Source organism: Mixophyes fleayi, chromosome 7 (genome assembly GCF_038048845.1).
Source record: "Mixophyes fleayi isolate aMixFle1 chromosome 7, aMixFle1.hap1, whole genome shotgun sequence".
Taxonomy (NCBI): Eukaryota; Metazoa; Chordata; class Amphibia; order Anura; family Limnodynastidae; genus Mixophyes; species Mixophyes fleayi.
In genome coordinates, this window is record NC_134408.1 from 7,678 (window position 1) to 72,040 (window position 64,363).

Sequence of the window (64,363 nt, forward strand, 5' to 3'; positions counted from 1 at the left end):
ACACACATAACAGCCCCCCCCCACCGCTGCTCCCACACACATAACAGCCCCCCCCACCGCTGCTCCCACACACATAACAGCCCCCCCCACACACATAAGAGCACCCCCACACACATAACAGCCCCCCCACACATAACAGCCCCCCCCACACACATAACAGCCCCCCCACCGCTGCTCCCACACACATAACAGCCCCCCCCCCCACACATAACAGCCCCCCCACACACATAACAGCCCCCCCACCGCTGCTCTCACACACATAACAGCCCCCCCCACCGCTGCTCCCACACACATAACAGCCCCCCCCATCGCTGCTCCCACACACATAACAGCCCCCCCCCCACCGCTGCTCCCACACACATAACAGCCCCCCCCACCGCTGCTCCCACACACATAACAGCCCCCCCACACACATAACAGCCCCCCCACCGCTGCTCCCACACACATAACAGCCCCCCCACACACATAACAGCCCCCCCACCGCTGCTCCCACACACATAACAGCCCCCCCACACACATAACAGCCCCCCCACACATATAACAGCCCCCCCACCGCTGCTCCCACACACATAACAGCCCCCCCACACACATAACAGCCCCCCCCACACACATAACAGCCCCCCCACCGCTGCTCCCACACACATAACAGCCCCCCCACACACATAACAGCCCCCCCACACACATAACAGCCCCCCCACCGCTGCTCCCACACACATAACAGCCCCCCCACACACATAACAGCCCCCCCACCGCTGCTCCCACACACATAACAGCCCCCCCACACACATAACAGCCCCCCCACACATATAACAGCCCCCCCACCGCTGCTCCCACACACATAACAGCCCCCCCACACACATAACAGCCCCCCCCACACACATAACAGCCCCCCCCACCGCTGCTCCCACACACATAACAGCCCCCCCCCACCGCTGCTCCCACACACATAACAGCCCCCCCCCCACCACCGCTCCCACACACATAACAGCCCCCCCACACACATAACAGCCCCCCCACCGCTGCTCTCACACACATAACAGCCCCCCCCACCGCTGCTCCCACACACATAACAGCCCCCCCCACCGCTGCTCCCACACACATAACAGCCCCCCCCCACCACCGCTCCCACACACATAACAGCCCCCCCACACACATAACAGCCCCCCCACCGCTGCTCCCACACACATAACAGCCCCCCCACACACATAACAGCCCCCCCACACATAACAGCCCCCCCACCGCTGCTCTCACACACATAACAGCCCCCCCCATCGCTGCTCCCACACACATAACAGCCCCCCCACCGCTGCTCCCACACACATAACAGCCCCCCCCCACCGCTGCTCCCACACACATAACAGCCCCCCCCCACCACCGCTCCCACACACATAACAGCCCCCCCACACACATAACAGCCCCCCCACCGCTGCTCCCACACACATAACAGCCCCCCCACACACATAACAGCCCCCCCACACATAACAGCCCCCCCACCGCTGCTCTCACACACATAACAGCCCCCCCCATCGCTGCTCCCACACACATAACAGCCCCCCCCCCACCACCGCTCCCACACACATAACAGCCCCCCCACACATAACAGCCCCCCCACCGCTGCTCCCACACACATAACAGCCCCCCCCACCGCTGCTCCCACACACATAACAGCCCCCCCACACACATAACAGCCCCCCCACCGCTGCTCCCACACACATAACAGCCCCCCCACACACATAACAGCCCCCCCCCCCCCGCTGCTACCACACTCACCGTTCAGCCGCCTCCAGCAGCGCTTCTTTACTCACTGCGACGGCACCTGTCACGTGGTGCACGTCCCATGTGATATCTAAGTCTCCTATGATAGGCTGCACATATGGGGGCGGGACCGCAGATCCGCGGCCACTGCCAGGAAGTTGTCTGGTCTCCGGGAAGGGACCAATCACCTTCCTTGTTAGCAAAAACATAACTGCAATTAAAAAGAGTAAAAAAAACTTTAGGCGGCCTCATTAGGGTCACCTCATTAGTAGCCTACCTGACTCTCTGATATTAGTGTCACCTCATTAGTAGCCTACCTGACTCTCTGATATTAGTGTCACCTCATTAGTAGCCTACCTGACTCTCTGATATTAGTGTCACCTCATTAGTAGCCTACCTGGCTCTCTGATATTAGGGTCTCCTCATTAGTAGCCTACCTGACTCTCTGATATTAGGGTCACCTCATTAGTAGCCTACCTGACTCTCTGATATTAGGGTCACCTCATTAGTATCCTACCTGGCTCTGATATTAGGGTCACCTCATTAGTAGCCTACCTGACTCTCTGATATTAGTGTCTCCTCATTAGTAGCCTACCTGGCTCTCTGATATTAGGGTCTCCTCATTAGTATCCTACCTGGCTCTGATATTAGGGTCACCTCATTAGTAGCCTACCTGACTCTCTGATATTAGGGTCACCTCATTAGTAGCCTACCTGACTCTCTGATATTAGTGTCACCTCATTAGTAGCCTACCTGACTCTCTGATATTAGTGTCACCTCATTAGTAGCCTACCTGACTCTCTGATATTAGGGTCACCTCATTAGTAGCCTACCTGGCTCTCTGATATTAGGGTCACCTCATTAGTAGCCTACCTGACTCTCTGATATTAGGGTCAACTCATTAGTAGCCTACCTGGCTCTCTGATATTAGGGTCACCTCATTAGTAGCCTACCTGACTCTCTGATATTAGGGTCTCCTCATTAGTAGCCTACCTGACTCTCTGATATTAGGGTCTCCTCATTAGTAGCCTACCTGACTCTCTGATATTAGGGTCACCTCATTAGTAGCCTACCTGACTCTCTGATGTTAGGGTCTCCTCATTAGTAGCCTACCTGACTCTCTGATATTAGTGTCTCCTCATTAGTAGCCTACCTGACTCTCTGATATTAGTGTCTCCTCATTAGTAGCCTACCTGACTCTCTGATATTAGGGTCTCCTCATTAGTAGCCTACCTGACTCTCTGATATTAGTGTCACCTCATTAGTAGCCTACCTGACTCTGATATTAGGGTCACCTCATTAGTAGCCTACCTGGCTCTCTGATATTAGGGTCAACTCATTAGTAGCCTACCTGGCTCTCTGATATTAGGGTCACCTCATTAGTAGCCTACCTGGCTCTCTGATATTAGTGTCTCCTCATTAGTAGCCTACCTGGCTCTCTGATATTAGGGTCACCTCATTAGTAGCCTACCTGACTCTCTGATATTAGGGTCACCTCATTAGTAGCCTACCTGACTCTGATATTAGGGTCACCTCATTAGTAGCCTACCTGACTCTCTGATATTAGGGTCACCTCATTAGTAGCCTACCTGACTCTCTGATATTAGTGTCACCTCATTAGTAGCCTACCTGGCTCTCTGATATTAGGGTCTCCTCATTAGTAGCCTACCTGACTCTCTGATATTAGGGTCACCTCATTAGTAGCCTGCCTGACTCTCTGATATTAGTGTCTCCTCATTAGTAGCCTACCTGACTCTCTGATATTAGGGTCACCTCATTAGTAGCCTGCCTGACTCTCTGATATTAGGGTCACCTCATTAGTAGCCTGCCTGACTCTCTGATATTAGGGTCTCCTCATTAGTAGCCTACCTGACTCTCTGATATTAGGGTCTCCTCATTAGTAGCCTACCTGACTCTCTGATATTAGGGTCACCTCATTAGTAGCCTACCTGACTCTCTGATATTAGGGTCTCCTCATTAGTAGCCTACCTGACTCTCTGATATTAGGGTCTCCTCATTAGTAGCCTACCTGACTCTCTGATATTAGGGTCACCTCATTAGTAGCCTACCTGACTCTCTGATATTAGGGTCACCTCATTAGTAGCCTACCTGACTCTCTGATATTAGTGTCTCCTCATTAGTAGCCTACCTGACTCTCTGATATTAGGGTCTCCTCATTAGTAGCCTACCTGACTCTCTGATATTAGTGTCTCCTCATTAGTAGCCTACCTGACTCTCTGATATTAGGGTCTCCTCATTAGTAGCCTACCTGACTCTCTGATATTAGGGTCAACTCATTAGTAGCCTACCTGACTCTCTGATATTAGTGTCTCCTCATTAGTAGCCTACCTGACTCTCTGATATTAGGGTCTCCTCATTAGTAGCCTACCTGACTCTCTGATATTAGGGTCACCTCATTAGTAACCTGCCTGGCTCTCTGATATTAGGGTCACCTCATTAGTAGCCTACCTGACTCTCTGATATTAGGGTCACCTCATTAGTAGCCTACCTGACTCTCTGATATTAGTGTCTCCTCATTAGTAGCCTACCTGACTCTCTGATATTAGGGTCTCCTCATTAGTAGCCTACCTGACTCTCTGATATTAGGGTCTCCTCATTAGTAGCCTACCTGACTCTGATATTAGTGTCTCCTCATTAGTAGCCTACCTGACTCTGATATTAGTGTCTCCTCATTAGTAGCCTACCTGACTCTCTGATATTAGGGTCACCTCATTAGTAGCCTACCTGACTCTGATGTTAGAGTCACCTCATTAGTAGCCTACCTGATTCTCTGATATTAGGGTCACCTCATTAGTAGCCTACCTGATTCTCTGATATTAGGGTCACCTCATTGGTAGCCTACCTGACTCTCTGATATTAGTGTCTCCTCATTAGTAGCCTACCTGACTCTGATATTAGGGTCACCTCATTAGTAGCCTACCTGACTCTGATGTTAGAGTCACCTCATTAGTAGCCTACCTGATTCTCTGATATTAGGGTCACCTCATTAGTAGCCTACCTGACTCTCTGATATTAGTGTCTCCTCATTAGTAGCCTACCTGACTCTGATATTAGTGTCTCCTCATTAGTAGCCTACCTGGCTCTGATATTAGTGTCTCCTCATTAGTAGCCTACCTGGCTCTGATATTAGTGTCTCCTCATTAGTAGCCTACCTGGCTCTGATATTAGTGTCTCCTCATTAGTAGCCTACCTGACTCTCTGATATTAGTGTCTCCTCATTAGTAGCCTACCTGACTCTGATATTAGTGTCTCCTCATTAGTAGCCTACCTGACTCTGATATTAGTGTCTCCTCATTAGTAGCCTACCTGACTCTGATATTAGTGTCTCCTCATTAGTAGCCTACCTGACTCTGATATTAGTGTCTCCTCATTAGTATCCTACCTGACTCTGATGTTAGGGTCAACTCATTAGTAGCCTACCTGACTCTGATGTTAGAGTCACCTCATTAGTAGCCTACCTGACTCTCTGATATTAAGGTCACCTCATTAGTATCCTACCTGACTCTGATGTTAGGGTCAACTCATTAGTAGCCTACCTGACTCTGATATTAGGGTCTCCTCATTAGTAGCCTACCTGACTCTCTGATATTAGGGTCTCCTCATTAGTATCCTACCTGACTCTGATGTTAGGGTCAACTCATTAGTAGCCTACCTAACTCTGATGTTAGAGTCACCTCATTAGTAGCCTACCTGACTCTCTGATATTAAGGTCACCTCATTAGTATCCTACCTGACTCTGATGTTAGGGTCAACTCATTAGTAGCCTACCTGACTCTGATATTAGGGTCTCCTCATTAGTAGCCTACCTGACTCTCTGATATTAGGGTCACCTCATTAGTAGCCTACCTGACTCTCTGATATTAGGGTCACCTCATTAGTAGCCTACCTGACTCTCTGATGTTAGGGTCACCTCATTAGTAGCCTGCCTGGCTCTCTGATATTAGGGTCAACTCATTAGTAGCCTTCCTGACTCTGATATTAGGGTCACCTCATTAGTAGCCTACCTGACTCTGATATTAGGGTCACCTCATTAGTAGCCTACCTGACTCTCTGATATTAGGGTCACCTCATTAGTAGCCTACCTGACTCTCTGATATTAGGGTCACCTCATTAGTAGCCTGCCTGAATCTCCGATATTAGGGTCACCTCATTAGTAGCCTGCCTGGCTCTCTGATGTTAGGGTCACCTCATTAGTAGCCTACCTGACTCTCTGATGTTAGGGTCACCTCATTAGTAGCCTACCTGGCTCTCTGATGTTAGGGTCACCTCATTAGTAGCCTACCTGACTCTCTGATATTAGGGTCACCTCATTAGTAGCCTACCTGACTCTCTGATATTAGGGTCAACTCATTAGTAGCCTACCTGACTCTCTGATATTAGGGTCACCTCATTAGTAGTCTACCTGGCTCTCTGATGTTAGGGTCACCTCATTAGTAGCCTACCTGACTGTCTGATGTTAGGGTCACCTCATTAGTAGCCTACCTGATTCTCTGATGTTAGGGTCACCTCATTAGTAGCCTACCTGACTCTCTGATGTTAGGGTCACCTCATTAGTAGCCTACCTGACTCTCTGATGTTAGGTTCACCTCATTAGTAACCTACCTGACTCTCTGATGTTAGGGTCACCTCATTAGTAGCCTACCTGACTCTCTGATGTTAGGGTCACCTCATTAGTAGCCTACCTGACTCTCTGATGTTAGGGTCACCTCATTTGTAGCCTACCTGACTCTCTGATGTTAGGGTCACCTCATTAGTAGCCTGCCTGACTCTCTGATATTAGGGTCACCTCATTAGTAGCCTACCTGACTCTGATATTAGGGTCACCTCATTAGTAGCCTACCTGACTCTCTGATATTAGGGTCACCTCATTAGTAGCCTACCTGACTCTCTGATATTGAAGAATTGTTTCTACTGAGAAAGTGTTTTTATGTGCCGGCTAAAGTACAAAACATATTCGTTGGGAAGGTCATTGAAATAGAGGAGATAACAGCAAGAAAATATGTTGTTCAGTTTCTCTGCAGTAAACCACTTGTGTCCTGATAAGGTGGAGACTCTAACAACACTGATTCTATAATGATTGACTATCAGTCATACTGATATATGGCCAGTTTGGGCATAGCTGATTTTCTGATCACCACAAGTAGATCAGTGCACTGTTCTGAACTTTTATATTTTTTTTATATGTGCATATATAGGTTGTGTATTTCATTGAATATATATATATATATATTTATTTATTTATTTATTTATTTTTATTTTTTTATGATTTACTTTTATATGTATCTTGCTTTGCATGTAATAAAGGTTGTTATATGTTTTTAACTCCACTAACTCATTATTCCAGATAACAGTGTCCCATTTTCTAGCTGTTGTGTTCCCTTTGTTTGGATTTTATTTCTTCATGAGAACTTTCAGGTTTTCATACAGCTGTAGTACCTGAGCCAATTATCTTGTGTTTAATATATATACAATTTAGTTTTCAGCGCCTTGGAATTATATTGGTAATTTTGTTTAGATAACTAATGTGTATGATGAAACCTTTATGTTGCGAGGGATCTTGAAATTTTCCGGACGGAGTTAATACAGCATAGATTGGTCGTAAACTATCTTACTGCACAAATGGGAGGTTATTGGGTAACATTACAGATGAAGAATGAAACATAAAGCTGGAACTTTTTGGCAAATAACACAGATTATCTAGAGAAGATAATTATATGGAAGAAGTCGTGAAAAATAAAGAAAGATTTTACAATGATACATTATCTGCAGTAGATACATGGTTTTCGAGTTAGATTAAAAAAAATGTTTTTCAGCTTTTAGTATATGGCTTGAATCATTGCTGCATTCATTAGCAAGATGTCTTCTCTTTATATTAGGAATATTATTGATTATTTATTTTGTATTAAAATCTATACAATATTGTTGACATTTTGTGAGAAAATATTGAATAGAGAAATTGAAAGAGTTATTAATACAGGGGAAGCAATTATAGAACGGTATGAGCAAATAAAACCTCATAATAATAAAATTGTGTGATAGTTTCGATAACTATCAAATTGGGGAACTGTCAAAGTTATTTCTTATGAAGCCTGATGATCACATTATCACAGCGCAAGCTTTTATTTTGTAAATAAACTATTAAACTTTTTTCTTGCTGTAGAAATTCAATTGTTACATTTGCACTATCATGCAGCATTGTGATGTCAGACGCTGTCACACAGCATTGTGATGTCAGACGCTGTCACGCAGCATTGTGATGTCAGATGTTACAAGCCCTAGGCTAGGAATACTAAATACAGCAATGATACTGAGAGGGCCCAGTCACTGCCTTCTCAAATTTTAAGTGCCTCTTGTAAAGGCAGAAATCTTTATATAGGCACATAGGGCAAAATTGTAAACTTGACCTCAAAGTTCAACCTCAAAACACTTTTACATCCCCTTTTCAAATATACATAACATTTTCTGCTAAGATAATACTCAGATAAGCCTCACTTTTATATCATCATTAGAGTGAGGTGACATTGGGGCAGATGGCAAACTGTTCTGAGTGTGACGTGTGTTATTACATCACTCAGACTGCACCTAGACATAAGATTCTCCACCACAGTTCAAAATGCACAATCTCCATCTGCTCAGAATTGGGTCAAAATTTAGGCTGCAGGGGTGGTTGGTCTGCACACCATAATTTCCAAATACATTAAAAGATGCTGCACAGCTGTGACTGAAATTGCAATACACATGTGCACACTTATCACTAAGAATATCTTTAGACAAGATAAATGCTGTTATAATATAAACTCTACAATGTATCTTCTAGATTAAATATGAGGTTCCGAGTGCACATTTTGATCAAATTGTGGATACCCATCTAGAACATCAAGGTGACCTCTTTCAGATGGGTACCTACTCTAACAAGTTACAATTTTATAATATAGGACTTACCTCAATTAGGGTCTTATTCCTGTTTGGTCCTCCGTTCATTTGTGTAGCGTACCTTGCATGACATAGTTCTGTGCAAGCCCAGAGACAGACATTACACCAATGAACGCACTGCATGCAATTCATGTCTGAACAGAAATGACGCTTACGACTGAGAGGCAGACTAGGGGAGAGAAGGGGCAGACTACCGTAGGCAATGTACAGTAAGGGCGTTCTGAGGGCGTTCAGATGCGGTCGATATGTATATACAGTATGCATTAAAAGCATCTTTATGTGTTTAATGTTAAAAAATAGCATATATAAAAATGTTTTAATACATATATGTATTAATGATTATACTGTAGAGTTGATAATTTTATTTTAGAATATAAATGTTTTTTTGCGGTCTTATGTGACCTTATATTGAACATAAACTTATACTGCAGTCTGTTCTTTTCTGTCGACGTACTGCAAGTATGTAGAGGAACTGGATTTTTAGCAGGATGGCTGTGGGAGAGTACAGAACACTCCACTACCCCATGCAGAGCCAAGCCCCGTCCCAGCAGAGCTTACTTTAACCCAGACTCAAATGGAAACATATCTTGAGATACACTTAGATTTGAATACGGTTAGAAATAGACTCATGTTTTGTGCTCTTATTTACAAGGCAAATTGCAAGTTGGGTTCGGACTGGAATTAGACTCTTAGGGGTAAATGTATCAAGCTGCAAGTTTGAAAAAAGTGGAGGTGTTGCCAATAGCAGCCAATCAGATTCTAGTTATCATTTATTTAGTACATTCTACAAAATGACAGCTAGAATCTGATTGGTTGCTGTAAGCAACAGCTCCACTTTTTCAAACCCACAGCTTGATAAATTTACCCCTTAGTGTCGGTGGTAGTCATTATCCCGAAGCTGAAAACGCTGACATGGAATAGCCCGACCTACGTTCTCATCATTTCGGGCTATTCCATGTCAGCGTTTTCAGCATTGGGATAAGGTACCCAACCTCTTAGTGTCTCTAACTACAATTAGTATTGGTAGGAAGTATAAAAGCTATGCAGCTCTGATTACAATCACCTATGAATAGATGAGAAGTCTGTCACAACCTTCAAAATATACAAAATTTCAAAAGGAGGTGTCAGGATCAGCCTGCAGCCCTCCTGCCTCCAGGACCTTGGGCTTGTTACATTTAATGTTTATCTGGCAGCACCTCTCTTCACCCGATGTGCTGCTATTGTGCCTTTTCCTTCTGCATTTCTGGGGTTAACTTGTTACACCATTTATCTCCTGCACCTGGTGATTCCCTATTTATACCGGCTCTCTCTATTACCTGTGTTGGTCATTGTTGTTTTGCTGCTATTCCTTATGGTTGTGTTCTCCTGCTTCTCTTGTGCTCTGGGACTTTCTCATGCTGCTGCTGACATCACTACTCTGGATTTCTCTCCACTCAGCCTTTCTACCTGCATCCACTGCATTCCTTGCTACCAGTATTCAGCTTTACTCAGAAATCCCTGTATCAGCAATATTCGGTTTGTACTGTTTCCTGTATTTTCTGATTAAACCCTGCTCAATTAATACCCTATGCTTTCATCACATCCCAGGTTCCGTAGCTGTGATTTCCATTGAAGCGTGACAGGAGGTGGTCTGCACACACTAATTTCCAAATATATTAAAACACACTTTAACACTAAGGACATATCTATATGTTATAAATATAGTATATGTGGCTGGATCACATAGAAATAATTTTTTGTAGAAATTTATATGAATTAGTGGCGCAGGCACCAAGTTATATCATTGCAAATGTACTGATTTTGATACCGTTTTATTTCTGTATTAGCAATGTACTGATTTCTGAAGCCAAAGGCAGATGCCAGGGAAGGAAATGTGTTTTCTGTAACTGCCTGAAGGCAGGTACTCTCATGTTAATTAGACCATTCCATCTCAGTGTCCAACACATCTGTCACGGGCACTAGGAGTCTTTACCCAGGAAATCACCAGATGTTGGCTTACAAGAGTAATATAGATGGTAATGGGTACTCTGGTAGCAGGGTGACAACGGAACTGGAGGAACAGCAGATGGTGAGAGACTGCTCGAGGAAAGTCTATGACTAGCAGCTCTGGTAGTGAGTATATAATTGAACACGAGGAACTGGATGGACAAGGAAACGTGAGGGTAGTCAGTGGTCTGCGTATAGCAAGTTGTACCACTGCTATAGTGAGGAGGAATGTCCAGAGGTAGCGAGGAGGTAGTGAGAGTCAGCGGTCTGCGTATAGCAAGTTGTACCGCTGTCTAGGTAAAGGAATGGAATCCAGGTGAAGGTAAATAACAGGGAAGTCAGTGGTCTGCCTATAGCAAGTTGTACCACTGCAATATATATGTGAGGAGGGCACGAGGAGATGAATGCTATGCAGAGTATACACGGGTACACAGAACTTGATCCCACGATGATATCACAATACAATGATAACAGAGCAGCACTGCTAAAGTATACAAAGTCACAATAACAATCCAGGCAAATAGGAGACAAAGTCAATGGTAGCAATAGTCTCAGTGGATAGAGGACTCCGGAGGAGAACACAACACAGTCCAGCTAGATATGCAATACACAAGCAAAGTCAATGAGAAGTATGCATACCGTGGTTCAGGAGAGCAGGCTGTCAGAGAGACGTGCAGGGATACCTGAACGACTGAAGGCCGGCAGGAGGAGAGATCACTGGAAGGTGGAAGCGGTAATCAAGTTGGTGCAGCGCACGGCAGGTAAACCATCATGAACGAGGCAATACTCTGGAAGCAGTAGTAAATGGAACTGGAACTTGAAGAACACGGGAGAGTTAAGGCGGTCTGAACTCCAGTAGCAGAGATGGAAGCAGCGGAGCGCTGACCCGATGAACACAGGAGAGTTGAGATAAGCTAGAACTCTGTAGAAGCAACGGAGGCAGCGGATAGGAATCAGCTGGCTGCAGACACGATGAACACCGGGGAGTTGAGGTGAGCAGGAACTCTGTAGAAGCAACGGAGGCAGCGGATAGGACTCAGCTGGTGCAGACATGATGAACACAGGAGAGTTGAAGTGAGTAGGAACTCTGTAGAAGCAACGGAGGCAGCGGATAGGAATCAGCTGGTGCAGACACGATGAACACAGGAGAGTTGAAGTGAGTAGGAACTCTGTAGAAACAACGGAGGCAGCGGATAGGAATCAGCTGGTGCAGACACGATGAACACAGGAGAGTTGAAGTGAGTAGGAACTCTGTAGAAACAACGGAGGCAGCGGATAGGAATCAGCTGGTGCAGACACGATGAACACAGGAGAGTTGAAGTGGTCTGGAAACCACAATAGAAATAACAGGAATCAGCAGGAGCTGAATACACGAGGAAACACAGGAACACCTTCAGAGGCTCATGGGGAATGAGACTCCAAGATCAGGCCACGAGGTATTGACCACAGGTGCTTTAAATAGTGAGTGTTGCCTGATCAGCCAATTAATGAAAAGCAACAGATACTGAAGGCTTGAAAGGGCTGCACATGCGCAGACCCTCAGGATGGCGGACGGCCACGGTTCCTAAACACACGAGAAGTAGCACTCACAGTCCGGTGAGTGACAACATCCTTTAGTCTGAAGGCACGGGGTGGGGGGGGGTAATTAAACTTGTTAGGTTTCCTATGTCTCTAAGACAGGATGCAGGAAATCAAGAGAATGATGCAAATTTTGTTAAAGCTTAAACCGCGTTAACTCCTAGTCTGCAGGATTTTACATCCTGAGATCTGATGTAATATTTCAGACATTGTGGAGCCATCGAGAATCAGGGGCAGTGTTACCTCCTGCTCGGCTGTGTCCAAAACTGTATAAAAAAAGCACAGTTTGACCATGTAATTTATTATACCATCTGTACTTCTGGAGATCCCTAGTACCTTAAAATAGTGGGTGTAACTGTCCTTATTAGAACTAGAGTTAATAAAACATCATTGCTTCAAAATCCTGTTCTGATGCCTACTTACCTGTAGTGATTCCTGTGACCTACAAATTAGACCAAATCTAATCCATCCGTCTTTTCTGAGATTGGGAGCCAGCATTCCAGTACCAACGCTCTCCCCACTACCCTGCAGCTCTGGCCAGTGTGATAGGCCAGAGGGAGCAATCCACAGCAACCCTGATCTAAAGGAAGAGGTCAGGGGTACCAGTACAGGTGCTCAGTGAGGGGGTACATTAACAGAGTAAGTTACCCAGAAGGAACCAGTTCTAGGTGCCAGTGTAGGAGCCTAGTGGTGACAGCAGGCTCCTCCACTGTGGCAAGAGGGGCACATTTGGGATAAAGAAAAGGGGACGGTGGCAAGGCAAGCCCAACCGGTCCCCAACACAACAGACAGGGTGGCATAGGTGGTCCATCCTGTCACAATATACATTAGTGTGGTTCAAATAATGTTGGCTCCATGTTGTTTCGGTGATAGTGACACACAAATTGACATTTGCTGATTTAATAGTGTCAGAAAACAAAATACGTGTAGACCGTGGTTACTCTGTGCTCATGTCAAAACTTTACTTTTGAAGACTTTCCTCCTTTTTATATCTTGTCACTTTCCTTCCCTATGAGTATTTCTAATACATAGGTATTACTACAGGTATTTCTAATACTTAGGTATTATTTACAGTTATTTCTACCATGTAGGTATTACTACAGAGTTTCTACCATGTAGGTATTATTACAGGTATTTCGATTACGTAGGTATTAATACAGAATTTCTACCATGGAGATATTACTACAGGTATTTCTAATGTGTAGTTATTACTACAGGTATTTCTAATACATAGGTATTACTAGAAGTATTTTTAATATGTAGGTATTAATACAGAGTTTCTACCATGTAGGTATTATTACAGGTATTTCTGATACATAGGTATTACTACAGGCATTTCTAATACATAGGTATTACTACAGGCATTTCTAATACATAGGTATTACTACAGGTATTTCTAATACGTAGGTATTACTAGAAGTATTTCTAATATGTAGGTATTAATACAGAGTTTCTACCATGTAGGTATTACTACAGGTATTTCTAATACGTAGGTATTACTAGAAGTATTTCTAATATGTAGGTATTAATACAGAGTTTCTACCATGTAGGTATTACTACAGGTATTTCTAATACGTAGGTATTACTAGAAGTATTTCTAATATGTAGGTATTAATACAGAGTTTCTACCATGTAGGTATTACTACAGGTATTTCTAATACGTAGGTATTACTAGAAGTTTTTCTAATATGTAGGTATTAATACAGAGTTTCTACCATGTAGGTATTACTACAGGTATTTCTAATACGTAGGTATTACTAGAAGTATTTCTAATATGTAGGTATTAATACAGAGTTTCTACCATGTAGGTATTACTACAGGTATTTCTACCATTTAGGTATTACTACAGAGCTTCTACCATGTAGGTATTACTACAGAGTTTCTACTATGTAGGTATTACTAAAGGTATTTCTGGTATGTAGGTATTACTACAGGTGTTTCTACCATGGAGGTGTTACTACAGGTGTTTTTAGACCCCGTATTTTGGTTTTGGTAATAAAATCATCTTCGTGTTTTGGTATTGGCGTAAAAACTTCATGTGTTTTAGATTTTGTTTTGGATCTGGATTTCATTACAAATTCGGAAAAATTTCTAAATTATGTTCCTACATTATTATTTATAGCATTAACATTCATTTGCAGTCATTTACAGTTTATTTTCTAATAAGTTTTTCACAATTGACATCACACAACTGAAAACCTCTAAACTGAGTGAGGTATTTCCCCAAACCAGCCTGGAGGGGGCCCACCATATTTCCTCTGTCCATTGACTTTTACAAGGTTAATATTGTAATTTTCATCCAAAGCATAATTGCAACTTTATTTTTTTAATTTGTGGAATTTGAGCCAAACCTTGTTGTTTCCGGTCATGGTATTCTCTATGCTTTCTTTATCTTGCAATCACAGTAAATTGTCCTCCTTGAACATTCCACATTATGTGTTTAACGTTAGACAGCATGTATTTTAAATGCTCTTTTGTCTCCCCCCCTCTACCTAGCCCTTCACTGGCTCCCATTCCCCTTCAGAATCCTCTTTAAGCTCCTCACACTCACCTACAAGGCCCTCGCCAACTCCACTGCGCCCTACATCTCCACCCTCCTCTCTATTCATGCTCCATCCCGCCCTCTCCGTTCTGCCTCTGACCGTCGCCTCTCTTCCCCCCTTATAACCTCCTCCCACGCGCGTATTCAAAACTTCGCCCGCGCTGCCCCCCTCCACTGGAACAAGCTCCCTCCCTCCATCAGAACTTCCCCTAATCTGTCCAGCTTCAAACGGGCCCTAAAAACCCACCTTTTTCTTAAAGCCTTTCTGTCTCCCACTTAACTTCCTACCTTATCTTCTGCCTCTGTCCCCCTACTCTCCCTCTCTCCCCTGCGTCTCTCTGTCTGTCCACCCCTCCCCTTAGATTGTACGCTCCTCTGAGCAGGGCCATCTCTCCTCCTGTTTCCACCACTTCTAACTCTGCTCTCCAGCTACTTAGCCCTCCTCCTCGAGGGTCCTCCACCCCACGTCCACTCTCGCTCCCTCCTCCCCCCTGGGGGTCTCCCTGTCTTCCGCGCCCTCCTTCTTGGGCCCCGTCGTTTGCGGATCCTCCCTCCCCCTTCCCCGCCCTCTCTAGCTGTGCATTGAGCGTACTGAGTTGCTGTGTTTACTGTACTGTGCTGTCTCCCATTGTATTGTGATTTTGTTTGTCTCTGTACGGCGCTGCGGATGCCTTGTGGCGCCTTATAAATAAATATTAATAATAATAATAATGTATCATGGAAAGTGAAGAGACAGTATTTATAGCTCATTAGAGGGACAACGGCATCGGTAGACAATTATACAAGTAGATAGATGAAGGTAGGCTGCACCCAGAAGAAAAATGGTGAGAAGTAGACCACGGACACAGTATTTTTAATGTTGGACAACATGCAAAATGAAGAGACAGTAATCAGAGCTCACTAGACGGACAGCAGCGACATCAGTAGACATTTTACACAAGATGATAGACCAAGACCATAATTTAAAATAGTGCAAGATGGAATTGTCCTTGGGCCCACCCACCACCCATAAGTTAAAAAGGAAATGTACAGTTTAAAAAACCAGGAACTTCAGCGACAGGGTCTGCCACTTATGTGGCTGAAGTGCTTGATTTGTTAGGGCGCCCACAAAAGCGAACATTTTGGCTGTTGGTTGTTGAACTGGAGAATAGTTAGGGATGTCATCACCCTCATCATCATCCTCATTACAGATGTCTAGATTAATTAAATTGTCATTTTAAAAAAGATACACCAATTAGGTACTCCTTAGGCGGCATAAGTGACACATTGGAGAGGGAGAGCAGTAGCAGTAATCAGAGGTCAATAGACAGATGACAGTAGCATCAGTAGACATTTTACACAAGATGATAGACCAAGACCATAATTTAAAATAGTGCAAGATGGAATTGTCCTTGGGCCCACCCACCCATGCATATGTTAAAATGGACATGTATAATTTAACAAACCAAGCACTTCAGTAATAGGGACTGACACTTTTGTGGCTGAAGTGCTAGATTTATTCTGGTTGTTGGTTGTTGAACTGGAAAATTTATACAATTTTACAAATTTACTAATGGGCATTTGGCTATCAGTGGTCATATTCCTCAATGGTGACAATGTCAACACCCTCATCATTATTCTCATCACAGATGTCTTGATCAATTAAATTGCCATTTTAGAAGATTCTCCAAGAATATAACCGTTGTGTGACACATTGGAGAAGGATCGCAGCAGCAGTATCAGAGCTCATTAGACAGCGGCAGCATCAGTAGACATTTTACACAAGATGATAGACCAAAGCTATAATGTTAAATGGTGCAAGATGGAATTGTCCTTAGGTCATCCCACCCAGGTGTGATACATATTTCCAACAGTTTTATTTGGTCAACAATAATATACCCTAACCCTACCGATAACCCTGCTCTATCCCTAACCCTATCCCTAAACTTAACCCTATCCCTAGATTAACACTAACTATATAATACTGTTGAAATTTGAATTGTCAACCTAATAATACTGTCGACACCAGAATTGTTAACCTAATTTTGGTGCCTTTCCGAATGTCAACCAAATGGATGTCTAGTTCTCTACCGCGTAGCATTTTACAGTTACACAAGATGATAGACCTAGGGCATAATGTAAAACAGTGCAAGATGGAATTGTGTTTGGGGGCACCCACCCACCCATATGTTAAAAAGGACATGCATATAGTTTAACAAACCTGGGATTGCCACTTTTGTGGCCGAAGTGCTTGATGTGTGTGGGCCTCCACAAATGCAAACATTTTGGTTGTTGGTTGTTGAACTGGAGCATTTAAACAATTAAGAATGGGCACTTGGCTAACAGCGGCCATCTTTCTCAATGGTGACAATGTCAACACTCTCATCATTATTCTCATCACAGATGTCTTGATCAATTAAATTGCCATTTTAGAAAAGAATATACTCCAAGAATGTAACCGTTAGGCAATATATGTTAAAAAGGACATGCACATAATTTAACAAACCAGGGTTTGTCACTTTTTGTGACTGAAGTGCTTGATTTGTTTGGGCCCCTACAAAGAGAACATTGTGGTTGTTGGTTGATGTACTGGAGATTAGCTAGGAATTTCAACAAACTACTCATGGGTATTTGGCTAACAGTGGTCATCTTCCTCTATGTTGACAGTATCACCACCCTCATTATCATCCTCATCACTGATGTCAAGATCATCGTCACACAACATTAGTTCATCCCCACTAGAATCTAGCACTGCAGACTCTGATTGGTTTAGGTGGCAAGAACAGTCCTGATACCATTTGTTGTTCATGTTGATGAATACCAGTTTATCTGCATTTTTGGGAAGTATTCTCCTCTGACGATTCTCTCACAATGTTCCTGGCTGTGCTAAACACTGTGTCCGATTACACACTGGAGGGTGAGCAGCTTAAGTACATCGTAGCTAGTTTGTACAAGGGGCTCTAAATTGACTTTTGTTTTCTCCAAGAATTCAAAGGGACTATCTGATATGCTAATTTCTACATTATTATGGCTCGGGTCGACTCGGAACCCCAAAATTCGGATCTGTTGGATTGCTCTGAATCCGAACCGCACATCTCTAACAGTAATTAGCACTTTGCATGTTTGCATCTGTATCTTCTTTTCTTAACATATTTGTAACAACACAGAATAAAGGACGAACATACATGACTTCCGTATGTTGCTCAATGTGAAGAGCAGGACAGTGACATACTACATGAATAAATCATTGTATTTAACCTTTTATTTATAGAGTTATAAACATTCCCTTCTGTCCATAACATTGGATTAGCTCCAAATGATGACATGATCTCCTTTTACACAACAGGTGTCCTGGATCAGCCAGCGTTCTTCAGGAATACATGGATGCCATTCTTGGAGCGTAGGATCAGCTGTGGTAGTTTCAGCGGCGGCTGGGAGAGGTCTGGTGAAAGTTCAAAGCGATTCAGTGTCAGAGCCACAGCCACCTTCATCTCATTCATGGCAAAGTTCTGTCCAATGCAGTTTCTGAAACAGGATAGGAAGAAAGTTTCTAATAATAATCCACAGGAAGCTATAAAACCTTCCTATCTCCTGCGTTCTGCAGTTTTTATCATGGGGAATGTATGTACCAAGCCGACTATTGAAGTATTTAGCAATACTTTAAACACAGAAACATAAATGTGACAGCAGATAAGAACCGCTTGACCCATCTAGTCGGCCCATTTTTTAACCAACGGTACCTCAAAAACTATCTGATCCTTAGTTCTTTGTAAGGATCCTTATGTCTATCCCAAGCATGTCTAAACTGCTCTACTGTATTAGCCTCTACCACCTCTGATGGGAGGTTATTCCACTTATCCACTACCCTTTCTGTGAAGTAGTTATTCCTCACATTTCCTCTGAACCTACTTCCCCCCAGTGTCAGTACATGTCCTTGTGTTCTAATACTTCTCTTCCCCCCAGTGTCAGTACATGTCCTCATGTTCTAATACTTCTCTTCCCCCCAGTGTCAGTACATGTCCTCGTGTTCTAATACTACTCTTCCCTCCAGTGTCAGTACATGTCCTCATGTTCTAATACTTCTCTTCCCCCCCAGTGTCAGTACATGTCCTCATGTTCTAATACTTCTCTTCCCCTCCAGTGTCAGTACATGTCCTCGTGTTCTAATACTTCTCTTCCCCCCAGTGTCAGTGCATGTCCTCGTGTTCTAATACTTCTCTTCCCCTCCAGTGTCAGTACATGTCCTTGTGTTCTAATACTTCTCTTCCCCCCAGTGTCAGTACATGTCCTCATGTTCTAATACTTCTCTTCCCCCCAGTGTCAGTACATGTCCTCATGTTCTAATACTTCTCTTCCCCCCAGTGTCAGTACATGTCCTCATGTTCTAATACTTCTCTTCCCCTCCAGTGTCAGTACATGTCCTCGTGTTCTAATACTTCTCTTCCCCCCAGTGTCAGTGCATGTCCTTGTGTTCTAATACTTCTCTTCCCCTCCAGTGTCAGTACATGTCCTCGTGTTCTAATACTTCTCTTCCCCCCCCAGTGTCAGTACATGTCCTCGTGTTCTAATACTTCTCTTCCCCCCAGTGTCAGTACATGTCCTTGTGTTCTAATACTTCTCTTCCCCTCCAGTGTCAGTACATGTCCTCGTGTTCTAATACTTCTCTTCCCCACCCAGTGTCAGTACATGTCCTCGTGTTCTAATACTTCTCTTCCCCCCAGTGTCAGTACATGTCCTCGTGTTCTAATACTACTCTTCCCTCCAGTGTCAGTACATGTCCTCATGTTCTAATACTTCTCTTCCCCTCCAGTGTCAGTACATGTCCTCGTGTTCTAATACTTCTCTTCCCCCCAGTGTCAGTACATGTCCTCGTGTTCTAATACTTCTCTTCCCCCCAGTGTCAGTACATGTCCTCGTGTTCTAATACTTCTCTTCCCCCCCCAGTGTCAGTACATGTCCTCGTGTTCTAATACTTCTCTTCCCCCCAGTGTCAGTACATGTCCTCGTGTTCTAATACTTCTCTTCCCCCCAGTGTCAGTACATGTCCTTGTGTTCTAATACTTCTCTTCCCCTCCAGTGTCAGTACATGTCCTCGTGTTCTAATACTTCTCTTCCCCTCCAGTGTCAGTACATGTCCTTGTGTTCTAATACTTCTCTTCCCCCCAGTGTCAGTACATGTCCTTGTGTTCTAATACTTCTCTTCCCCTCCAGTGTCAGTACATGTCCTTGTGTTCTAATACTTCTCTTCCCCCTCAGTGTCAGTACATGTCCTCGTGTTCTAATACTTCTCTTCCCCACCCAGTGTCAGTACATGTCCTCGTGTTCTAATACTTCTCTTCCCCCCAGTGTCAGTACATGTCCTCGTGTTCTAATACTTCTCTTCCCCCCCAGTGTCAGTACATGTCCTCGTGTTCTAATACTTCTCTTCCCCCCAGTGTCAGTACATGTCCTCGTGTTCTAACACTTCTCTTCCTTTGTAGAATGTTTCCCTCCTGCACCTTGTTATAACCCTGGATATATGTGAAAGTTTCTATCATGTCCCCCGTTCCCTTCTCTGCTCCAAACTATACATATTAAGATCTTTCAGTCTTTCCGGGTAAGTTTTGTGCTGTAGACCATGCACCATTCCTTGTACAGTCTGTAATGTAGTTATATCCTTCTGGAGATATGGCCTCCAGAACTGAACACCGTTGTCTATATGAGGCCGTAACCAATGACCTATACAGTGGTATTATTACTTATTTCTTTCTGCTACTGATTCCTCTCCCTATACAACCAGCATCTGACTTGTTCCTCATTGCTTTGTTACATTGCTTACCTGCCTTTATGTCACCTGAAATAGTGACTCCTAGATCCCTTTCCTCCTCAGTAGTTTCCATTATAATGCCATTAATACTATATTTAAAACTTGGGTTTTTGAGACCCAAAAGGTTATTAGTACTAAACTATTGTTTAACATTAAGTCTGGAATTGTAATATGTAACTATCAAAACCTCCATCTGTAAATCTGCAACATGCAGGAACTTTATATTGTACATCCTGTGACAAGGATGCTGCTAATCTGATATTCTGCTAAATAAAACAACATGTTTTCTCAGTGTTACCCCCAATTCTGTTCCAAGTGTTACATAACAAGTACAGATGGAGCACAGTTGTCTTAGGACACATAACCACGTAGGGCTCGCTTAGTGGTACTTTGTCATACCAAGCGTCATGTAAGATTTCCTCCCACTATCTGCAGTACTGCTTTTTTAAATTTACCTCCCCTCCAATGCAACATGGTTTTGTCAAGGTGCAAAGTTACTCATTTATTTTTGCTTTACTTTCCTTAACGAATCAGGCCCTGAGTTAAACTGCCCCAAGATGGAGGAAATAATTCAGGCTTTTCTACACACTACAGCTACACTGCAGGAGGCCACCAGGGTGCAGCAAATTGCCACTCACCAGTTCCAGAGGGAATAGCGCCAAGACCACTAAACCCTGAAAGAGGAAGTGCAGCAGCTTGCTTGCTGGAAATATTTCCACTGACACCGCGGCTAGCTCAAGCGCTATAGGGTTAGTCATGTTTTTCAAAAGATGTCTAATGATGTTTAGGCTTATCTTACCACCTTTGAGAGAACAGCCAACTAAGAGGTCTGGCATAAAGAACAGTGAGCACCTTTTCTTTCTGGGGAACCCCATTATTTTGATATGAGCCTTGAGGATGCTCGGAACAATGACAAACTAAAAACAGAGATCCTGACTCATTTAGGGGTAACCCTGTATGTTCAAGCATAATACGTGCATCGCTGGCTGTCTCTTCTGGACAAGTCTCCCCTTTCCCTAATACATGACCTCATCCAGCTCACTAAGAAATCTCTACAACCAGAGACTTCTATAACTGGACCACAAATCAGGGAAAGGGTCATCATGGATTGATGTTTGGAATCTCTGTCTGCGCAAATGTGTGAGCCACGGGAATCCTACAAGAGCAGACAAGCTGGTAGAAAAGGTGGAGAGGTATACAGCTAATGGAGAACTAATCATTTTTTGGCAGCTCCCCCTAGACCTGCAGTAGTGACCTATAGAGGTTTCTGAAAGACTGTTCCATGGGAAAAGGGTGCTGGCAATGGAACAGACTTAAAAACAGAAAGACTGTAGTCACAGGACCTGGAGAATGGCCAGCTATGCCAGGAAGGCCCCTGCCTCAAAAAGAACTGTGTAAACTGGGACATGTTGTTGCTAATTGTCCAGTCACTGATGAACCCACGCAATGTGGGTTCCTCCCTTAGGATGTAAGCTCGCTTGAGCAGGGCCCTCTTCCCTCCTGTCTCCTTACCCGTTCTTCTGCTCCGTGTCTATTGCATCTGCCTACCTGGAGTTTCTGAAGTATTGGTACTTTTGTTTATTGTTCTGTACTGTTACACCCTGTATAGTCTACTGTTTGTACTGTGTACGGCGCTGCGGAAACCTTGTGGCGCCTAACAAATAAATGATAATAATAATAATTATAATAATGTGATGCTGCTTCTGACAATCCTTCTGTCCTTCTGTGCCCAGCTAGCCTATACTGCAGTACAGAATACAGGCTGAGCCAAACAAGGAAATGTGTGCAATTACCATGGAGGGAAAATGTGTAGAACTCAGGCAGCCTAGTTACACTTGTCAAGACAGGGTTAATGAACCTTTCAAAACTCCAGGGCAAAACCATTGGTGTAATTTGGGGCATCCAGCATTATGTTACATTTAATGTGAATATAGAGACCCCCCACCCTATTGGTTCAACTGTTGTTACTGTGGGATTGGTCCCTTTCTTAATGCACAATGCTTTTATAAGGAGGGACTTTCCCTACTTCTGGTAGTTGTGGGAACCGATATGGTCACAGGGGTGAAATCGTAGATCCCTTTGATAATACTGTTGACACAGTGTCAGTGGTTGTGTCTTCTGAATCCGCTGAAACATTTCTTTTTTGTACCAAACTTACCCGCTCCACGCTCCAGCGCTTCTCCGTTCGTTCCGATCCCGGCACTTCTGGGTGGCGGGTCACATGACCGCCTGTCGGGGTTGGTATTTTGAATGTCCTGCACTACTTAGACGCTGCACTGACACTCAGCCGGACTCCTCTTCCTTGTTACCTGCTACTACACTGTCCTGCTCCCTGTGAGTGTTCACTGCCGGATCATCAGTGTACCATCCCCTACCTGTCTGACCCTGAGCTGCTGGATCTCCTGTGTACTGAACTTGGTTTGTCTGGCTACCTATTGCTGGATCACCTAAGTACCAAACTTGGCTTGACTGACTACTCTGCGCCTGACTACTCGTGTACCTAAGCATTCAATACTTTCTGTGCCTATTTCCCTGTACCTGATCCTGGCCTGCCTGTTCATTCTGTGCTACATTCAGTGTTCCTGATTCCAGCGCTATAACTATCTCTGCACTATCTTCTGAGTACGTCATCCAATACTTAGGCCTTGTGTTATATCCCGAGACAGTCCAGGGGGCCGCGACCTGCGAGTTCTCAGCAGCTACGCCCATCCTGCCTTGCAGCGGTTCTTGGTAAACACAGAGGATCTCGTTAGACTCCGCGCCCCTGGTCTGCCAGTGCCAATTGGATTAGCACAGGTCTCTCGTCCTGCAGAGTGTAACACTATTACAAGTATGGCTGGGGAACACAGGGTGATGAGGCCAGCAGTGTGGCACAACATGACGCATCTCCTCCAGAGGAAAGAGATGTTGGTGAAGAGGCAGAGAGTATACTTAATCTTGAAGTTAAGACCCCACTTTAGTAAACGCAAAAGCAATTAATGGGGAGCCAGTAGAACCTGACAGTAAGATTTTCTACCCTCACAAGGCAATGAACCAGGATTTGCTGTAAATAGGGGGAATACATTGTGGATCAACACACTATTTCCTAAGCCATTTAGAACAGGGTTAGACCTGGTTCATGGTGCCATAACTGCAGGACACTTAAACTCTCCTATTACACAATAGGTGGTTGTGATGTACATATCTGCGAATAAGCTTATTCATTTGTGTATGTATTGTAGCTCAACCGTTACAGTAATGGTGTCTGGCTACATATTGTATACTATACTCTGTACTTAGGATTATGGCACGCATATACCAATATACTCTATAGAGTACTATATAATGAATGCATTCAGAGCTATACATATTGTGATTTATACATATTATAGCATCACATGAAGATGTAATGGGCAATTGGACAATACTTCACTCTTCTAGTCCCGAAGACACAGATACAAGAAAATATGTTCCCTTAATGTGCCATGCAGCGCTCCTGCTTACCAGTAATAATGTGAGCTGTGCTCCATCTGTACATAGCTATCACACTCTACCCGTTAAACACCTATTAAAGGCATGGTAGAAGAAGCTCTATTTTATTCATTCTCCTCTGTGTTAATAACACTTTACCAATGATTCTTGTTTTGTTAGGGATATATTGTTACTATTGGACACATAGGACATGGTATTTCCGTATAACAGTCCATATTAAACACAATATACCTGGGTCCCGCTGCAAAAGCAACAAAGGCGTGGGAATGGCGCGTAGAAGAATTCTCTTGGGAGAAACGAAGGGGGTCAAACGCCTGGAAGATATAGATCAACTGGATTATACAGCGATATTTCTCATGGATCAATGTATAAATGTTTAGCATGAAAGATTTAAAGCACTTATATGTGTGTGAAGAGGAAGAACAATCAGTGTGCAAAAGGGTAGATGAAAGAAATATGTGAAAAACGTTAAAATGGTGAAAATTTAAACCCGGGAAGAAAATCTGTTCTGCTGAGGCTACACCAATTAGATTGTAACCCTAAACCTATTATATATGATGGTAATTATACATGAAAACTAAAGAAAAACACAAATATTCAGAAAGTTTTGGGAGTTTGGGGGAAGGAGAGATAAAGATATAACTGTCCTCCAGGTCATCCTAATGGATATATTCCCTCACAATATGTATAAAAGAAAGAAGACTTTACCTCTGGGTCCTTCCAGACTGCTGGGTTACGATGAATGCAGTACATGTTTAAACTGACAACAGTGCCTAAAGTGTAAGAGTATTACAGTAAGAAATAAAGGTTTAACAACTGAATTACAATAGAACTAAATCCGACAGTTTTAATAAATATATATTTTTGAATCAATTACCTTTTACCCCTAATGACTCTCTTTGCTTAGTAAACAGATACATTTTAGCAGTTTTGCTAAGTACTGGTTAAATGAGGAAAACTCTGATGTGGTATCATTCAGAAGGGATGAGAAGTATACTATATAAATATACATTAATAGTAATAATAAGATGCCAGACAGACAAAACAGATGAATGAGAGCTTGATGACTACAAACAAAGCTATGGGCACTGCAATCATTTCTATAACTTACACTGAGCAATATCAGTTTAATAGTGCACACAGCTCCAACACAGCAGTGACCAATGTACCGGCTCCAACTCAGCAGTGACCAATGTACCGGCTCCAACACAGCAGTGACCAATGTACCGGCTCCAACACAGCAGTGACCAATGTACCGGCTCCAACATAGAAGTGTCCAATGTACCGGCTCTAACATAGCAGTCTCCAATGTACAAGCTCTAACATAGCCGTCTCCAATGTAGCAGCTCCAACACAGCAGTGACCAATGTACTGGCTCTAACATAGCAGTGACCAATGTACTGGCTCTAACACAGCAGTGACCAATGTATCGGCTCTAACACAGCAATCAACAATGTACCGGCTCTTACACAGCAATCACCAATGTACCGGCTCTAACACAGCAGTGACCAATGAACCGGCTCTAACACAGCAGTGACCAATGTACCGGCTCCAACATAGAAGTGTCCAATGTACCGGCTCTAACATAGCCGTCTCCAATGTAGCAGCTCCAACACAGCAGTGACCAATGTACTGGCTCTAACATAGCAGTGACCAATGTACTGGCTCTAACACAGCAGTGACCAATGTATCGGCTCTAACACAGCAATCAACAATGTATCGGCTCTTACACAGCAATCACCAATGTATCGGCTCTAACACAGCAGTGACCAATAAACTGGCTCCAACACAGCAGTGACCAATGTACCGGCTCTTACACAGCAATCACCAATGTACCGCCTCTAACACAGCAGTGACCAATATACCGCCTCTAACACAGCAGTGACCAATGTACCGGCTCTAACATAGCAGTCTCCAATGTACCGGCTCTAACATAGCAGTGACCAATGTACTGGCTCTAACACAGCAGTGACCAATGTACCGGCTCTAACACAGCAGTGACCAATGTATCGGCTCTAACACAGCAGTGACCAATGTATCGGCTCTAACACAGCAGTGACCAATGTACCAGCTCCAACTCAGCAGTCTCCAATGTACCGGCTCTAACACAGCAGTGACCAATGTACCGGCTCTAACATAGCAGTCTCCAATGTATCGGCTCTAACTCAGCAGTCTCCAATGTACCGGCTCTAACACAGCAGTGACCAGTGTACCAGCTCTAACATAGCAGTCTCCAATGTAACGGCTCTAACTCAGCAGTCTCCAATGTACTGGCTCTAACACAGCAGTGACCAATGTACTGGCTCCAACTCAGCAGTGACCAATGTACCGGCTCTAACACAGCAGTGACCAGTGTACCGGCTCTAACATAGCAGTCTCCAATGTAACGGCTCTAACTCAGCAGTCTCCAATGTATCGGCTCTAACTCAGCAGTCTCCAATGTATTGGCTCTAACACAGCAGTGACCAATGTATCGGCTCTAACACAGCAGTGACCAATGTACCGGCTCTAACACAGCAGTGACCAATGTACCGGCTCCAACACAGCAGTAACCAATGTACCGGCTCCAACTCAGCAGTGACCAATTTACCGGCTCCAACACAGCAGTGACCAATGTACCAGCTCCAACTCAGCAGTGACCAATGTACCAGCTCCAACTCAGCAGTGACCAATGTACCGGCTCCAACACAGCAGTGACCAATGTACCGGCTCCAACACAGCAGTGACCAATGTACCGGCTCCAACACAGCAGTGACCAATGTACCGGCTCCAACTCAGCAGTGACCAATGTACCTTCTCTAACACAGCAGTGACCAATGTACCGGCTCCAACACAGCAGTGACCAATGTACCGGCTCCAACACAGCAGTGACCAATGTACCGGCTCCAACACAGCAGTGACCAATGTACCGGCTCTAACACAGCAGTGACCAATGTACCGGCTCTAACATAGCCGTCTCCAATGTAGCGGCTCTAACACAGCAGTGACCAATGTACCGGCTCAAACACAGCAGTGACCAATGTACCGGCTCCAACACAGCAGTGACCAATGTACCGGCTCCAACTCAGCAGTGACCAATGTACCGGCTCCAACACAGCAGTGACCAATGTACCGGCTCTAACATAGCAGTCTCCAATGTACCGGCTCTAACATAGCAGTGACCAATGTACTGGCTCTAACACAGCAGTGACCAATGTATCGGCTCTAACACAGCAGTGACCAATGTATCGGCTCTAACACAGCAGTGACCAATGTACCAGCTCCAACTCAGCAGTCTCCAATGTACCGGCTCTAACACAGCAGTGACCAATGTACTGGCTCTAACATAGCAGTCTCCAATGTATCGGCTCTAACTCAGCAGTCTCCAATGTACCGGCTCTAACACAGCAGTGACCAATGTACCGGCTCTAACATAGCAGTCTCCAATGTAACGGCTCTAACTCAGCAGTCTCCAATGTACTGGCTCTAACACAGCAGTGACCAATGTACTGGCTCCAACTCAGCAGTGACCAATGTACCGGCTCCAACTCAGCAGTGGCCAATGTACCGGCTCTAACACAGCAGTGACCAATGTACCGGCTCTAACACAGCAGTGACCAATGTACCGGCTCTAGCATAGCAGTCTCCAATGTACCGGCTCTAACTCAGCAGTCTCCAATGTATTGGCTCTAACACAGCAGTGACCAATGTACTGGCTCCAACTCAGCAGTGACCAATGTACCGGCTCCAACTCAGCAGTGACCAATGTATCGGCTCCAACACAGCAGTGACCAATGTATCGGCTCCAACACAGCAATCACCAATGTACCGCCTCTAACACAGCAGTGACCAATATACCGCCTCTAACATAGCAGTGACCAATGTACCGGCTCTAACATAGCAGTCTCCAATGTACCGGCTCTAACATAGCAGTGACCAATGTACTGGCTCTAACACAGCAGTGACCAATGTATCGGCTCTAACACAGCAATCACCAATGTACTGGCTCTAACACAGCAGTGACCAATGTACTGGCTCCAACTCAGCAGTGACCAATGTACCGGCTCCAACTCAGCAGTGACCAATGTATCGGCTCCAACACAGCAGTGACCAATGTACCGGCTCTAACACAGCAGTGACCAATGTACTGCCTCTAACATAGCAGTCTCCAATGTACCGGCTCTAACATAGCCGTCTTCAATGTGGCGGCTCTAACATAGCAGTGACCAATGTACTGGCTCTAACATAGCAGTGACCAATGTACTGGTTCTAACACAGCAGTGACCAATGTACCGGCTCTAACACAGCAGTCTCCAATGTCCCGGCTCTAACATAGCAGTGACCAATGTACTGGTTCTAACACAGCAGTGACCAATGTACCGGCTCTAACACAGCAGTCTCCAATGTCCCGGCTCTAACATAGCAGTCTCTAATGTACCGGCTCTAACATAGCAGTGACCAATGTACTGGCTCTAACATAGCAGTGACTAATGTACTCTGGACGCTCTCAGACAGTCTATGATAGATGGGATGCAATAAAAAGATTAATTTTTAATATAACTATTGTTATTACTATACAGTGTACATATAAATTATCATTTATTATAACATATATAATAATAGTATAATTTTTATAGTTATTACTGAAATGTAAACTTTCCCATTGAGCACATCACATCTGTACCAATTACCTGCTGGTAAGTTACGTCCATCGAAGAATGTGACAGGTTTGGAAAGCTCCCTGGACACTGACGGCACCGGAGGATAGAGGCGAAGACTCTCCTTGATGCACATTGTGGTGTAGGATAACCTGCTCAGGTCTTCCCTGGAAGATATATGCTGAATAACTACAGGTAACTGTCAATGAGTGAATAGCCGTTAGTGTTCATGTATGATGAGGTCTCACCACTCTATGGTCTGCCTGTCTCCCAGGACCTCTCTGATCTCCTCCCGACACTTCTCCTGATGTTCAGGATATTTGGCCATACAGTACAAGATCCAGGAGATCCCGCTGGCTGTTGTGTCATGTCCTTCAAACATGAAAGTGTCCACCTCCGCCCGCAGGTCCTTGTCAGACAGACTCTGTCCGTTCTCATCCTAAGCCAAATAGGTTTATTGTCACACGATCAAATGCAATGTAAGTTAGGAACTGGTGCGATAAAAACCTGTTATAATGAAGTCAGATGTATATATGTATATACACACACCGATCAGCCACAACATTAAACCCACTGACAAATGAAATGAATAACATTGATTATACAATGGGACCAGTCAAGGGGTGGGATATATTAATCATCAAGTGAACAGTCAGTTCTTGAAGTAGATGTTGTTTGAATTATTACACTGGAGGGACAGCAGGTGGCGCTGTTACCAAATGTGTTTATGTGTTATCACTCTGTAGTATAGAGATGTACTCTGTTGTACAGGTATGTTCTAGTAATGTTAATGTTCCCAGTTTGTGCTTATTGAATATGAAAGAAGTATTGATCTCCTAAATTCTTTTACATCATGTGGACGGCCAGGTGCATGTGGGTTGTTTACCAGGGGAAGAGATGACACCAGAATGCACTATGGGAATATGGCAAGCTGGCGGAGGCAGTGTGATGCTCTAGATAATGTTCTGCTGGGAGACCTTGTGTCCTGGCATTCATGTGGATGTTACTCTGAAACGTACCACCTACTTAAACATTGCTGCAGACCAAGTACACCCCTTCATGACGACGGTATTCTCTGATGGCAGTGACCTCTTTCAGCAGGATAATGCACCCTGCCACACTGCAAAAATTGTTCAGGAATGGTTTGAGGAACATGACAGAGAGTTCAAGGTGTTGATCTCAATCTGGTCGATCATCTGTGGGATGTGCTGGAAAAACAAGTATAAGCCATGGAGGCCTCATCTCACAACTTACAAGACTTAAAGGATCTATTGGTAACGTCTTGGTGCAAGATACCACAGGACACCTTCAGAGGTCTTGTGGAGTCCATGCCTCGATGGGTCAGAGCTGTTTTGGCGGCACGGGTGTGGCTGCTCGGTGTATACATACTCACACATGTCAGTAACAGAGGTCAGTAAACTAACCTTGGCACAGAGAAGTATGTCCAGAAAATCTGGGTGTCTCTTCTGTCTGATTTTCTCCATCTCCTGCTTGTTTTCTAAGAGTTGTTTTCTCTGTTTAATAACTTTATCTGACCCAAGAAAATGCAATAATAGCATTAATGTTATACAATGTGCTGAACTTTAGATATACAGTTGGGAACTATGTAGTATACTCGCTTTGCAGAAATCTCATCTACATAAAACGCACTGAATACATACACTGACTAAACTGGTGGAGGCTGCGCTGTGTTTTCACTTGGACATAATACTTTGGCATTTCCCTGAAATTAGACAGGGATAAAAAGGAGACAGAGAGATGGCGAAAGATGAATATGAGACAGAGAGATGGTGACTGCAAACTTGTAGTGAAAACAGAGGAATTGCAGTCATAAGGATTAAACCATAACATAACTGTGGCAAATGAAACCTAATAAGGGACTGTATTGTAAATACTGTATAATCTGTGCTTCTCTGTAAGCTAGGGTGTAACAAAGCAAAGTTCTGCTCTAACAGGGTGAATGATCTAACTCAATGTGTTAAATGTAAGGCCAGAAATACTGGTCTGTGCTTAGTCTGCAGACCTAAGAACCACAAGATAACATTGGCTGCTGTAGGGGGAACTGGACTTCTCAAAGACCTCATAGTGGAGCTACGTCCTGGTATTGGAGTGGTTTTTGGCACCTAAAGAGAAATCAAGGAACCGCCCCAGCAAGGGGTCTTACACAAAGAAACATGACCACATGATGGCTTACTATATTTTATATAGGCAAATATAATTCTATTACCAAAATACCACTTGCAATCAATATAATTAGTGATCACCCACATATTAATAAATTGGATGATGAAGCTGTCGCACAGGGTATGAGAGGAAATTAGTATCAGCTCAACTTTTCCACTTGACCTATCCCTGTTTGGTACATATATATTGGTAAATTTATATTGAATTTATTAATGATGAAATTGGGTATGTGTGACACTCCCTAGAACAGGGGAGATGTAAATTGTGTTTATAAAACGTTGTCACAGCTTCCCCAGGAGACCAATCAACCATTGTAGGAGGCAAGAGGTGAAACGTGTTGTTAAAAGATGAGACCGCGCTGTTGAAACTATAAAATTGTCAATAAAATATACTTAAAAAAAAAAAAAAAAGATTAGACTGCTAGCAAAATATTGTCAGATGTTTGGGAAATCAATCAACATTGATAGGCTGTCCATCTTCCAAGCCAATTTCCCTTGGTGCAGATTTTACAACGTGTATGTAAGTTTATACTCTGAAACGTTCTCTTTTTTGTTTTTACATGTTTTGCTGTATGTTATGTCATCTTTTATTAATTCTATTTATAACCTGTAAGCATTGTACTTTTGTTGTATCTTAGATCTAAAATTGAATAAGTGCTGTCCTTTTTGCTCTAAATAAATTCACTGCCTGTTTGAAAGAGGGTGATTGCTTGGCTTTGTTAACCCTTTAAATATCAGTGTGGGAAGTGTTGACTCTTTTAGCTATCAGAGCGCATAGTTTGTGTCATTGGGTAATTAGGTCATAGACTTTCTAGGGGCCTTATACATAGATGGTGGCAGTTAAGAGTCTGGAAGGGGGTGTCTGTGTTGGGGAAAGAACCAATAAGATCTGTAACCTTAGGGATAGGTGGGTGCAAGATCGAGTGCTTGAATCCTGTGTTTCCCTTTACAGTAAAATTCCAAGTCACGAGTGCGCGGAGTGCAGTTTGTGACAGGTAAAGGTAGTCAGGAGTAAGGATAGACCGTGACAACAGAGTAAGAATAGACAGTGGGAGAAGAGACACCTGCGGCAGAGACAGTGACAGCAGAGTAAGGATAGACAGTGGCAGCAGAGACACCTGTGGCAGAGACAGTGACAGCAGAGTAAGTATAGGCAGTGGGAAAAGAGACACCTGCGGCAGAGACAGTGACAGCAGAGTGATAGACAGTGGGAAAAGAGACAACAGCGGCAGAGACAGTGACAGCAGAGTAAGGATAGACAGTGGGAAAAGAGACAACAGCGGCAGAGACAGTGACAGCAGAGTAAGGATAGACAGTGGCAGCAGAGACACCTGTGGCAGAGACAGTGACAGCAGAGTAAGGATAGACAGTGGCAGCAGAGACACCTGCGGCAGAGACAGTGACAGTAGAGTAAGGATAGACAGTGGCAGCAGAGACAGTGACAGCACAGTAAGGATAGACAGTGGGAGCAGAGACACCTGTGGCAGAGACAGTGACAGCAGAGTAAGGATAGACAGTGGGAGCAGAGACACCTGCGGCATAGACAGTGACAGCAGAGTAAGGATAAGCAGTGGCAGTAGAGACAGTGACAGCAGAGTAAGGATAGACAGTGGCAGCAGAGACACCTGCGGCATAGACAGTGACAACAGAGTAAGGATAGACAGTGGCAGCAGAGACAGTGACAGCAGAGTAAGGATAGACAGTGGAAGCAGAGACACCTGCGGCATAGACAGTGACAACAAGGATAATATGCTAGCAGATGCTACTTAAATTGGAGAACGTAAGACATTTAGTTAATTAATGTTATTGAAAATATTAACTCAAACAATAAACGCAAGATCTCATTCACTAGGATAGAGATCTGATGAAGTAGCTGATCCTCTATTATTCTTCACATGATTTACTATTCTGTAATCCTCATGCTCTTCTCTAATCTCTACTAGTCCTATCTTTTTCCTAACTGTTTGTAATAAATTGCATGTGTAATGGGTCTGGTCTAGGTCTATATTTAGGTGGGCTCATACCTAGGGAGAGCACTGCATATGGTTATAACCATTTATATGCTTTCACACGTATGACTATGTGTTAGTATGTATCATGCTGGTTCCCTGCAGAAGTAGATGGCTGGCAGTTCTGGTAATGTCAGCTAGAGCACCCCCCCCCCCCTCCTCCGTTGTGGCATCAGCGCACCCATGTCCAAAGCAGCGGCCTCAGATCCAATAAATATGTATATAAAGGGCCACAGCTGGGCCCTTTATATACAACAGGCTCTCACCAATCCTGTATAGCAGAGATCTAGTGCATGGGCACACAGCTCCCTCATTCTATTACAATGGGAATATATACAGAAAATGTCTAGACAAATTGTATATAATGTGGGAGATATGAAGCAACTGTTCCTCGTCTACATAAACCAGACACCAAGAAAGATTCACTTTTTTATATAGATAAAAGAATATTAAGGTTCCTGGGATTTACTATATCACCGAAAAGAAACAGTTATAAGATCCTATCCCCATTTCTATAGGTCTCTGCAGGATGACCTAGTGTGTGGCTGTGTGTTACCCTTTAATACTGTCAAACCCCATTTACTTAGCAGTGATAGATTTGGTGGTGAGTACAGAACAGATGGTCCTGTCCACGTAACACTGGTGACTTACCGGTGTGAAGATGCGCTATACGACACGCTCTGCGAAAATGAAATCCATGAGGGCTTAGGTGATAAATGAGCTCACTGTGATAGGGGAACGTCCGGATCCTTTGTTGTGTCAGACGGGCAAGGTCATACACAGCATTGATATAGGAATTATCACTGCAAATAAAAACAGGATTATCAGCTTTCAAAGCAGACATTACAATTACAGCACGATGGATCGATAATCTTCATTTCATATAGAGATGCGTTTTACACGCCAAACCTCCCAAATCAGTACCTCATATCACTAATCGGTGCTGTTACAAGACCCTGCTTCCTGCACTCAGCTTACTCCATTCCCATCCACAGATCAATAATCTGTGCTGCTGGGGACCCTGCTCCTTCCACTATATAACTCTCAGTCTGTGGCTTCCTGCTGCCTCCAAAAGTGCAGGCATCCCAAAAATGTTTTCATTTGTAATAAGATCTCCCAATTATTGGTGAGATGATTTGTAAATCATTGCTACCTTGTGATTGAATACAGTCTCTTGTACATAACTTGTGTAATTGTGTTACTTGTTGAATGCCACTATTTACAGAGACAGCCATAGCAATGATAAGACTATAAAATATTCAGTCTCTCCCTCAGATGCACCCCTCAGACCTACCCTTCAGACACACACCCTCAGACGTACCACTCAGACCAACCCCTCAAACACACCCTTCAGACATACCCCTCAGACGCACCCCTCAGACGCACCCCTCAGACCTACCCTTCAGACATACCCCTCAGACGCACCCCTCAGACGCACCCCTCAGACCTACCATTCAGACACTCCCCTCAGACCTACCCCTCAGACACATCCCTCAGACACACCCCTCAGACGCACCCCTCAGACGCACCACTCAGACACACCCCTCAGACACTCCCCTTTAGACCTACCCCTCAGACACATCGCTCAGACACATCCCTCAGACACACCCCTCAGACGCACCCCTCAGACGCACCACTCAGACACACCCCTCAGACACTCCCCTTTAGACCTACCCCTCAGACACATCGCTCAGACACATCCCTCAGACACACCCCTCAGACACACCCCTCAGACGCACCCATCAGACACACATCTCCAACTCACCCTCAGACGCACCCCTCAGACGCACCCCTCATACACACCCCTCAGACCTACCCTTCAGACACACCCCTCAGACGTACCACTCAGATGCACCCCTCAGACCTACCATTCAGACACACACCCTCAGACGTACCACTCAGACCAACCCCTCAAACACACCCTTCAGACATACCCCTCAGACGCACCCCTCAGACCTACCCTTCAGACACACCCCTCAGACGTACCACTCAGACCAACCCCTCAAACACACCCTTCAGACATACCCCTCAGACGCACCCCTCAGACCTACCCTTCAGACACACCCCTCAGACACACCCCTCAGACGCACCCCTCAGACCTACCATTCAGACACTCCCCTGAGACCTACCCCTCAGACACATCCCTCAGACACACCCCTCAGACGCACCCCTCAGACGCACCACTCAGACACACCCCTCAGACACTCCCCTCAGACTTACCCCTCAGACACATCGCTCAGACACATCCCTCAGACACACCCCTCAACACACCCCTCAGACCTACCATTCAGACACTCCCCTGAGACCTACCCCTCAGACACATCCCTCAGACACACCCCTCAGACGCACCCCTCAGACGCACCACTCAGACACACCCCTCAGACCTACCATTCAGACACACATTCCTGATAAAACCACTCACTTGTCCGTCTGGCAGTTGCTGTGGTAACTGAAGGCGCACTTCATGATGCTGTCCAGCGCCATCAGACTAACATACTGGAAAAGTTCCACAGACTCTTTCTGATTGTTCCGCGAATCCCATTTATCCTGTTACAAAGTGTTACACAAAACAGAGTCACAGACAGACAACGGCTGGTAACTGATTCTGAGGCTTAATCTGTCCCTGGAAACAAACAGGACAAGACGTCAGGAAACGCCAGCAATAAATCGTGTCTGTTCTTATATAACAACATCACAGCGTATCATCATGTTTACATGTAATAGGAAGGTATAGATAGACCTACCCCTCAGACACACCTCTCAGACACACCCCTCAGACGCACCCCTCAGACACACACCTCATGCACACCCATCAGACACACCTCTCAGACACACACCCATCAGACCCACACCTCAGACACACACCTCAGACACACCCATCAGACACACCTCTCAGACACACCCCTCAGACACACACCCATCAGACCCACACCTCAGATACACCCCTCAGACACACCCCCTTCAGACACACCCCCTTCAGACACACCCCTCAGACACACCCATCAGACACACACCTCAGACACACCCATCAGACACACCCCTCAGACACACACCCATCAGACCCACACCTCAGACACACCCCTCAGATGCACTCCTCAGACACACCCCTCAGACCTACCCTTCAGACACACACCTCAGACGCATCCCTCAGATGCACCCCTCAGACCTACCCTTCAGACACACACCCTCAGACGTACCACTCAGACCAACCCCTCAAACACACCCTTCAGACATACCCCTCAGACGCACCCCTCAGACGCACCCCTCAGACCTACCATTCAGACACTCCCCTCAGACCTACCCCTCAGACACATCCCTCAGACACACCCCTCAGACGCACCCCTCAGACGCACCACTCAGACACACCCCTCAGACACTCCCCTTTAGACCTACCCCTCAGACACATCGCTCAGACACATCCCTCAGACACACCCCTCAGACACACCCCTCAGACGCACCCATCAGACACACATCTCCAACTCACCCTCAGACGCACCCCTCAGACGCACCCCTCATACACACCCCTCAGACCTACCCTTCAGACACACCCCTCAGACGTACCACTCAGATGCACCCCTCAGACCTACCATTCAGACACACACCCTCAGACGTACCACTCAGACCAACCCCTCAAACACACCCTTCAGACATACCCCTCAGACGCACCCCTCAGACCTACCCTTCAGACACACCCCTCAGACGTACCACTCAGACCAACCCCTCAAACACACCCTTCAGACATACCCCTCAGACGCACCCCTCAGACCTACCCTTCAGACACACCCCTCAGACACACCCCTCAGACGCACCCCTCAGACCTACCATTCAGACACTCCCCTGAGACCTACCCCTCAGACACATCCCTCAGACACACCCCTCAGACGCACCCCTCAGACGCACCACTCAGACACACCCCTCAGACACTCCCCTCAGACTTACCCCTCAGACACATCGCTCAGACACATCCCTCAGACACACCCCTCAACACACCCCTCAGACGCACCCATCAGACACACATCTCCAACTCACCCTCAGACGCACCCCTCAGACGCACCCCTCAGACACACCCCTCAGACCTACCCTTCAGACACACCCCTCAGACGCACCCCTCAGACGCACCCCTCAGACCTACCATTCAGACACTCCCCTCAGACCTACCCCTCAGACACACCCCTCAGACCAACCCCTCAGATGCACGCCTCAGACCTACCCTTCAGACCAACCCCTCAAACACACCCTCAGACTTACCCCTCAGACCAACCCCTCAAACACACCCTTCAGACATACCCCTCAGACGCACCCCTCTGACGCACGCCTCAGACCTACCACTTAGACACTATCTTGCTTGTGCCCAGAGGCCCCACGTACCAGCATGACATTAGTAGAATCAGAGATCAGTCTGACATAAGGTTTCAGAACATCATAATGAAAACCAGGAGTCAGCAGCCTGCGATGTTGGAACCAAGTATCTCCCGACAGAACCAGTAACCCTTTACCTGTACAGAGAGGGAGAAGGACACATTAGAGTGCTTTACATCTATTATTAGATTGTATAAAATGCCACAAATGTATCAGATTCCATAGAACATCATTATACAAAAGAAAGTACTCCAGCAGCTGGGAAACTGCTGTTTAATGAGAATTACATACATTACAAATCAGCCCTTTTGATGGTGTTTCCTCAAAAATACTCCATTATTTAAATAGTAGTATTAAATATCCTTCATGAATTTATGGTGGCACCATATGTAATAATAATATATTACATATAATACAGCTCTGCTCTCTCTATCACCTTGGAGGTGATTAATATCATTACCAGGCATGACCACCCCCCCTCAACCCCAACTGCTTCCCTGGCCATGCCACTGGTGGACCGCTACACTAATGGAGGAGAGCGTGGGACAGTGCCGCGGGTTCTTCCATAATAGGTCAATTACAAACTGCCTAAATTGTGGTTCTCCGACTGCCCAGTGCACTTTACAGTACACGTCACCTCCACAAGCCATGGAACGGACTACAGAAAATCAATCTGGTGAAGCTTAGTGGGTTTGTGCATCTAAAAATGTTCAATATTATTCATTTCTTTTTAAGGCGCCACATGCCGGTCCCATGTATTATTGAGTTAATAGACAGTCACAGTAAGGCGGTATGTCCAGGCCTAGATACATTTGTCACCACAGTCAGCCTTCGAAAGTGAATGAGGTGGTCCTCCATCATAACTTAGGAATGAAACCAGACAACCACCAAGAAGAGGAGTGACGGTGGCGTCCACTGGCGGTCCTGGCAAGGAAGCAGTAAAGGGTCACTTCCACCGAACAGCATGACATCCGCCACAATCAAAGCTGCACCAGGTCACCAGGCAGCAGGGGCTGACTGGCAAATTTTAGCCTGGGGCAAAACTCGACTCAACGGCCTATTAGGAACATTATAAAGGATTAAAATGCAGGAAGCCCAGTGACCCAGAGCAAGGTAGCCCACTATGGGACCAGCCAGGGGGGCAGATGCCCCCCGGCCCCCCAGCTCAGCCTGCCCCTGACTAGGAGTACCACTAGGTCTCTATTGAGACCACCAGAGAACAGCATAGAGAGTGGGCAAGACTGGGGATCAACCAGCTCTGGGGCAGGTTAAATCTACAGTAAGCAGTATGTGTGCAGCCTGCAAGAGTCTACAGTATCTGCCCTGCAGGCAACACATGGAAATTCTGCAGCAATGTCTTCATGGTTAGTGTCCCTCATGCTGACCAATCACGTTCATGGTTTGTTTATGGAGGACCTGGTGACACAGCTAGACACAGGAACCATGGACATGCCACCGTCATCCAGTAGTCAGCCTTCCGGGACAGTCATTTATTCATTCTTACTGGGGCTTAGTAATCCATTTATGCCCACTCAGTATTCCTCCAGCAGATTTAATTTTCATAATAATGCCCAAAGTAGATGTTACTGGCCTCAGAGTATAGTCGTGTGCAGCACAGGACACCTACACCCCTAATATCACAGGTGCCACGTTCACATCTCACAGACCACGGCACAACGCCCTCTGGTAGTACCAGGTGCTGCCCAGTAGGTGTTATCCTGATGGCCCACTGCTTGTCAGTATGTTGTGTCTACAGGTAATCAAACTTTTCAAGACAGAGTAAGTTTGTTTGCAGATGATGGTGGAACGATGACTAGAAGGGGTGATATACACAGCGTGGAGAAGCACCCCTGCAATGTGTTAGAAAGGACAGTGGAAAGTTTAGCATTGTTATCAGCAACTAATAACACTGCTCCATGCAATCACAATACGAGATGTGTGGCTTTAAGAGGAATGCAACATAAATGTCGCAAAGGGTCAATGTATTCTAAGGAACAGACTGTACAAGAGATAGTGAACTAAATTACTACAGATACATAATAAATGCAATCTCCATGTGATAAGTCAGAGATAGCAGATACACACCAATCCACGGGACCAGAAAATTGTACCCAGTTGACGCTTTTGGATCTGTAAAATAGATGAAATTGTGTTATTTAACCTATAATTGTGGAATTTAGTCATCCATTAACCAAAGTGTCACTGATTCAATCCATCCTGACTGGTTCTTCCTTTAGATTGTAAGCTCAGACAAACAGGTTCCTCTCACCTCTCATTTGAATCAGGGTTATGTTTTAAAAACAACTGTTCATTAATTTTAGGGATTTTATGGGTTACTTGATGAGAAACCATTACTGTACAGCGCTGCAGAACTAGTGGCGCTATATAAATAGATAAACGATGGAAGGGGATTGGTTATCACTTGTTACCACTGGTGCATATGGCTCTGTCAGTCGTACAACACTGCTAAAGAACAACTGATAAATAAGCTTGTTCGTACCTGATCTCCCAAATATTGCTTTAGCGTAGTCTGGGTGAGTGATGATCAGACTAGCTACAAATTTTCCAATCCACAATGGGAAGGCGTTGGGATATTTCTCTACCCAAACCATTAATCTCTCCAGATCTTTTCCATCACGACGAAACTGCAAAAAAGATACAGCCAAAACTGAATTAAATTTAAAAAAAAGAAAAACCAAACTCCATTAAACCTGTCCTAGAACATGTAAATCCCCATAAAACATTTCCCACAACTTTAGCTTTGTGATGTACATTCCATTTGCAATGTTTTACATTACAAACATAATGGTGTATGTGTACACAGTATAAAGAAACAATCCCACATAGATGATTTTTTTTCTGTGTATAGAAAGTTAAATACCCTTTAAGCATGCTAGTCCACACCTGTCCTCCCATAAACCATTATCTCCTTTATAAAAGAGCTGAATCTTAGTTTACAAATTGTGACCAAGCTGTGGCCTAGGAGCCCATTAATCAATGGACGGAAAGCTCTCCTGCTGGTAAATACTGCCCTATATATTATGAGGTAATCCCACAGTATTGTGGAAAAGATAGTACTTCCATTTAGCCAAAGGTAAGATCTAAACAAAAGAATTTATTGATTAAATACATTATTTTTTCAGTGATGTTTGCCCTGTTCCCCAGAAAATAAATATAATTTTTAACTTCTCTAAGAGCAGAGGTGGATTGGATCTTAACAAGTGTTTAAAAAAAGCAATTCTGACATAAAGTTGATAGAAATTGAGCTCAATGATCCAGATGGAAGAAGTAACGGAGGTAGGAATCTGCGGGACAAGTGTCTATGCCCTAAGGGGTATATTTACTAAACTGTGGGTTTGAAAAAGTGGAGATGTTGCCTATAGCAACCGATCAGATTCTAACTGTCATTTTGTAGAATGTACTAAATAAATGATAACTAGAATCTGATTGGTTGCTATAGGCAACATCTCCACTTTTTCAAACCCGCAATTTAGTAAATCTAGCCCTTAGAGTCATTACGAAACGTATCCGCCAATTTTGTGCGTATTACGCATGCTCACAGCCAGATGATAAGCAACAGAATGTAGCCACGTTCAATCATGTTCGAGTGACAATTGCTACAGTCTACGATTTTGGGAAGAAAACAGGGTGTGGAATGGGCGGATGCATGTGGGCAACATACAGTAAGGGCATCCCTGAGCAGCCACGTCCAAATCACACTAAGGCATACTTAGAAGTACGCTGGTTTTCTGCCGTATCTCTTGCACCAACTGACGGCTGAGCATGCTATAACTTGTGCTTCCATTCAGGAATAACTGAACATATGATATGTCTGTTATGTACAGTAGACGTTAACAACACCCTAATAAATGTTTTCCAAGAATTTTTTTAAAAAATGATCATGTATAAATAAATGTCTATAATATTGACATGTAACATTAATATATATATTTTTTTGTTTGCATTCTTTTGAGATTTTATATTCCACATATGTATTGTACGTATCCTGCAGTGTATGGTCTAGTAGAGGACAGTAAACCTTCACCCATAGTCATGACCACACGTATCTTTAGATCTGCCCCTCATTGACTTCAGGAGTACGCAGAGCCGAATTACCTGTCCTTTAAAACAAACTAACGATGCACTCAGTACACTGCCTTAATGTCTCCAATCTATCTGTACAGGTATAAACAGTCTATTCTTCTGTAGGAGTCCCCCATCTGATTGGACCATAATTGGAATATGAGGAAATAAGAGACCTATCCTGGTACACACTGCAACAACTGTGCAAAAGAAACCCTAACCCACTGTGGGAAGGATGGTTCCTTGTGGAACAATGATTTCAGGAAAATTGCAAGTACTTGGACAGTGTGTTACGTGATATTGAAATTGTGCAAGGAACAATGCCCACTGTCCCCCAAGGTTGTTCAGTTGCTGAGGTATTATAGATTGTTGTAATATGCAAGAAAAGGAACTTGAGAATCTTCCAACAAATGTCCCCATTACTTGAAGGCTGAAGAAACTCTTTATCTCCAATTCCAGATTGTTTTCTGCATTTGAGACTCTGCATTCCACGTCCTTGCACCAGTTATCCTTGACAAGTTCAGGTATGCAGTTTTCTTACTTGATATATGGTTTGCTTACTTCTCTAACTATTTGTTTGCTGAAGAATGTTATTACTGTCTTTGTACTGTGAGATTAGTGGACATTAAATAAAGAAACTAATCGCATGTCTCTGTGACCTTACTTAAGATCGAGGCTGAGTCAGCCTGGTAGGCTGTGTTAGCCAGGATGGATTTGTTCTAAGTGTATAGACACATTTATATAGAATAGTTAGAGTTATACAAGAGTTGGATAAGAGGTGAATGGAAGGGGAACATTATACCTGGAAACACAACTACATGAGGACAACAATCACCTGCGAGCCATGTTATCCTCCACCTCATGCCTTGTGCACTACATAGACACTCCCTGCTGATCTGATTCTCAACCTTGTTTCGTACAGCTGCAGTTTTATTATGACTTATTGGCTTCACTTATGCTGTTGTTGTATACTCACCTTCAACCACACTTGTTACTCTACTTACCCTGACTCTCTAACTGTCTCCCCAGCCTCCCTTAGCCCGCTTATCATACACAGCCACCTCAGTGCCCTTCCAGTATGCCTAATGTTATATAGGTACGCTCCACTCCTGCCTAATGTTATATAGGTACGCTCCACTCCTGCCTAATGTTATATAGGTACGCTCCACTCCTGCCTAATGTTATATAGGTACGCTCCACTACTGCCTAATGTTATATAGGTACGCTCCACTACTGCCTAATGTTATATAGGTACGCTCCACTACTGCCTAATGTTATATAGGTACGCTCCACTCCTGCCTAATGTTATATAGGTACGCTCCACTCCTGCCTAATGTTATATAGGTACGCTCCACTCCTGCCTAATGTTATATAGGTACGCTCCACTCCTGCCTAATGTTATATAGGTACGCTCCACTCCTGCCTAATGTTATATAGGTACGCTCCACTCCTGCCTAATGTTATATAGGTACGCTCCACTCCTGCCTAATGTTATATAGGTACGCTCCACTCCTGCCTAATGTTATATAGGTACGCTCCACTCCTGCCTAATGTTATATAGGTACGCTCCACTACTGCCTAATGTTATATAGGTACGCTCCACTCCTGCCTAATGTTATATAGGTACGCTCCACTCCTGCCTAATGATATATAGGTACGCTCCACTCCTGCCTAATGTTATATAGGTACGCTCCACTCCTGCCTAATGTTATATAGGTACGCTCCACTACTGCCTAATGTTATATAGGTACGCTCCACTACTGCCTAATGTTATATAGGTACGCTCCACTACTGCCTAATGTTATATAGGTACGCTCCACTACTGCCTAATGTTATATAGGTACGCTCCACTCCTGCCTAATGTTATATAGGTACGCTCCACTACTGCCTAATGTTATATAGGTACGCTCCACTCCTGCCTAATGTTATATAGGTACGCTCCACTCCTGCCTAATGTTATATAGGTACGCTCCACTCCTGCCTAATGTTATATAGGTACGCTCCACTCCTGCCTAATGTTATATAGGTACGCTCCACTACTGCCTAATGTTATATAGGTACGCTCCACTCCTGCCTAATGTTATATAGGTACGCTCCACTCCTGCCTAATGTTATATAGGTACGCTCCACTCCTGCCTAATGTTACTTTCAATCCTAACCATGTTTTAGTCTATCCCTCATTCTACTGTCCTAACTACTTTCCATTCACTTGCTGATCCTATTACCACTTTTCTACTTCTGCCGTCTCTCCATTCTAGAGATGCTCACTGACCCCCATGTTTTGGTTTTGGTTTTGGATCTGGATTACCTTCGTGTTTTGGTTTTGGCAAAACGGCCCTTGCGTGTTTTGGTTTTGTTTGGTTTTGTTTTGTAATTTGTTAAAAAATTCCAATTTTTTTTGGCTAAAATAACATAATTTAGTGCTCCACCTGTTTCTTGGATAAGTGAGGTAATTCTACAGCTAATAAATGTAAATGAGCGCTGACCCCCCCGGGATGTGTGCTTTTATCAGACACGCACCAATCCAGGGTGCCAGACAATGCACTAAGAAGAGCCATTGAAATTCATAGCAAAAAGCCAGTTCATCAGGGAGCTTAGAATCAGCCCCAATTCCCACAAATGTATAATCTAGTTAGGTACCTATTATGTAAAGTGCTGATTACAAACACAACAAAACATGTTTGGGAGAATGTGGCCTCTAAGAGGCTGACTACTACACACAAAGACATTGCATGGATGGCTATCCAGGGATGTCTGCCTCTCAGGACATTCATGCACTCCCGGAACCTGTGCCAATATGTCCAATGCCCCTTCTGCATCACCAGAAGGGAAACAGCACAGCACTGTTGGATGCCTTGGAACATGAATATAAGGACAGTGTGCCCGAACTTGCCTTTCATACCATTCAGTATTTTATGGATTATTTCCTGGAACCCACATCATTGGGGCAATCCAGGATGTCTGGAGCCTAATGAAATGCTTTAAGGACGCTATTTGGCTTGCCAGGAATCTCCTCATCTTGAAAAGGGAGAAGATGACCATCCAGGACTGTCGCAGGCTGATCCACAGCCTACTAAGAGACTATAACACCATTGAAAGTCCTGAATAAGAGGAAGATGATTAATTTTCTGTCTCCCTCTTCTCCTTCTCCCCCTATGTGTCTTATTTATTCAATGTAATGTAACACTTGCCTGCAAATTCTACAGATAAGCCTGCTTGTCTTCCTCTCCATCTTTGACTATTGGCAATGGAACCATCGTCTTTGGGTGTATATTACACCCTACACTTTTAGTTAAATAGAAAAAGAAGCAGCCTGCAAATACTATTTTATAAATAGAAATGCCCAAAGCAGATGTTCTGTTTGGGTCTAGATGATTCCCAGAGATTAAAATTGAAATCAAAGAAGAAGCAGCCTTAAAAGACTGTAGAATAAATTAGAAATGCCCAAAGCAGATGTTCTGTTTAGGTCTAGATGATTCCCATAGATTAAAATTGAAATAGAAAAAGAAGCAGCGTGCAAAGACTGTACATTAAAATAGAAATGCCCAAAGCAGATGTTCTGTTTAGGTCTAGATGATTCCCATAGATTAAAAATAAAATAGAAGAAGAAGCAGCCTGCAAAGACTGTACAATAAAATAGAAATGCCCAATGCAGATGTTCTGTTTGGGAGTATATTATTCTCAAACCTTATTAGTGCACATAATGAAAAATACTGTTTAATCCCTGTTAGGCCCTTCTTAATTCTACAGCTACACACACCAATCCAGGGTGGCAGGCAACGGTCTTAAAAGAGCTATTGAAATTCATAGCAAAAAAGGCAATTGGGTGTCTGTCTGTATTTTACACCCTACACTTATAGTTAAATAGAAAAAAAATCAGCGTGTAAAGACTGGACAATCAATAGAAATGCCCAAAGCAGATGTTCTGTTTGGGTCTAGATTATTCCCATAGATTAAATTTGAAATAGAAAAAGAAGCAGCCTGCAAAGACTGTTTTATAAATAGAAATGCCAAAAGCAGATTTTCTGTTGGGTCTAGATTACACCCTACACTTATCCTCCACCATCCTTTGCATGTTAATAGTAGGATTGGATGGAGTTATGGGCAAGGTCACACATGTTTTGGTAAAATCTTTCAAACCAGCCCAGATGTCAAACTGTTGTGGTCTGCCACCTGCGTCATCCCTGCTTCTCTTTGGAAAGTGCAATTTGGTGCCAGAACCTCATGTGCCAGAACTGCTGACACTAGTGCCACACTGCTGTCACTGGTGCAGGACTTACACAAACAAAGTCATCCTCATCAACATCCTCATTAGCGCCCTCATCGGCTACACAATTCTCCCCCCTCATCCTCTTCTAATTCCAAAGTGTCACCCTCACTTGGTGTATCACCGGCTACACTCGGGCTGTTCAGGCACACATCAGCAGAAATGCCGAAAGGACCCTTCTTTATGGGTACACTATCACAATGGTCACGATTACACATACCACTCGTGGATGGACTCTCCTCAGGGATTGGTGTCATTTCTGATTCTGAGCATACATTTTCCTCTAATGCCTTACTGTTTTCTTGCAGCTCGGCTTTCACACGTAACAGTAGTTGTGCACCACTTTTGGACTCCGAATTACTTGGTCTTGCTTGGTCACGAGTGACCTTACAAGAAGAAGGCTCAGTAACATTTTTAGATATCGCACTAATATTGAAAGGCGAAGGCCTCATTCTTTCTTTGCCACTGCGTGTGTAGAATGGCATGTTGGCAATTTTTTTTTATCGGCAGTTAACTTTTCATCAGTTACAGCTCTTTTTCTCGTCAACACAGTAAAAGGTTGTTTTTTTGTGTTTTTTTCCCTGACTTAAAAAGACTATGTACTTTCACATAGGCTTTACCAGATGACGTACAGGGAAGACTACCATCAGGACTGGTGGCGCAGCTGCTTGCTGATCCTGCTCATATGTGGACTGCTGTGAATCCATTTTAATGACATGCAAAACACTTGTAGTGCAAATTCAGAAATATATAGTGCTGGTATATAATAATTTCAACACCAGAAAATAGCTTTTTACTACAGGGGAATATGTGACACCCAAAAGTTGTAGTGCAAATTCAAAAAAAAAGTTGTGCTGGTATATTACAATTTCTGCAGGCAGAAAATTGTTTCTTTAGGAGGGAATATGACACCCCAAACAGTTTGTAATGTTTGGAAAAATGCCTCCTCTATACTCCTCTCTTCCTGCTCTAATAACTGCTCTCTCCCTGTTCTAATCCTGCGACCTAACCATTCTCTCTCCCTCTGTCAAATGGCGCTGGATCGCTGTGGAGACGGATATTTATGCATGTGAAACATCACGAGAACCAAGCTCCGAGAACCGAGCCCGCCCATCTCTACTCCATACATTCACTTTTTCCTTCATCACCTTTACCTTACCTCACCTCACTTCTAACCTCTCGCTGTCCCATCTTTCTGTCCTACATCAGAAAACTTACCCAGAAAGACTAAAAGATCTTAATATGTATAGTTTAAAGCAAAGAAGGGAAAAGAGGGACATGATAGAAACTTTCAAATATATCAAGAGCTTTAATAAAGTAAAGAAGAAACATTCTTCACAGGAAGATAAATATTAGAAAACGAGAACATGCACTGACACTGGAGGTAAGCATGTTCAGAGGATTCTGAGTAAAAATTATTTCACAGAACGGGTAGTGGATCAGTGGAATAGCCTCCCATCAGAGGTGGTAGAGGCTAATACAGTAGAGCAGTTTAAACATGCTTGGGATAGACATAAGAATATCCTTACAAAGAACTAAGGATCAAATAGTGTTTGAGGTTACCATAGGTTAATAAAAATCTATCTTTCATTCCATGACCTCTCCCCTTCCCTTATGTCTCATGTCTCCTCCTGTCTCTCGGCCATCTTATCTTGGATGTCCCAGCACTTTCTTAAGCTCAAAATTTCCAAGAATGAACTAATCATATTCCCCCCATCCAGGGCACCCTCATCTCTTTCTATTAATAACACCACCCTCCATTCTCTGCTTCAATCTCCTTCAATCCTCACATTCTGTCCTTTTTAAACTCTTGTTACTTCCACCTCTGGAATATATCCAAGATACAGTCCTTTCTTACCAGTGAAGTCACCAAAACACTTATTCACTCACTTGTAATCTCTCATATCAATTTCTACAACCTCCATCTCTCTGGCCTACCCGACTCCCACCTTCCCCTCTTAAGTCTATCCTCAATGCTGCTGCCCGTCTCATTTTTCTCTCCTGCCGGTATATATCCACCATCGCTGTCTGTCAGTCACTACATTGGCCCCCTGTGGCCTACAGAATTAAATTTAAGCTTATCACCCTCACCTTATAACCTCTTCTCACTCCCACCTCTAGGAATTTGCCCAAGCTGCTTGGCTGTGGAACAATCTCCCACGCATTATCAGATTAGCATCTACTCTCAAAGGCTTCAATCGTGCCCTTAACACTCATTTCTTTATTTCAAGCCTATCAGCCTTCTCCTAACTCCCTTGTCCCGGCTCTCTACCCCAGTCTATACCACCCTATTTGTGTCTCCCCCTTTCCTTTAGGATGTAAGCTCTCATGAGCAGGGCCCTCTTTCCTTGTGTTCTCCTTCTACTATTCCATCACCCTCTGCACCTCTTGGCTGCTTTCCTACCCTTGTTTTCTTAAGCTCAGGCTTATTTTCCACTGGTCACTACCATCACTCTCACTCAGTGCCGTAACTAGACATTTTAGTGCCCTGGGCGAGACAGGGCACCGGCGCCCCCCATCTAAGTGGGAGTGACATTTGCCAAGTGGGTGTGGCCAACCTAATGTGGGGGTGTGGCTAGCACTTTACTGAATGAATTCTTTTGTATTGCTGTGTAGTTGGTAGCCTCAAAAATACAGGTGTAACCTATACAAATTTCTCTCACTATAGGGAAGAAATATAAGAGCCCTTGGCTACACCTGTATTTTTTGCAATAGACACTATGTGGAGGAAAATAGAAATCATAGATTATGAATATGAAAATGACAAATTTTCTATTTCCTGTACTTTACACGACATACACTATATAAATTTGGATTTTTAAATACATATAAACCCAGTGCTGGAAGTGGGCTGCAGGATGACAAGTAAGAGGAATAGGGGAGAAGATGGTGCAAGGGGGTAGATGAGAGGGACAGGGGAGAAGGTGGCACAGAGGGGGTAGTAGATGAGAGAGCCTGGGGACAAGGTGGCACAGAGGGGGTAGTAGATGAGAGAGCCTGGGGACAAGGTGGCACAGAGGGGGTAGTAGATGAAAGGGCCTGGGGACAAGGTGGCACAGAGGGGGTAGTAGATGAGAGAGCCTGGGGACAAGGTGGCACAGAGGGGGTAGTAGATGAGAGAGCCTGGGGACAAGGTGGCACATGGGGGGGGGGGAGTAGATGAGAGGAACTGAGGAGAAGGTGGGACAGGGGGGTAGATGAGAGGGACTGTGGAGAAGGTGGGACAGGGGGGTAGATGAGAGGAACTGAGAAGGTGGGACAGGGGGGTAGATGAGAAGGACTGGGGAGAAGGTGGCACATGGGGGTAGATGAGAGGGACTGTGGAGAAGGTGGGACAGGGGGGTAGATGAGAGGGACTGGGGAGAAGGTGGCACAAGGGGGTAGATGAGAGGGACTGGGGAGAAGGTGGCACAGATGGGGTAGATGAGAGGGACAGGGGAGAATACATAAATGCAAAATACCAAAAAATACAATACCAAAAAATAATCATTATACATTTTCATGTCCCCTGCCCCCATAGATTTTGCTTCCCCACTACACTCCCTCAGTTTTTGCTCCTGGATGGAGCACCCTATTTCCTATTTTTTTTTTTTTAAATATATATTTTAATTACAATATAACATTTACTTACCTATTTTTCTTCCCTCCTGGATGGTCAGCATAGCAGTCAGCAGTAGATGCAGGGGACTCACTCTCTCTGCTCAGCAATGGCCGCTCCTCACTTTCTTTTCAGAGGGGGGGGTGGAGCGGAGCACAGCATCCTGGAAGGGGAGGGGGCGCTTCCTGACAAATAACTTTATACACACTGTCTGACAGACAGTGTGATCATTCTTTGACCAGCCACCACACTAGCCCCTCCCCCGACTCGCGGCACCCGACCCCCCCTCCCCCGACTCGCGGTAACCGACCCCCCCTCCCCCGACTCGCGGCACCCCCCCTGCATGAGTCGCGGGGGGGGGGCAATATTTTTTTATTTTATTTTTTTTTTTTTAGATATTTTTTTTTTACTTTGAGCCACAGAGGGGAAGGTAGCGGGCGGCTGCTGCGCCCCCTCGGGCTTGCGCTCGGGGCGACGGCACCGCCCGCACCACCCTAGTTACGGCTCTGCTCTCACTCACTGTACTGTAAATAATTTGATCTGCATTACCATGTTGTCTGCATATTATTTGTTTATTCAGTATGTCTGGTCTTTGTATTTTGTATCATGTAATGCGTTATGGATCATTGCGTATTGTATATGTCATGTACAGCGCTGCGGAAGTTTTGTGGCGCCTTATAAATAAAAAATAATAAGAATAATAACCTTTAAGGGTCAAAGTTGAGATAGGAGCAACAATCTTGGAAAAGTTATCAATGAAATGGCATTGATGATTATAGAAGCCAGTGGAGGACCCCAAGGATCTGTACTTGGACCAGTGCTTGTTAATAGCTTTTTTGGTGACATTGCAAATGGTATTGAAGGTAAAGTATGCCTTTTGGCAGATGACACAAAGATATTCAACAGGGTAGACACACCAGGATGGGTAAAACAAATGATTGATGATCTAGGTAGACTAGAGGAATGGTCAAGAGAGTGGCAACTACAGTTGAATGCCAGAAAATGCAAAATCATTCACTTGGGTCTCAAAATCCCAAAGGCTAAGTATAGTATTAATGGCACTATAATGGGAACTACTGAGGAGGAAAGAGATCTAGGAGTCACTATTTCAGGTGACATAAAGGCAGGTAAGTAATGTAACAAAGCAATGAGGAAGGCAAGTCAGATGCTTGGTTGCATAGGGAGAGGAATCAGCAGCAGAAAGAAGTAATAATACCACTGTATAGGTCATTGGTTCGGCCTCATCTAGAATACTGTGTTCAGTTCTGGAGGCCATATCTCCAGAAGCATATAAATACATTACAGACTGTACAAGGAATGGTGCATGGCCTCAAGCACATAACTTACTTGGAAAGACTAAAAGATCTTAATATGTATAGTTTGGAGCAGAGAAGGGAAAGGGGGGACATGATAGAAACTTTCAGCTATATCAAGGATTATAACAAGGTACGAGAGGGAACATTCTTCAAAGGAAGAGAAGTATTAGAACACGAGGACATGTACTGACACTGGGGGGAAGTAGGTTTAGAGGAAATGTGAGGAAAAACTACTTCACAGAAAGGGTAGTGGATAAGTGGAATAACCTCCCATTAGAGGGGGTAGAGGACAGACTGGTCAAATAAATTCTTAAACATAAGATTAGTGTGGAAATGTAGCAGGGCTGGTGCAAATGCCAAAAGATAGTACTCGTAGTGGCCATAACTGGTGCAAAATGCTGTCTTCCATTTATCAGCTGGTCACATGGCATGCTGCATGCCATAAGATGGGCGTTGATGGTGTCACATTGAGCAATAAACTCTTCTAGATAGTCAGGAGGATCCAATGCCTGCCAGCTCATCATTACAGTCCTACATGAAATTTGCTTTGCTTTGCTGCAGGTAATTTAGCAGGTGGCGACCCTCTGCACTGTTAATATGAAGTGCTGCGTTCCGTCTCCCATCTTGGTAGTGGTGTCCCCTGTGACCTAGTGAAAACAGGAAATTGGGCAGCCTCCAGCCGTCCACATTGCTCTACTGAGCATGCCCAGACAGGAAGTTCGGCTCTCAGCAGGTTCTTCCAGTGACAGTTTAACTGTAAAGATGTGATAACTGGAGCTGCATCCATTTTGTGTTCTCTTAGTTATCACCATCATCATCATCTATTTATTTATATAGTACCACTAATTTTGCAGCACTGTACAGAGAACTCATTCACATCAGTCCCTGCCCCATTGGAGCTTACAATCTAAATCCGCTAACATATACACACACACAGACCAAGAGAGACTAAAAGCAATTTAATAGCAGCCAATTAACCTACCAGTATGTTTTTGGAGTGTGGGAGGAAACCGGAGCACCCGGAGGAAACCCACGCAAACACAGGGAGAACATACAAACTCCACACAGATAAGGCCATGGTCGGGAATTGAACTCATGACCCCAGTGCTGTGAGGCAGAAGTGCTAGTCACTAAGCCAAAATGAATGCAGCTCCAGTTGTGACTGTGTCAGGCTAATACTCTGGCACAAGCCTGTGCACAGAACAGACTTAATAGTGTAGCTGATTAGTAGCGCGGGTCCCAGGTCAGAAAACATGACCACAGGTTCAAAGCTGCTCTTAAAGGGCCATGTACCGAGTTACGCAGAGAAGGATTATGGCACAAGGTTCTGCACCTGGAGCTGAGGGAAGAGTAGAGGGAGTGTGCCGGACTCTGATGAGTGACAGAACAGTGGTATTGAGCTATAAACTAGGGGAAGTGCCCATGTTCACTACCAAATTTTTCAGACACAGCCAATTGGGATTCAGATTCCAATATGAACAGATGATACCACTGAGGGAACCTCTAAAGCAGGCCTGTCCAACCTGCGGCCCTCCAGATGTTGTGAAACTACAAGTCCCAGCATGCCCTTCCAGCTATCAACAGGTTGTCTACTGGCAAAGCATGCTGGGGCTTGTAGTTTCACAACATCTGGTGGGCCGCAGGTTGGACAGGCCTGCTCTAAAGGATCAACCATGGCTGGACCAGAACAAAGAGTCTGAAGTTTGTTCAACTTATCATGCGTCAGTGTCATCTGTGCCTGGATTTGCTTAATGAATTGTATTACAGATTATTTGGTGGTAATAGCTTCAGTGGAATCCATAGGTAGGGCCAGTTTATTCGGTCAGATCTTAAAAACTTTGCAATGCTATGGCAGTAATATTAATTAACCAATGAATTCTAATAGCAGGAGGATAGCAGTCCCAGTACTTGCATAGAGACTTGTTTCCAAGACTGGTGTTTTCCAGAGATTGAGGAAGAGAAGAATCATGAGCCAATGCTAGGTGATCAGAACCAGGAGAATCGTCAGCCAGGGTCAAGCTTGAATAATCAGAGATATTCATGAACTCTGGATTCTAGAAGAAAAGCTCAATAAACTGTCAGCTGACTGGTTGCCTGTCGGCACCACCTATAGAGAGAACTGGCTGCTTGTTGATGACAAATGTGAGATTCCAGCACAAAAGCATTGTTCCTGCTCAGAAATTCAAACTAAGGAGGACATAGGCCATGCTTCCTTCAACGTGAGCAAAACGTTTGTGCAGGGAAACATTGCTTCTACGGACATGTGAGAACGGAGATCTCAGGCCAAGTGTGCATACAGAGAGACATTCCTGGAGAACCAGATAAAGCTCATGTATACCATGTAAGAAACAGCGCACCCTGACCACATTCAGAGCCTACAATGATGGATACAAAAACTACACCCTTCACGCTAACTTCCCACACTTCAACCCCCCACCTGCACCACAGTCTTCCTCTCCTTGACCATCCCGACCCAGATCACTAAGCGACTGTGAAAGTTTACTTATGTCTGCAATAAATACATAAAAATTACATTAAAAATGCAGTAAAATAATTATCAAAAACATACAAAAGTTTCCAAAATAGACAGTGTCAGAGAAGAGATGGAGGAACAGGCCCCTCTGCAGACAGTGACAGCATCGGGTCCATAAACTCCAAATGTGAAATAAAGATAAAGAGGGTTTAAAAAAACCTGGAAACACTTTATTGAATGCCTGAAAGCTTTTATAACATAAACACACTTAGATACAATGTTACATATGTTTTGGAGATGAACCATCGTAGCATGCTGTCTGGTTTCATTGGAAATTCTGGGCGATTGGTAGAATTCAGTGTTGAACACAATCCGCAAGTTAAACCTGTGAAATTTTGCAGAGGAGAATATTCCCCAGAATTTTGTTGGAGCTTTCGCTTATCTACACAAAGGGCTGATTCATCTTCGGACCTAGTTCAGTTTGTGTCCTGCATCCTGGTTAGGAACAGACCTTACGCCAGTGACCTCAACTGCATCCAATTCATGTCCAAACGCAAATGACACTTCGGAGTGTCTATAACCAGAAGGAGGGAACCGGGACGGGAGGGTGCAGACGCACATATGTAGCGTACAGCAAGGGTGCGCCAAGGCCGAGCGCACTCACATTCGTTCCATCTAAGCTCTGGGCTGCTCTTAGCTCCGTGTTTTCAGCTGTATCACTACAGCTGTCCTTGCACTACAGGGCAGGTGTAAGGGCCACTGACAGTGATGCTAGAACATGTGTTTGCAACTAAGAGAAACTATGAAAATACATTCCATGTACAGTACATATTAGGAACATCCTGGTTTATGTATTTCATGTAAAAAAAATAAAAACACAGTACTTTTTTATGCATTTTAATTAATGATTATAGTATTAAGAGTTTATTTATTTATTCTGGTAGAACTTGATATTGCACTTATGCAGGTGCTCTCTCTGTCTGCATACATCATCATCATCATCATCATCATCAGTGTGCTCTGTCTGTCTGCATACATCATCATCATCATCATCATCATCATCATCATCATCAGTGTGCTCTGTCTGCATACATCATCATCATCATCAGTGTGCTCTGTCTGTCTGCATACATCATCATCATCATCAGTGTGCTCTGTCTGTCTGCATACATCATCATCATCATCATCATCATCAGTGTGCTCTGTCTGTCTGCATACATCATCATCATCAGTGTGCTCTGTCTGTCTGCATACATCATCATCATCATCATCATCATCAGTGTCCTCTGTCTGTCTGCATACATCATCATCATCATCATCATCAGTGTGCTCTGTCTGTCTGCATACATCATCATCATCATCAGTGTGCTCTGTCTGTCTGCATACATCATCATCATCATTATCATCATCATCATCATCAGTGTGCTCTCTCTGTCTGCATACATCATCATCATCATCATCATCATCATCATCATCAGTGTGCTCTGTCTGTCTGCATACATCATCATCATCATCATCAGTGTGCTCTGTCTGTCTGCATACATCATCATCATCATCATTGTGCTCTGTCTGCATACATCATCATCATCATCATCATCAGTGTGCTCTGTCTGTCTGCATACATCATCATCATCATCAGTGTGCTCTGTCTGTCTGCATACATCATCATCATCATCAGTGTGCTCTCTCTGTCTGCATACATCATCATCATCATCATCATCATCATCAGTGTGCCTTGTCTGCATACATCATCATCATCATCATCAGTGTGCTCTGCCTGTCTGCATACATCATCATCATCATTAGTGTGCTCTGTCTGTCTGCATACATCATCATCATCATCATCAGTGTGCTCTGTCTGTCTGCATACATCATCATCATCATTATCATCATCAGTGTGCTCTGTCTGTCTGCATACATCATCATCATCATCATCATCATCAGTGTGCTCTGTCTGTCTGCATACATCATCATCATCAGTGTGCTCTGTCTGTCTGCATACATCATCATCATCATCATCAGTGTGCTCTGTCTGTCTGCATACATCATCATCATCATCAGTGTGCTCTGTCTGTCTGCATACATCATCATCATCATCAGTGTGCTCTGTCTGTCTGCATACATCATCATCATCATCATCAGTGTGCTCTGTCTGTCTGCATACATCATCATCATCATCATCAGTGTGCTCTGTCTGTCTGCATACATCATCATCATCATCATCATCATCAGTGTGCTCTGTCTGTCTGCATATATCATCATCATCATCATCATCAGTGTGCTCTGTCTGTCTGCATACATCATCATCATCATCATCATCAGTGTGCTCTCTCTGTCTGCATACATCATCATCATCATCATCATCATCATCAGTGTGCTCTGTCTGTCTGCATACATCATCATCATCATCATCAGTGTGCTCTGTCTGTCTGCATACATCATCAGTGTGCTCTGTCTGTCTGCATACATCATCATTATCATCATCAGTGTGCTCTGTCTGTCTGCATACATCATCATCATCATCATGAGTGTGCTCTCTCTGTCTGCATACATCATCATCAGTGTGCTCTGTCTGTCTGCATACATTATCATCATCATCATCATCATCAGTGTGCTCTGTCTGTCTGCATACATCATCATCAGTGTGCTCTGTCTGTCTGCATACATCATCATCATCATCATCAGTGTGCTCTGTCTGTCTGCATACATCATCATCATCATCAGTGTGCTCTGTCTGCATACATCATCATCATCATCAGTGTGCTCTGTCTGTCTGCATACATCATCATCATCATCATCATCATCATCATCAGTGTGCTCTGTCTGTCTGCATACATCATCATCATCATCATCATCAGTGTGCTCTGCCTGCATACATCATCATCATCATCAGTGTGCTCTGTCTGTCTGCATACATCATCATCATCATCATCATCATCAGTGTGCTCTGTCTGTCTGCATACATCATCATCATCAGTGTGCTCTGTCTGTCTGCATACATCATCATCATCATCATCATCATCAGTGTCCTCTGTCTGCATACATCATCATCATCATCAGTGTGCTCTGTCTGTCTGGATACATCATCATCATCATCATCATCAGTGTGCTCTGTCTGTCTGCATACATCATCATCATCATCATCATCATCAGTGTGCTCTGTCTGTCTGCATACATCATCATCATCATCATCATCAGTGTGCTCTGTCTGTCTGCATACATCATCATCATCATCAGTGTGCTCTGTCTGTCTGCATACATCATCATCATCATTATCATCATCATCATCATCAGTGTGCCTTGTCTGCATACATCATCATCATCATCATCATCAGTGTGCTCTCTCTGTCTGCATACATCATCATCATCATCATCATCATCATCATCAGTGTGCTCTGTCTGTCTGCATACATCATCATCATCATCATCAGTGTGCTCTGTCTGTCTGCATACATCATCATCATCATCATTGTGCTCTGTCTGCATACATCATCATCATCATCATCATCAGTGTGCTCTGTCTGTCTGCATACATCATCATCATCATCAGTGTGCTCTGTCTGTCTGCATACATCATCATCATCATCAGTGTGCTCTCTCTGTCTGCATACATCATCATCATCATCATCATCATCATCAGTGTGCCTTGTCTGCATACATCATCATCATCATCATCAGTGTGCTCTGCCTGTCTGCATACATCATCATCATCATTAGTGTGCTCTGTCTGTCTGCATACATCATCATCATCATCATCAGTGTGCTCTGTCTGTCTGCATACATCATCATCATCATTATCATCATCAGTGTGCTCTGTCTGTCTGCATACATCATCATCATCATCATCAGTGTGCTCTGTCTGTCTGCATACATCATCATCATCATCATCATCATCATCAGTGTGCTCTGTCTGTCTGCATACATCATCATCATCATCATCAGTGTGCTCTGTCTGTCTGCATACATCATCAGTGTGCTCTGTCTGCATACATCATCATCATCATCATCATCATCATCAGTGTGCTCTGTCTGTCTGCATACATCATCATCATCAGTGTGCTCTGTCTGTCTGCATACATCATCATCATCATCATCAGTGTGCTCTGTCTGTCTGCATACATCATCATCATCATCAGTGTGCTCTGTCTGTCTGCATACATCATCATCATCATCAGTGTGCTCTGTCTGTCTGCATACATCATCATCATCATCATCAGTGTGCTCTGTCTGTCTGCATACATCATCATCATCATCATCAGTGTGCTCTGTCTGTCTGCATACATCATCATCATCATCATCATCATCAGTGTGCTCTGTCTGTCTGCATATATCATCATCATCATCATCATCAGTGTGCTCTGTCTGTCTGCATACATCATCATCATCATCATCATCAGTGTGCTCTGTCTGCATACATCATCATCATCATCATCATCATCAGTGTGCTCTGTCTGTCTGCATACATCATCATCATCAGTGTGCTCTGTCTGTCTGCATACATCATCATCATCATCATCAGTGTGCTCTGTCTGTCTGCATACATCATCATCATCATCAGTGTGCTCTGTCTGTCTGCATACATCATCATCATCATCAGTGTGCTCTGTCTGTCTGCATACATCATCATCATCATCATCAGTGTGCTCTGTCTGTCTGCATACATCATCATCATCATCATCATCAGTGTGCTCTGTCTGTCTGCATACATCATCATCATCATCATCATCATCAGTGTGCTCTGTCTGTCTGCATATATCATCATCATCATCATCATCAGTGTGCTCTGTCTGTCTGCATACATCATCATCATCATCATCATCAGTGTGCTCTCTCTGTCTGCATACATCATCATCATCATCATCATCATCATCAGTGTGCTCTGTCTGTCTGCATACATCATCATCATCATCATCAGTGTGCTCTGTCTGTCTGCATACATCATCAGTGTGCTCTGTCTGTCTGCATACATCATCATTATCATCATCAGTGTGCTCTGTCTGTCTGCATACATCATCATCATCATCATGAGTGTGCTCTCTCTGTCTGCATACATCATCATCAGTGTGCTCTGTCTGTCTGCATACATTATCATCATCATCATCATCATCAGTGTGCTCTGTCTGTCTGCATACATCATCATCAGTGTGCTCTGTCTGTCTGCATACATCATCATCATCATCATCAGTGTGCTCTGTCTGTCTGCATACATCATCATCATCATCAGTGTGCTCTGTCTGCATACATCATCATCATCATCAGTGTGCTCTGTCTGTCTGCATACATCATCATCATCATCATCATCATCATCAGTGTGCTCTGTCTGTCTGCATACATCATCATCATCATCATCATCAGTGTGCTCTGCCTGCATACATCATCATCATCATCAGTGTGCTCTGTCTGTCTGCATACATCATCATCATCATCATCATCATCAGTGTGCTCTGTCTGTCTGCATACATCATCATCATCATCATCATCAGTGTCCTCTGTCTGCATACATCATCATCATCATCAGTGTGCTCTGTCTGTCTGCATACATCATCATCATCATCATCAGTGTGCTCTGTCTGTCTGCATACATCATCATCATCATCATCAGTGTGCTCTGTCTGTCTGCATACATCATCATCATCATCATCAGTGTGCTCTGTCTGCATACATCATCATCATCATCAATGTGCTCTGTCTGTCTGCATACATCATCATCATCATCATCATCAGTGTGCTCTGTCTGTCTGCATACATCATCATCATCATCAGTGTGCTCTGTCTGTCTGCATACATCATCATCATCATCATCAGTGTGCTCTGTCTGTCTGCATAGATCATCATCATCATCAGTGTGCTCTGTCTGTCTGCATACATCATCATCATCATCATCATCATCATCATCATCATCATCATCATCATCATCATCAGTGTGCTCTGTCTGTCTGCATAGATCATCATCATCATCATCATCATCAGTGTGCTCTGTCTGCATACATCATCATCATCATCAGTGTGCTCTGTCTGTCTGCATACATCATCATCATCATCAGTGTGCTCTGTCTGTCTGCATACATCATCATCATCATCATCATCAGTGTGCTCTGTCTGTCTACATACATCATCATCATCATCAGTGTGCTCTGTCTGTCTACATACATCATCATCATCATCATCAGTGTGCTCTCTCTGTCTGCATACATCATCATCATCATCATCAGTGTGCTCTGTCTGCATACATCATCATCATCAGTGTGCTCTGTCTGTCTGCATACATCATCATCATCATCAGTGTGCTCTGTCTGTCTGCATACATCATCATCATCATCATCAGTGTGCTCTGTCTGTCTGCATACATGTTAAGTACAGCCAGAGCACACTACCGAGACTCAAACAGAAAGTTTTCTTGAGATCCGCTTGTACTTGAATACAGCCGTACGTGAGAGCAATTCATATCCAGTATTTTTTAAAGGCACATTACGTTCACGTTGCATTCTAAGATGAATCAGGCCCAGTAATACATTTACACAGTAATAGGGTTTCATACCAATTTGGTGATAATTTAAGGGGTTTTATTTTGCACCCCGTTGACACTTGGGAGAAGTTAATGATTGTAGTTTTAACAAAGTGGAGGGTTTGCCCTGTACCCCATAACAGAGCAGGCTATCTCACTGACTGACTAATGCAGGGTACCATAGAGAAGATAAGAGAGGTATTAGACATGCCCAGAATCCTGTTTTGTTTCAAATATGAATTTACAGACCACGGGGACAGGATATACAAGTGGGTTATGTTATGTTCTATAAATTGTATATAGATATAATATGAATGTGTGTATGTTAGGAAATTTAGACTGTAAGCTCCAATGGGGCTGGGACTGATGTGAATGAGTTCTCTGTACAGCGCTGCAGAATTAGTGGCGCTATATAAATAGATTGAGATGATGATATTTAGCTGCAATGCAAAGTTGACCCACCCTCTACTACATTCCTTTGTGTGCCCCTGTGTAGTCCTCACCTGGTTTACATGACCATACAACCAGTGACTGGGAGGTCCTGGGAAATCCTGCAGGGCTAGCTCTAGTCTCCTCCATCTGTTGTAAAGTGATATTACTTTCAGAAGCAAAAGCCCCAAACACAGCAAAACAGCAAACTGCACCAGCTGGTAGACATTCACCGACAGCCAGGAATGGTTCAGGATCTTCCACAGGCTAAGCGACATGATTTCTGCACCGTCTAAACTAAATCACTGTTCCCAGCACTCTCCTGTCACTATAACACAGCTCCTAGCACTCTACAGAATGTGTCAGTGCTCTCTGCACTCTCCTGTCACTAAATCACAGCTTCCAGCACTCTGCAGACTGTCACTGCTCCCAGCACTCTCCTGCCTCTATCTCACAGCTTCCAGCACTCTACAGACTGTGTCAGTGCTCTCTGCACTCTCCTGTCACTAAATCACAGCTCCCAGCACTCTGCAGTCACTGTGTCACTGCTCCCAGCACTCTCCTGCCTCTATCTCACAGCTTCCAGCACTCTACAGACTGTGTCAGTGCTCTCTGCACTCTCCTGTCACTAAATCACAGCTCCCAGCACTCTGCAGTCACTGTGTCACTGCTCCCAGCACTCTCCTGCCTCTATCTCACAGCTTCCAGCACTCTACAGACTGTCAGTGCACTCTGCACTCTCCTGTCACTAAATCACTGCTCCCAGCACTCTGCAGTCACTGTGTCACTGCTCCCAGCACTCTCCTGCCTCTATCTCACAGCTTCCAGCACTCTACAGACTGTCAGTGCACTCTGCACTCTCCTGTCACTAAATCACTGCTCCCAGCACTCTGCAGTCACTGTGTCACTGCTCCCAGCACTCTCCTGTCACTATAACACAGCTCCTAGCACTCTACAGAATGTGTCAGTGCTCTCTGCACGTCCCAGCTATAGCCCACAGCCATCCTCTCTGGGTGTCAGCCCTCCCTGCACACTGACATCAGGAAGTCTGACTGCACACAGAGCCTATGTAATAACATTCTTTCATTTTCTATTACACCTACAAGACGTTAGGTATTCTAGTACCAATCATGAAACAGGAATTACAATTTATAAACACAGAGGTATAAGGTAAGAGAGAGTGATAGATAGATAGATAGATAGATAGATAGATAGATAGATAATGAGTTAGATAGAAATTAGATACCGGTAGTTCTATCTCTGACTGAGCTAGAAAAATAAATTAAATTTTCATAGAGGGAAACCGGATAGAATCATTGTTAGACGTGCTAAACGACTAACAATGAGTAAAAGATGGTAAAGGGTTTCTGTGCTTATTGATTGGGCAGGCTCCATCCATTAGGTTCTTGTGGCCCTCCAGCCTGAAGATAGGCTCATTAGCACTTGCCCCTGTGCAGGGGTGTTAAAAAAGCAGTCAAGCTAGATACTCTCTGCTCTTCCTGGGGGAAGGGACTGCAGAGTCTATATAAGAGAAAACCTGGGAGTAAATGTATCAAGGTACGATTTTGCAGAATCAGCGATTTTCTCGGGAGAGTTGAAACTCGCAGATGTATGAAGCTGAGATTTCATGCAAAATCGCCAGAGTTGTGCTTCTGTCAAAATCGCTATTTGCAAAATCGATAGAGATCAAACTCCCGACTGTTTGCCACTGCAGCTATACAACTCTCAAATGTATGAAGCTGCGAGTAAGCAAACTCAGGAGAGTTTGCTTTCAAACACGCCAGATACAACACGCTGCTTGATAGCAGCGTGTTGTATAAACCCATCACTGTTACACTGCCTGTCATACTGACGGCGCTCCAGCAGCTGTAAAAACTGTAAAGAATAGATAAAAGTTTTTTTTTAAAAAAAAAGTGTGGGGTCTCCTCTCTATTCAGTCTTAACCCTAGTTCTGCCTGACTACTGCTGGTTCCGTGAAAATCGGGGAAAAATATTGCGTGGGGTCCCCCCTATTTTCATGGAACCAGCACTAGGCAAACCAGCCGGGGTTGGAGGCAATATATCAGGGGGACACCGCGGCAAGGGTCCGCCTGCCATAATGACTAACCAACCCCAGGCTGTTCAGCGCTGGGCTGAATTCCCTAGGGAGTGGGGTAGGCCGGAAAAAAGCGGGGCCCCTCTGGGACACCCAGCCCAGTGCTATTAGCACTAGGGCTATTCCTACACCCCTGTGTGGTGGGTGTAGGGTAATAACGGTTATGTAAGTGATAAAAAAACAAACAGATGCCATTTTGTTTTGTGGAACTACAAGTCCCAGCCAGCCAGGTTGCCCTAAATAGTGTGGGCATGCTGTTACTTGTATAACTACAAGCACCAGCATACCCACGGCAGCCAGGGCATGTTGGCACTTGGAGAACCACAAGTGCCAACAAGCCCTGACACCCAAGGCTGGCTGGGACCTGTAGTTCCACAAAACAAAATGTTTACAAATCCACAACACCCTGGTTAAAACCATTAATATTTATTAAAAATAATAAACCCACAATAATGACAGTAAACACTCTCATTTACACCACATATTTTTATTAAAAATAATAAATCCCCAATATACTCACCAATGAAGTTTTCATCTGTTGTCAGCAGCTTTCAATCCAAAAATGAATGTCACCAAAGTCCAAAATAATTTGTATCCAAAGTCTATGCTTGACCATGTCCCAAATAAATTTGTAATTCCAAAAGTCCTGCTTGTAATGTCTTCTGTTCTTCTGCCAGAGGGAGCCCATTGAGGCTTGCAGTCTTCTGTTCTTCTGCCCAGGGGGGCCCATTGTTGCTTGCAGTCTTCTGTTCTTCGGACAGACGGGACCCATATTTGTAAAATCCCCAAATCTTCTTGCTTGATTGAATAAAAATAAAAAAAATGCAGGACCGCCGCAAACAGCTTCTACATAGTAGAAGCTCCGATACGCAAGGAGCTTAGCTCATTGCGCTAGGTCCATTTATAGTATTAGGGGGTTTTCCTACAAGCATCAAAATCGCAGCTTGATACATTTGATAAAATTTTGACTAAAATCGCGGGTTATCACCAGTGATTTGCTGCGATTTTAACACGCTGAAAAATCACACCTTGATACATTTACCCCCTGGTATTTGTTTGCGAGTAAACTGTACCTGCTGAAGCTTCTAATGTTTTCTTTATTTTTATAGTTTGACAGTCATGAAAACTTGTATATAGTAAAATTACAAGCATTTCATATGTGTCAAAGGCTTTTATTGACAATTACATTAAGTTTATGCAAAGAGTCAATATTTGCAGTGTTGACCCTTCTTTTTGAAGACCTCTGCAATTCGCCCTGGCATGCTGTCAATCAACTTCTGGGCCACATACTGACTGATGGCCGCCCATTCTTGACAGAATTTGTGGGTTTTTGTTTGTACACCCGCCTCTTGAGGATTGACCACAAGTTCTCAATGGGATTAAGGTCTGGGGAGTGCCTGGCTATGGACCCAAAATTTCAATGTTTTGATCCCTGAGCCACTTAGTTATTACTTTTGCCTTATGGCAAGGTGCTCCATCATGCTAGAAACGGCATAGTTCATCACCAAACTGTTCTTGGATGGTTGGGAGAAGTTGCTCTTGGAGGATGTTTTGGTACCATTTTTTATTCATGGCTGTGTTCTTAGACAAAATTGTGAGTGAAGATGGATGTTTAGTTCAGCGCTCCCTATGATGTGGTGTGAATGATCTGCAGCCTCTTGGGATTGGGGAACAGGGGGGGGAAGGGGAAAGGGGGGGAGAGAGAAGGGTGTAAGGGTAGCTCAACCCTCGGTATTAGTAATAGTAATTAGTGATCCCTGGGTGCATAGACAAATGTGGCATGTAAAATACACATTTATTGAAATGACCAATAGGAAAATAGAGTAGCAACTCTGTATAAACCGCTGTACATTAGTCACAATAACAGCAGTAGTGTACAAAACTTGTTGGTGAAGTGGCATAAACAGCAAACATAAATCCACAATAGATAAATCAAGCTAGCAGTAAATCAGGCTAGTAATAATATAACAAGCACTGGCAACGTATAATGTGTATACTATAGTATACAAAGGCAACGTCCAGAATAGGGATGACAACAGTCCATTCCTCCATGCATGGGGATATCAAGCAAGTGGGATAATGTTTTGAAGCTGCCAAGTGAAATTCCACAAATGGGTAGATCAACAATATAGCAGTCCTGAAACGAATCCTAGTTCAAGAAGTGAGGCAGAAATGTCCATCGGGTGAGGCCAGATGCGGAGACTGGTTTTAGGACTTACCCTTGGTAAAGCAGAGTAGAGTTCACACTGTGGTGGTTAATCCATATACCTGAAAATCTCCCGTGTGTCAGGCCAGTTGCCGTGGGGATGCTCACGTGTCCTGCTGCCTGGCGGAAGTG

The 64,363-nt window shown here is 44.1% G+C and overlaps 1 protein-coding gene across 1 annotated transcript; it reads right to left on the reverse strand.

Moving 5' to 3' along the window:
• Window positions 1–18,084: 18,084 nt before the first annotated feature.
• LOC142097104 (cytochrome P450 4B1-like) lies at window positions 18,085–60,644 on the reverse strand. The gene is made up of 12 exons (XM_075178696.1): window positions 60,005–60,644; window positions 39,760–39,904; window positions 39,345–39,389; window positions 37,269–37,396; window positions 35,323–35,447; window positions 33,552–33,703; window positions 30,133–30,239; window positions 28,957–29,147; window positions 28,742–28,875; window positions 24,780–24,844; window positions 24,303–24,385; window positions 18,085–18,319 (listed from the first exon to the last, which is right to left on the reverse strand). The coding sequence occupies exons 1-12, from the start codon at window positions 60,206–60,208 to the stop codon at window positions 18,151–18,153; spliced, it is 1,548 nt and encodes a 515-aa protein (XP_075034797.1). The 5' UTR covers window positions 60,209–60,644; the 3' UTR covers window positions 18,085–18,150.
• Window positions 60,645–64,363: the final 3,719 nt, after the last annotated feature.

Bases quoted from the DNA above. Each gene is read 5' to 3' on its own strand.
- LOC142097104 (XM_075178696.1), bottom strand. From the start codon at position 60,208: ATGTCGCTTAGCCTGTGGAAGATCCTGAACCATTCCTGGCTGTCGGTG. The intron at 39,390-39,759 runs GTACGAACAAGC...TCTATTTTACAG, and splicing joins AGCAATATTTGGGAGATCAG to ATCCAAAAGCGTCAACTGGG. The intron at 35,448-37,268 runs GTACGTGGGGCC...ACTTTGTAACAG, and splicing joins ATTCTACTAATGTCATGCTG to GATAAATGGGATTCGCGGAA.